This window comes from Notamacropus eugenii, chromosome 5, assembly GCF_028372415.1.
Source record: "Notamacropus eugenii isolate mMacEug1 chromosome 5, mMacEug1.pri_v2, whole genome shotgun sequence".
Lineage (NCBI taxonomy): Eukaryota > Metazoa > Chordata > Mammalia > Diprotodontia > Macropodidae > Notamacropus > Notamacropus eugenii.
Genome location: NC_092876.1, coordinates 445,345,560 through 445,417,648, shown reverse-complemented (window position 1 = coordinate 445,417,648; position 72,089 = coordinate 445,345,560). Strand labels below are relative to the sequence as shown.

General features: G+C 38.3%; 1 non-coding gene across 1 annotated transcript; it reads left to right on the top strand.

Moving 5' to 3' along the window:
• The first annotated feature begins 49,766 nt into the window (after nucleotides 1-49,766).
• LOC140509455 (U6 spliceosomal RNA) lies at nucleotides 49,767-49,873 on the top strand. The gene has a single exon (XR_011968768.1). It is a non-coding gene; the product is annotated as a U6 spliceosomal RNA (small nuclear RNA).
• The last annotated feature ends 22,216 nt before the right edge of the window (nucleotides 49,874-72,089 follow it).

Genomic DNA, 72,089 nt, shown 5'->3' with positions numbered 1-72,089 from the left:
AGGAAGTGCATAGGAGATATTGCGGAACTGCTTCAGGGAGACTGGAGAATTAGTGCTTGCATGGACATCCTGTATTGTCTTACCATGGATCTGGGAGCAACTTTTTTCCATTAATTGTATGTCTGGGGTAGTCTGTATATCTAAAACTATATGACTGAACACAATCTGACTTTTTCTCCTGGATTCCATCGAAGGGTGAAGGACTTCTTAATTCATCACAGGTGACACCATGTGGTAAGCAGTAGGACCTGAGGACCACCTCCCCTCCCCTTTAGACCACGTGGCCTCGAAGAAAGGGGATCTAGATTTTGGCCTATCTCACTTGGATTTCTTAGTTCAAGTACAGGGACAGGGAGTTTTCAATTCAAGAACTTAAACCATGGGGATCTTGGAGTCCAAGAATCCAGTCTGTATGTTTCAGTCACCCCAGATTTGAAAAGAAAGGTATAAGACAAAAGCCCAATGGGACTCTGGACTTGAGCTTCTTGGCACTATGCTATAGAGTAACTAAATTAAAATGTGAATCTAATACCCTTCTTCACTCCAGAAACTGAGTTGGTGGAGAGAAAATTATTCCCCTAAGGCATAGTGGGAACTGTTTATTTGGTTTTCCTGCCTGTACCTTTGAAGCACATATTCTTTCATAATAGATAATGTGATGTTAAGTAGTTGAATGGAATCCCTGGCCCTTCAAAGTAGGAAGTACAAATGGTGAGTTGTTTAAGATGATAGACAGCTTTAGGAACCTGGAAAACCCTGGTGAAGGTTGGAATAAAATTTAACAGACCTAGCTCTTAGAGAATAGGACAAAGACAGATTCAAGTTACTGATACTAATATATGTACATGTTGTCTCCCTAAATGGAATGTAGTCTCTGTAAGAGCAATAACCCTTTCATTTTTGTCTTTGTGTCCCTGGCACGTAGCACAGTGCCTGGCACATGTAGGTATATAATAAATGCTTGCTGAATTGAATTAAACCCTCTTTTTAAATTAAAGTCAGTATTTTGAAGACAAGTGGGAATAAGTAGATTATTTAAGAATATGTGACTATTCCCAAAGATATATTTCTGGTAGTTACTTAAGATATGTCAAGGATGGAAATATAAAGTCATTAGTAGAAGCCATCTGAAAAGCATTTTCTTCCACAAAAGAAATGCTTCCACAGGAGCATGATAAAATAATCCACAGGATTTGGACAATCATGTAAAAATATCTTTAAAAAAAAACAACTGCCCTTCCTCTTTGGATTTTATTTATGCAAATAAAAATAATTCAATAATTTCAAAGAAGCCTAGATACAAAAAATATGAACTTGATTGTCTATTTTGTACATAGATTCTTAATAAAAATAATTGATTGATAAATTGGGGAAACTTTAGCTCAATATTCAGTAAAATAACAGTAAAAGTTAATGTCTTTCCAATGAGGACAGTTCTGTCAAAATGCTAACAATGACTTAAGTTCTCTGTTCTGTTCATCATTCAATTTTTAGCTAAGTCTTTTGGAAAACAATAACCCAAATTTACATTTTAAGTGTTCAGAAAGTGAAAAACAAAGCACCATTTGTCAAATATTCACTTAACTATTTCATAAACAGTTATCTTAATTTTCTATGACTTCCATGTCATGTTTACTCATCTACTGAGCCAAGTTCTCTCTCTCTCTCTCTCTCTCTCTCTCTCTCTCTCTCTCTCTCTCTCTCTCTCTCTCTCTCTCTCTCTCTCTCTCTCTATCTCTCTCTCTCTCTTTCTCTCTTCCCACCCTCCCCCCGACCATGGGTGTCCTAGCACAACTATTGAAAGTGCTAGACTTTGATGCTTTTAAGTTGCCAGCATTCCCCAGTCATTGCCCTCTCACCCCCTATCCCTAAGGTAAATAGCTCCTGTCATCCAGCATGGTTTTTGGAGATGCCAAGGGAGGAGTTACAGGCTTATGTGTCAATGAAAGTGTAGCTGTCCCTTCTGAAACACCATCCTAACTGTGTGTGGGTAATGATCCAGTTACAGTATTATTGGAAATAGCTTCAATGCAGAGTTTTTGATAGTCATTTGGCAAAGACTGAACATTTCTACAAAGCTCAATCGGAAGAAAAGAAGTATTCCGTCGTCTCATGGTTCTGTGCATTCCTAGGTCATTTAACTTTGCTCCTGCTTTAAAGTTTGCCTGTTTTCATTCCATTCCTGTGGGCAGAACACCAAAATATATACATTCCTCATCTCAAATACATACTCACATACACAAGAATAACTTTTTTTGTCAACTAAGCAAGTTTTGTTGGTTTCTATGGGATAAAAGATTTATTGAACCAGAACAGTTTAGAGTTAAAGCTTGGCCTCGAACTAATTCCATTCCAAGAATGGTCTATATCACTTAGGAAGTTGAGACGACTGAAGAACTGTGAAACTATAGTTTTATCATGAGTCCCCTTTATCCCTTCTGGTCAACAACTGCTTGAGAAAGCAAGTTCTGTAATCATTTCTACATCTAATCTCTCTCAAGTAAAAATATTGAAAATGTAGTCCAACTGACATCTATTAAACCACCACTTTGTAGAAAATGCTTTTCTAGGTACTAGATAGGGAAACATAAAAGAGAAAGCCAGACCTTTTTGTTTGTTTGTAACAAATAAAACAACCATGGTAATTAGTGATATTTTGCAATTGTTTTATATCTTTTCAAAATAGGAAATGAAATAGAATAAGTTTAAGAGTTTGTATCTTCACAAACAGCAACAGAGACCCCCTTAATAATATTCACGTGAGAAAGGGGCAGAAATTCTGTTATTGCTTTGAGTTATTTCCTTCTTTGTTGTTGTCTCCATTGATTGATTTCATTGGTCAGTTGCCCAGTTCTCTATTTCACTACTTTTGTGCAGCAGAGCCAAGACAAAGGTTAATCAGTCTACTTGTTGATATGGTTTCATCACCAGACATCATTTATATCATCACGGTGGAGATAAGACAGGTCAAGGTTGCTGTCAACATGTCAACATCCTGCATCCTGTTCTTTCTTTCTCTCCATTGTTGTTTATCTGAGACACAATACATCTCCACCACCATCAGAAGGGATATGGACAGTGATTTGCAAGTACACATCCATGACTTGTCAGTTTTGGAAAGTCGGTAGAACGTGGAAGTGTCAAAAGAAGAAGTAGGTTGCAGTCATTTTTCTAGGGCTTCAGAAGGGTTTGAAAGGAAAAGGAACCTCTAAGACTCTTCTACATTCCATGATGACTTAAGTAAAAAGCAAAAATCCCTAGTATATCAACTAACCCTAGCATTCCCACTAGGTTTCATAGAGATTTTAGGCACCTCAAAGTCAGAGATTACGACATCTATATATTTTATGTCTTCTATGAGCCCTTGAAACAGTTCTCTGCACAGTGTATGTACTTAAAAAGCTGCAGAAGCATAGGAGTTTTGTGTTCATTTTTTCTCGTTGCTCTACAGTTTCTGAAGTCTCTATCTATCTTGCCTAACAATTATGTTTAAAAGCTATTATGTTTAAAAGCTAAACTATTATGTTTAAAAACTATATTAACTCCAATATTAGGCCAGAGAATTTCTCAGATATCAGAGTATTTTCAATGCATTAAATTACTTGAAAGTATCAAAAGGGACATGGAATCACTTTAGGAATGATTTAAAACCAAATTATTTACTTCAATTAAGAAGGTGATGTGAAAATCTAGCTCCCTTGCATACATTCCAGCAAAGATCTAAAAAAAGCAGTAGATTGAATTATGATCAAGAATAACAAAAAGAAATAGAAAAAACCCTCCATCTAACCCAGAGATGCACAACAAGATGCTCAGAAATCTATTATTGTTAAGAGTGGAGTCTCTCCAAGGGAGGCAGAAGCTAGTCCTGGGTACCAACATTCCATAACTCTGGAAATTTATGGAAATTTTGAGGGTAAGACATTGAAGGTAGCCAGCTTGAACACCAATATAAGTTCTATGAATTGGGCCTGCAGTGAAATATTGGCAGTGGTCTTTCAGAACAAAGAGGTGAGATGGACCCAACACCCACAGGTCATCAATGGCTCATGAAGACAGTGCCCAACTGTGCACTCTTCAGAGTACTGTGAAAAATAGAAGGATACAGATCCAGTTCAATGCCCATGGGATCTTATAAGAGAGGTGAGAGTAGTGTGATCTGTGTCCTTTGATTAGGACTTTCCCTCATTGGGTATTGTGAAGGAAGGAGGAGGCAGTTTTTGACCAAGTTTTACACAACATTGGACTTCCAGGAAATGAAGAAAGCATCAGAAATTGAGGCCTATGTCAGTTTCTAGCTAGTATCACCTCCCCAAATCTAAAATCTCAAAAGCAGTAGTAGCTAGACTAGAGGAGGAATAAGATTTTACAGGATCAAAAGTGATTAAGAGAGTGTAGCCTCACCCTGGCAAAAAGTCCCAATGTAGGAACTGAAGCTGATAATATGAGCAATAAGAAGATTACAGACACAATAAAGAAAGACTGTGGGTTAAGATAAGAACAAGAAGTAAACCCAGAAAAGGGACTAATTGCACAGAAATGCAACAAAGCTTCAGAGGGAAAAATGGTTTGACCAAAAACCTCTAGGGATGGCTGAGTGAAATGAAACGAGTTAAGAGATGAAAATAGAACTCCTGTGCCCCCCCCAAAAAAAAGGTGGAAAAAAAAGTTTAGCATAGAAGGAGGAAAACTTTACTAAAGTAATGAACTCCTTGAAAATTAGATACAACAAAAACCTCAGGAACAATAGAACACAGTCAAACATTGGGGAAAATATCAGAGAGTCTTTGGTATCTACTCTTTTAAAAAACAGTTCTGGGAAAAGGTCATGAAGAAATAATTTAAGACTTATTGACTTCTTGTAAAATTTCTATGACACATTTCAAGAAATTATAAAAGAAAATAACATAGCTCTATTAAAATCAGATGGAAAAGGTTAAAAAAAAAGAAGAAACTGCCAGTCACTACCTGAAAGAAAACCTAAATTGAAAATACCTAGGAGTGTCATAGTCAGAAATCCAAAGATTCTAAGTAAAAGTAAAAATGGTACAAATACTAATGAGTTCAAGTATCAAGGAATTACAATAAAGATCACACAAGACTATGTTGCAACTATACATCAAAGGAAAAAAATCTTTATATATGTTACTCTCAAAGCTTATAACCCAAAATAATTTATCATGTAAGACTAAGTATAACCCTAAATGGAAAAAAAAAAAAGTAAACTACCAGAGATGAATAGAAACTTTTCAATGCAAACACAGGAGTCAAAAGAAACCTAGATAAGTAAATACATATGATACATTGGAAGAAACTAAATCATAATGAAATGCTCAAATTCTAAGGGAAAAGGCAATAAGAATCCCTTTCAGAATTCCACTGCCTTTAAGGATCAGAGGGAGAGCTAAATCCAACATAAAGTCTGGGTTTAGTTTTGTTCTGTTTTGTTGGTTTAAAAAAAAAGTAAAGAAAAGGGAGAAGGAAAAGAATGCATTAGGGAAGAAATGAGAAAAGGGGGACCTTGTTTCTCATAATTGAAGTGGGTAAAAAGAATTTGCATACATTGGGGAAGAGAAGAAGGAAATAAGCATATTATAAATCTCCCTCTTATCTGAACCAGGGGATTAAACACACACACACACACATACACACACACACACACACACACACACACACACACACATACACACACACAAGAATTTGATGTACAAATATATTAAAATACATCAAATTCAACACGGAAGAGATGAAAGCTGAGGAGGGGTAGTCATGGTAAGAATAACGACAAGTCAAGCAATCTTCAACTTTGGATGCTGGAATATAAATAAAGGAGAGAAACAATGCAAAATAACCAGTGATCTAGATCTGGGCTAGGTAAAGAAAGGAGGGCAGCAAAGTGAGAGTAGAGCAATTCAATTATAGATTACTAGTGTGAGCAATTCTTTTCACTTTTAAGACCTCCATTATCTTTATGTAGAGTGGAGTGCTGTGGGGGGGGGAGAAAGAAAAATGTGTAAGGATAGTGTAGAGGAAAATGCACAATTAATAGTCATAATTGTTAATATAAAGGGAATGAACTCACCTATAAAACAAAAGAGACTAGCAGAATGGATTAGAAAACAAAACACAATATATTGCTAATAAGAAACATATGATTCCCAATTGATAAATGGTCAAAGGATATGAACAGGCAGTTTTCAGAAGAAGAAATTAAAGCTATCTATAGTCATATGAAAAAATGTTCCAAATCACTATTGATTAGAGAGGTGCATATCAAAACAACTCTGAAGTACCACATCATACCTATGAAATTGACTAATGTGACAAAACAGGAAAATGATACATGTTGGAAAAGATATGGGAAAGTTGGTACACTAATTCATTGTTGGTGGAGTTGTGATCTGACCCAACCATTCTGGAGAGCAATTTGGAACTATGACCAAAAGGCTATAAAAATGTGCATACCTTTTGACACAGCAATATTGCTTCCAGGGTTACATCCCAAAGAAATCATAGAAATGGGAAAAGGACCCACATGTACAAAAATATTTATAGCAGCCCTTTTTGTGGTGGCCAAAAACTGGAAATCAAGGGGATGCCCATCAATTGGGGAATGGCTGAATAAGTTGTGCTATGGTAATGTAATGCACTACTATTGTGCTATAAGAAATGATGAACAGGCAAACCAGAAAAACCTGGAAAGACTTATATGAGTTGATACTGAGTGAAATGAGCAGAACCAGAAGAACATTACACACGGTAAGAGCCACTATGTGTGAAGGATGTTGTAAGAACCTAAAACATTTCCAAAGGACTCAATGCAAAATGCCATCCACATCCAGAGAGAGAATTATAGAGTTAGAACACAGAATGAAGCAGGCTATTTTCCCTTTGTTTTGTTTTGTTTTGTTTTGGTTCTTCTCATGGTTTCTCCCATTCACTTTACTTCTTCTGTACAACATGACTAATGTATAAATGTGTTTAATAAGAATGTATGTGTAGAACTCATACAAGACTGCATACCATCTTGGGGAGGAAGGAAGAAGGGAGGGTGAGAAAATTTAAAACTTATGGAAGTGATTATTGAAAGCTTAAAACAAATCAATTAAAAGAAGAAAAAAAATGTGAAAAATAAAGATGTATGTAGAACTATAGAGAGATTAGGAAGAATTTGCTTTCCTTGGGTCAATATTAAAAGGCAGACATGATGCTCATGATCCCAGGTGAGGAAAGGATAAAAATAGATGTGATTAAAAGAGATGAACAAGAAAAACATATTATGCTTGAAGGCATCATAATAATGAAATAACAGGGGTAGGGATTGAACCTGTGATTTCAATGGCATAGGGAACTTCTAGGTGAGGAATCTACTTTTCTCAGTGCAGGTCAGCACCATCTTCACAACTTGTAACCTTAGAGAATTGCTTACAGAACCGAGAAGTTAAGTGACTTTCCCAGGGTTACACAACCACACAACCCAGGGTCAGAGGCAGGACTTGAACCAGTTCTTCCTGGATTTGCTCTCTAGCCATTATGCCTCCCATCTGTATTTACCATGTATGTGTGTGATGGCAAAGAATCTAAGTACTTAAGTAAAACATTGATCCAAAAAAAGGGGAAAAATTAAATGGAAAATAAATAAATTTTTAAAATAAATAAAACTATAATAGCTGAAGATATGAGTGTGCCTCTAGAAAAAATATTTTAAAGATGAAAATAAAGAAGTTTAGAATTTAAATAGAATCTTAGACAAAGTAAGTATTATAAATCTCTAATAATTACTGAAAGAAAATAGAAAAAATCATATTACATATAATTATGTATGTGTATACATTTCCCCACTCCTTTGGGCACTGATTTTGTGCTAGAGACTCAAAACCTCATAAACAAATGTAGAAAAGCAAAAATATCAAGCACATCCTTCCTTTACTGACCACAACGCAATAAAAAATAATGAATAAAGAGCATTTGAAGAAAGGATTCAAACTTAAAATGAGACTAAGTGATATAATTGAGTGAAGTGGATGGAATCAGTAAGACCTGAGTTAAAATCCAGCCACCGACACTTACTGACTAGCTGGGCAAGTCACTTAACCCTCTTTGCCTCAGTTTTCTCATCTGTAAAATGAGCTGGAAAAGAATACCACTCCAGTGTCTTTGCCAAGAAAACTCTAAATGAGGTCATAAAAAGTCACACAGGACTGAAATAACTAAACAATAAAACAATATAATTATATAGAACATGTGGGTTAAAGAGCAGATATAGAAAAAGAGAGAAACTTCTTAAAAGAATATGACAGTAATGGTTTTGAAATGTGATTAAAGTACTGCTTGGGGTTGCATGTATAGCTCCCAAAATTTTTTCTATAAAAGAAGGGAAAAAATTAATCAATGAACTAGGTATGAAAATATTTTTAAAATTATATATAGGCAGAACAGTTAGGTAACGCAGTGAAAATAGCACTGACACTGGGGTCAGGAGGACCTGTGTTCAAATCCAGCCTCAGAAACTTACAGGCTGTATGGCCAGGACCTGTGTTCAAATCCAGCCTCAGAAACTTAGAAGCTGTATGACCATAGGCAAGTCATGTGACCCTAATTGCCTCCAAAAAAATTGATATATAGGCAACAAATTAAAAAACACAAGGACAGAAATTCTGAAAATCAAAGAGATGAGCAAAGTAGAAAACAAAAGTATATTCAACTGATAAATAAAACCATAAACTTTTCTTTAAAAGACTAACAGTCAGCTAATTTTAAAAATCAGAAAATCAAATTTCTAAAATAAAACAGAAATCACAGCAAAGAGAAAATAAAAGAAACTGTTAAAAATGTGTTGCCTAATATTCCAACAAAATTCCACCAAAACCTATAAATTAAATCCATGAATAAATATACAAATATATACAATATCAAGATTAATAGAACAATAACCTCAACCCCTTCCTCTACAAAAAAGAAAAAATAAAAATCTCAGTAAAGCTTGGAACAAATAAATTCCCAAGTGAATTCTATCCAATGATAAACATCCAAGTTATTAATAAAAATAAACTATTGAACAGAATTAATTCCAGGACAGAAACCTCTAGGAGATATTTCCATCTAAGATTACAGAAATGGAAGGGACTTTATAGGTAACTATTTCAATACTTTTACTTTTAGAGAAAGAAACCAAGGTGCCAAAAGGTGAATTAACTTGCCCAAGGTCACAGAAGTTAGAAATAGCAGATGAAGGCCTTAGACCTTAGAACATTCTTTTGACTCCAAATCTAGCTTTATTTTCATTAAACCTCTAGTCCACCACTGCTCTATTGAACAACATAATTCCCATTGAGTTTTTTTCCTTTGTTCTTGTGCCACATACTAACATTTCAACATATGAGAACAGTTATACAGCCTCTAAATTTTATACATTTGACCTTCCTTTCCTTGCCCATCCCTAAACTTTCCATTTACCTGTAAAGGAAACTGGTGAAGAAAAATATACAGAAATCCTCCTAAACAAGTATCTTTACTGCTGAACAGAGGTGGAGAAAATTATGAAACCATATTCAGTCCACTACAAATTTATGTTACATAATCTCAACTGGGTCCTCATTGCAGCAAGACAATTCTTTAATACTTCCCTAGTAGATTCCCAGCTGCGCTCACAGCAATTTTTCCAGTTATTTTCATCCCTTCTCAGATCTCTCATGGCAGTCCTTCCCTACACTGTCTCATTGAGACACTTTCCTTATAACTTCACGGAAAAAGCTGAGATCATTTTCAAAATTCCTTCTTATCTCCTCTTTCTTAACTCATATCATTCAGATGTCATCCTTCACCTCTATTTCCTATGAAGAGATGGTCCTTTTTGTCTGCATTTAGACTTCATTTCATTCTATCCTACCTTCCTCAACAGATTGCCTTCTCTAACATCCCCATTCTCTCGTTAATCTTCAATCTTTACTTGTTTCCCTGTTGCCTAAACAAGTCCATGTCTCCACCATCTTTATAAAACCCTCCCTTCCATTCCCACTAGCTTTAGCCCTATAATGCTCCTGCCTTTCATGTATGAACCTCTTGAAAGCCTTCTACAATCAATGCATCCACTTCCTCTCCTTTCTCTCTTTTCAGTTCTCTAGAGTCAGACTTCTAACCTCATCATTCAACTGAAATGGCTTTCTCCAAACCTCCCAACAATATCTTATTGTCAAATCTACTGGGTTCTTTGCAGTCTTCATCCTCAACTACTTCTGTAGCATTTGATACTTCCAATAATCCTCTTGTTTTCTCTCCTCTCTAGGTTTTCATAATACTGCCCTCTCTCTTGATTCTCCTTCTATCTGTCTGACTGCTCCTTCTCATTCTCCTTTTCTGGGTCTTCATCTAGGTTACACTCACTAGCCACAGGTGTCTTACAAGTCTCTGTTCCAGGACCTCTGCTCTTCTCCCTCTGTACTATTTTGCTTGGTGAACTTATCAGCTCCCATAGATTCAATTATCCTCTCTCTGAAGATTATTTTCAATCCTACTTATCAGTCTTTATCTCTTTCCTGACATCCAGTCTAACAACTCCATCTACCTAATAGGCATCTTGAACTGGATGACCTGTAGAAATCTTAAAGTATTCATGACAAAACTAAATGCATTATCTTTCTATCCAAGCCTTCTCCTTTTCTAAACTTCCCTATTATTGTCTAGGGCAACACCATCCTCCCAATCATCTGAGCTCAAAGTCATTGTGTCTTCTTCAATTCCTTACTTCCAGTTACCCCATATATCCCATCTATTGCCCAACCCTACCAATTCTACCTTCCTAACATCTCTCATTTGAATCCCTTTTTCTCTTCTGACATAGTCATCACCTGCAGCAGACTTCTGTCACCTCATGCCTAAACAATAGCCTTTTGATTGTCTAATCCCTCCCGACTTCCTTCTATCCTCCACTCAGTTGCCAAAGTCATCTTCTAATGTTCATGTCTGACCACGCCACTCTCCCACTTAATAAACTCCGATGGTTCCCTATCACTTCTAGGACCAAATATAAAATCCTCTGTTTGACTGTTTACGTCTTTCACAATCTGGGACCTTCTGATTGTTTTAGTCTGTCAGTATTTTACTCCCTTTCATATACTGAACTATGACATGAACATGGTATTGAACTTCTTTCCATTCTTCATGCACAGCACTCCATCTTTCAACTTTGAGCATCTTTATTAGCAGTCCTCCATGACTGGAATGCTCTCTCTCCTCATCTGTCTCTTAGTTTGCCTGATTTCCTTCAAGTCTCAGCACAAACCCTACTTTCTGTAAGAAACCTTTCCTAGTACCTCCTCAATGATAATGTTTTTCCTCTGAGCTTGCCTCCAACTTACCCTGTTTTGTATAATTTATTTTCGTCTCCTCTATTAGAATGTAAACTGCATGAAGAAAAGCACTTTTTTAAGAAATTTTCTTTGTATCTCTAGTGCTAAACATCCAGTACCTCAAACATAGTGAGGAAATGTTTGTTCTTGTGACTTGACTCTTCACAGTGAAATAATGCCCTAGTTATATACCCTCTTTGAAATTTCCCTGTTGCTCCCACTCTCTCAAGCTCATAACCTGGTTGCCATCCTTGACTCCTAGCTCTCTCATCTTCCATGTTTAATTAGCTTCCAAGTTCTGTTTTTTCTACGTTTGCACATCATGGATCTGCCTTTTTCTCTCCTCTAATACTGCCACCATCTTGGTATAGGGCTACATCTTACAACTAGCCAGCTGGTTGGTTTCCCTAACTCAAGTTTCTACCTATTCCATTCTGCCCTTCACACTGATCTTCCTAAAGTGCAGGTCATGACCATGCCACCCCTTATTTAATAAAATCCATGATTCCCTATTACCTTCAGGATCAAATATAAAATCTTCTGTTTGGCTTTCATTGCCCTTCATTCCTTGACTCTTTCGCATTACTTTCAATTCTCATGCCATCTCCTCTCTATGTACTTTGTGATCTAGTGACACTTGCTTCCCTGCTTTTCCTTGAACAAGGCACTCCATCTCCCAATTCTGGGCATTTTCACTGGCTATGATTCATACATCAAACCTTCTTCTTCCTCCTCTCTACTTCCTGACTTCCTTGGTTTCCTTCAATTCTCAGCTCAAGTCTTACCTTCTTCAGGAAGTATTTCACAGTTTTCATTAGTCTTAGTGTCTTTCATCTGATATTATCTCCAATTAACCCTATATATAGCTTGTTCTTACATATTTGTTTATACATCATCTACTCATTAGATTGTGAGCTCCTAGAAGGTAAGGATTGGTTTTTGTCTTTCTTTGTTTCCCCAGTGCTTGGCACAGGGAGTGGCACAGCGTAAGGACTTAATAAATGCTTGTTAGCTGGTGAAATAAGATGAGCACATTTGGGGGTTCTGACATCAGTCATTTTGTATATCCTTAAGGAGTCAGTCAATAACTCAGGACAGAAACCTAATCTGTGAGCAGCTTAGATTCGATGACCACTAGGGTTGCCTCTAAATATAATTCTATCACCAGAATTATATAAATCTATGACTTGCTTCCTAAAACTCCACATAGTTATGGAGTGAAATTCCTATTTTCTATACAAGCACTGAGAAACTGATTCAATTATGAGCTCCTCAAGAGCAAGAAAGGTTTGATTTGGTTGGTTGGTTGGGTTGGGTTTTTTGCTTTTTCTCTGTATCCCCAGTTCTTAGCCCAGTGCCTGATATATAATAGACACTTAAACGCTTGCTAACTGACTGATTTAATTTATAACCAAAATAGCTGGATAGGTTGGTTGAGAGTAAGGGAACCTGAGTTCTAATTCCAACTCTACCACTTACTATCTGTGCAACCTTTGGCAAGTCATTTAATCAGTCTGAGTTTCCTTATCTGCAATTTAGGTGATGGTATTCACTGACCTCTTAAGTTCCTACCAGATCTAAAATGACAACTCCATGATCCCATTTGTGCTTCCCCAATCTTTCTTCTGTCAGTGACTTCAGTTGCCCAACTTTTTGGTGGAGACTAGAAGAAATAAGGAGGTAAGGTAAAAGAAAGCCAAACAAATGGGGAGAATAAAATAACAGAAGAAAAGGAAATAATGAGTGTTGGAAACTAGGAATAGAATGTCTCTGCCCACCTGTGCCACTCTGAAAAAGTCTCTTCTCTGCAATGCAGTCTTCTTTCTGTAAAGTAATGGGGTTGGACTCTTGAACTTTGAACTCTTAGTTTTCTTCCAGCTCCACAACTAGAGTCCCATGATCATTGTCTGAAGAGATCCCTCTGGCATGCTGTGCCCACTCCATCACAGGTGTTCAGACCAATAATCATTTCCTATAGGAAAAAAAAACACTGCAAAAGCAACATTGAATGCACATGCCATGTTTATTAAATATGGCATTGAAATTTCCTTCAAGGTTGTATAAGAAAATATTTTAAAAGTAGATTCACTACTCTCTTAGAACTGTAAAAGTCATTCTGAAATGAAAAGTTACCATTATCTAAGTGACATTAACTCCTAAATTATGTAACACCTTTCAGCTAAGGTCAAGTATATGTAGTTAAGCCTCAAAGAAGAAATTTCCATAAAGTTATGAGTAAGTTGAAATTGGCAATTTATAAAAGAAGCCTGTAGGAACTAAAATTATAGGCTTTTTGTGCTCCTGATGGAGAAGGAAGAATTTTTTTCTGTTCAAAAGAAATTGTGAGGCTTTTTGCTTTCAAAGGTGTTGCAGCTTTAGAAATGATACTAAATTCAAAAAAAATTTAAATACTTTCTTTTGTTATCAAATTCAGGCTTGACTTTGCCAATTTATTGAAATCCAGTGTCTTGCTGAATCTGAAGGTTATCATCTAAACTAGCTTAGAGTTTTGCCCTTGTAAATAGAATTGGAGGGCGAAATTGGTCACAGAAAAAAATAAATAAACCTCTGATTTTGAAAAAGCCACAGTAGCTTATAGTTAAGCTACTCAATGCACTTTTTAAAAGAAAAAGGTTACAAACCATAGACAATTTCAGATCAAAGAAGATTTTCAGGGGAAAATTATGAGGAACTTAAAAAAGGAGTATAAAATGTTAGGATGGCAGTTTCATATCAACATGCACTTGGTTGATTGAAACTTATTTCCTGATCCTTTGTCTTGCCCTCATCCCTCACCTCTTACTTCCATTTCCCAACATTCATTGCTCCTTCGTCTTCTTTCTTTTATGTTCTACTGACTCTTTTTTTTTCACCTTCTATTCTCCTTTCCAAGGTGACTGAAGTCACTGATACCAAGATGTTTGCTGAGAAATAATTAGGGTTATAGAGTCATAGACTTCATGCTGTAAGGGAACTAAGAGGCTATCTAGTCCAGCCCCCTTATTTTATAGATGAGGACAATGAGGCCCAGGGAAGTTAAATGACTTGTCAAAGGTCACATATTCCTAAGCAGCTGAGCCAGGATTTGAATCCAGCTTTTCTACCTTTAAATGCTAGCTTTACTATAGTATGCTTCTTTCATGATTCGGATTCTAAAAGAGGAATAATACTAAATTTCTGCTTTTTATTTTGTCTCCCCCAACCAATGGAGATCGTTGAAGAGACCAATTGCAAGCACAACAAACATTTATGTCATGTCTACTGCATTTTGAACTCTATGTTTGGTGCTGAAGGAAAGACAAAGATTTAACATGAGATAATGTCTGCGGTCATGGACTTTAAACATGCTTACAATGCTGTCTTTTCCCCCACAAATCACTGAGTATGTCCATATGACAAAATTAGTCACAGTGCAATCTGTCAGTCAATCAGCTAATCAATTACCAGACCTGTATGAACCAAGTGACTTCAGTGGGGAGAAAATGACTATAACATTTGATTTGGCACCCACATATATGTGATTTGGCACCCACATATAGGCACAGTCATTTTGTATTTGGCAAATGCTGATACAAAAAGATGAGTCATTTTGCCATTGTGGGGAGTTCCATGCAGCATTTCCTTGTACCCACACAGATCACAAATCATTTATGACTTAGTAAATTAAACCTAGTGAACTTCTTGAGACCTGTGTGACTTACCCTGAGTAATATACCCAGTAACTTCCAGAACTGCCTCCCTAATAAGTATTTGGCATAGTTTTAGAAATTATAACAGAATCCCAAAAAAGACAGCAACTGAATTTGGAGTTAGGAAACCTTGGCTTCAATACTGCCTCCCAAACGTCTTTGACCTTGGGCAAGACAGCAAACCTCTTCCAATTCCTCATGTATAAAATATGGGTTGGACTAAATGCTCTCTCTAAAGTATATGGTCATCTTCTTCCCTAATTCCAAGTCAAATGTGTATATGCCATGTTCTCCTATACTCATACTCAAATACACATGCACATTTTCTCAATTAATTTCTCTCCCTTTGTAGCAAAGATAAGAGTATAGTTACTTCTTTTCCTTTCCTAGAGGAAGGGTCTGGCAAAATTCTAGGGACCCTATAAGTATGCTTGATCAATGTTTCCCAGAATCACTGAATCTCAGAGCTGAAACAAATGATCACACAGATCTTGCTTAAACACTGATAGAGGAATAACATCCTACCTCCTGAAACAGTCCACCCATCCCACTTTTGGACAGCCTCCAAGTTCTGTGACTTTTTGACACTAAATCCATCACTATTTTGACTACCAAGTGGCCCCTGGCTCATCAATTTGATTTGATTATGTTTAGAACATATGAAGAACTTGTAGTAATTTTGAAAACTGATGACTTTTCCCAAAAATATTTCTAAGAATGTCCATTTCCCATTTCCCCTCTGTATATAATTATCAACTTTGAGTAGCCCTTGGGACTGAGTCAGCATCAAACCTGTAGTATGTCAAAGGACCAGCTGTTCAATGTTCCATTTTCCCTATCCTGTTATGAGTCTCATCTTGTTTTCTCTTGTGTTTTTTTAATCATTTTTACGCAGTTAATAGGGCCAATCAACAGAGAATAGCCCTTTATATTTGTTAGTGGTTGAAAAAAAAAACAAAAACCTGGAGTCCTAATTAGCATAAAGGGAATTGAAGACTTGTTCCTATGTGGAATACTTATTACCAAGGTTAAAGGAAAAATGCTTAACATTTAATTGGTTTATAGTCTTATGAAGTTTGTCTTCAAGGTTATAAAATCTTATTCATGAGCACAAAAATTAAATGTTAGCAGCTGTTTCATAGCTATGAGAGTTGAATTTCCTACCTTAATAAAAGTAGGTTCTTTGGCGTAATGGATGGAGTATTCAATTTGTAATCAGCCAGACCTGAGTGTTGCCTCAGACACATTATCTATGCGACCCTAAACAAATGTCTTAATCTCTCTGAACCTCAGTTTCTTCATCTGTAAAGTGAGGAAGTTGGACTGAATGGCCTCTCTGGTCTATTCAACTATCGAATCTTATAGTCCTAAGTCAAATGGTTAAATGTTTCATTCTTATAATATTTTGACTTTAAAAAGTTCTTTTGATTAATAGAATATGCATAACTCTCCTTGTTCTCAGCATAAATGTGTTAACTGGAAACTTGAAATGTTTTTGTTCTCTTAAGTCTCTCTCTATGCTTAGCCAAGTTGCCCTTCAGTCAGTTTGTTATGTAGTATGGGACACAAAAACTATGCCTGGCTCTGCCAGAAACTCATAATTTGCCTTTGAGGAAGATACTAAGATTCTTGATGTCTTGGTTAATCCATAGGCAAATTATGAAAATGAGTAAATAACTTTTGGTTAAAAATGTTTAATTGACTAAATCTTATATAATTAAACCTTGCTGTGGTCATTCAAAAGGAGGGAAAGCTTCCTGTCTCTGAAACATGTGATAAGTAATTCTTCATCCCTAGGTTTGCTTAGAGGGTCAAGAAAGGGTGGTACCTCTTTATCATTCCCCAAAAAAGTGTAACATTAAGCACTCAAACATACACAGGGCACAGGTTCTTAGATCTGAGTTCATAAAAGAAAAGCAGCTTTCAAGGGATTGACAATCACTTTAATCAAGCACATATATCATTCACCTAATTCAGGGGAATCAGCACCCTGAACTTCAAAGAAAATACAGAGAAATCAAAAGATCAACAGTCCTGGCTTCCTCTGCCTGAATTCAACAGACTGTCTAACCATAGTTACCAGAGAGGGAAGTACTGACATGTAGGTTTCAAAGCCAGGGGGCTCCTTAAAATAGTTTCCCAGAGTTCTCCTCTGGCACTCAAACCTTCTTACAAAAATTAAGCCCCAAAGTAAAACCTCACCCTCAGAATGGGTATAAATACACTTTTTAGAGTCAGAGGGTATAACCCTCTGACTCAGTGCCTCAAAAGAAAAAACAAAAGATACTTGGGACCCTCCTATAAAACAACTCCCCTAATCAAGCTTCCCACAATGGGCAGGCCCATCAGTGGTGGGAAAGATCTTTAATCATATCAGAGGCACTTTTAGTAAAACAAAAATAGCAAAAGATTCTAATTTGATTGCCATCATACTCTGCCCTTCCAGGATCCTTGGTCTTACAATCTAAATGTCCATGGATCCTGGAAAAACAGAGGCATTATGCTTCTTGATTATACTAAAAAAATAAATAAATAAATAAAAACAGCAAAAGATCCTACTTTGCTTGCTCTTACAACATGGCATTTATAAGTACACGGAAAATAAGGAGGGGTTGAACTGGGTCATGTAAGCTTGGGCCTTGAGCCTCAACTGCTTTCTCTATTTTGGTTTTTTTTTTTTCTCTTAAATATACATGATTGGAAGGTAATCTTGAAAAAAAATTGTAATCTTAGAAAATGTTTCATGAGTTTAAGAAATTAGAGTTCTTAGGTCCCTCAGTCAGAGTTCACTGGCAGAAGGAGGAGTTTCCTCATGAGATAGAATGGCCACCAGCAAGAAGAGCTCAACCCTCTGTCTACTTGGATGTTATCCATGGATATGGAGAGAATTGTTTGGACAGCGTCAAGCCAAGGTGAAGTGTGAAATGCTGTTTGAAAAGTCTCACAAATTACTTCATGATTTAATGTTTCAGTCTTGAGCTCCTGGAAAAGTATAATAATAGTTACATATTTCTGAAATGTCTTTAAGTTTTTCTGCCAGGATGCATATGAGAATCTTGTGTTCAGTTTTTCTTTTGTGTGTAGATGTAATACATAGCAGTACTATACCTGATGTATAATATAGAATGAGTATCCTCCTAAACCATCCTTTTGGGAAAGTCCCTAGACACAATCCCAAACCTAAACTTTAATTGATCACCAAACTCCCTCCCTGCCTCCCAGCTCTGGAGTGGAGGCCTAAAGAGCCAGAGACAATGAGACAAAAGAGTCTGACCCATCACTGGAGCCAGATTCAGTGAGGTTTGAACCTAGTCTACATATGCCTAAATCCAGAGGAAGAGGGTCCTTCTACTGGCAATGGACAGGAAAACATCCCAGTTCCTTAGACCAGTGGTGCTTTTTACTGTTACAACATGATAAGACATAAGAGGAATATTTCTTCTGGAAATACAAGACTTCTTCTATGGAAGATCAAGAAGTCACAAGATTATCTAGGAAATGTGAAGTTAGATGACAAAGGGCCAAAGAGTTAATAGCAAACAAAATAATATGTCTCAAAACTCAAAAAGGGAAAAGAGTAGAATCTTTAAGCAATAGGCCAGTAAATTTGACTTCAATTTTTAAGAAAATTCTGAAATTATTCATTAAAGAAATAGTGACTATATAGAAAAAGAAGTGATGATTACAAAGATCCAATATGGTTTAATAAAAAAAAATGTTGGCATGCCAAATTAATCATATTTATTTTCTTTTTAGGGCTGCTAAAATAGAAAATCAGAGGAATATCATAGATGTAATTTGCCTGGATTTTTAGCAGCACAATTTTTAAAGTATTTCATAGTATTTTTGTGGAAAACGTAGAAAGAAAGATATTGACTGGACAATAGCATCATTAGATTTGGAATTGGATGAATGACAGGATTCAAAAATGTCCATAATTATTCCATTTTGATTTGTCAGGTGACCTCCAATGAAGCATACTAAGGATCCATAGGCTTGTTTGTTTTTTTTAATTCCCTAAGGATAGAAACTTCATAATGCCCTTCTTTAGGTTCCTCTTTTATCTCTTTAAACCCTCTTGTCCTTTTATTTGACAGTAGCAAAAGGAGGAATAAAGAGATTAAATGATTTGCCCAAATTCACAAGGGATCTTTTCAAGGGACGAAGTTGAGATACAAATCTAGGTTCCCTGACTCCAAATTCAACAGTTTTTTCACTGTTCTAGGGAGAACTACACTAAAGTTTACTGTGCAAGAGATAAAAGGGGAGGTTGAAAGTATGAAAGAAAAATGTCATATACTTCAGAGTTTGGCCAAGACACTGCCCAAGAATCATAGAACATTAGATTTGGAAGCAACTTTTGATATAATTTAGTCAAGTTGACTGGACTATAGACCAGTCAAATCTGTGCTATAAAATAAAGCCCCTTATTTTATATAGAAGGAAACTGAGTCCTCAAGTCAAGAGGAGCCCAGAGCTAGGCTAACTGTCTAGAGTTCTTAAGGATTCAAAATTATCTGGACTTCTGTTTTAGATTCAAAACTAAAACTACTACAAAATCTTTGACCAGCCAACATTTTTTTTAAATTTCATAACATTTTCAGAGTATTGTTGAGTCAAAGGGTATTATACCTCAAAGTCCTCTGGTGACAGGCAAGTGAAGTATCAGGTGTGGATACACAGGGAGCTGTAGTCATGACCCTGCACACAGGCAGATCAGGCCATAAAGTCATTTCTCACTGGAAGCAGTGGGATTTGGCAGCCCCCTGGGTATCTGAGCAACCTTTTAAGGATCACATTGCTCACCTTCTGATGTGAGGAAGGGGGCTTGAAAAGGTACCCTAAACATTGCCTGCTTACCCAATCTTAGCCTGACTACCTCAGCAGGCAGGGAATCCCACTATGTTGTCGAAACACAAAAAAATGTACAGAAACATCTGCAAAGATGATTCCACTCACCATTGGCACATGGAACGTGTGCACCCTAATAGACAACACAAAATCCAGTAGACCTGAAAGAACTGCTCTTCTTTCAAGAGAACTCAACAGGTATCACATCCAAATAGCAGCCCTGCGTGAAACAAGGTTGGCAAATGGAGGCCAGCTTACTGAAGCTGGAGCTGGATACACCTTTTTCCAGAGTGGATGCAGTGAAGGGGAGCCCCATGAAGCTGGTGTGGGTTTTGTAATGAAAACTAATCTAATCAGTAAGCTGCCAAAAAAAGTGAATGACAGACTCATGACCACGTAACTGCAACTCGCGGTAAAACACCATGCCACCGTCATCAGTGCCTATGCTCCCACCATGACAAACCCTGATGAGGTCAAAGAAAAATTTTATGAAGACATAGAGACCCTTATCATCGATGTGCCAAAAGAAGACAAGCTTATAGTTCTGGGTGACTTTAATGCTAGAGTAGGCTCAGACTACCAGACTTGGCAGGGAGTCCTAGGGAGGAATGGAGTTGAAAACAGCAACAGCAATGTTCATTTTCGGCTGAAGACTTGTGCATCGCATGACCTTCTCATCACCAACACTGTCTTCTATTCACCTAAACGCAATAAAATACAAACATATATGATTCTTCTTCCCTACAAGCTAAAAGTAGTTGTTTTAAGTAGTTAGATGAGAGGGCATGGATACTGCTGAATCATGCTGCCTCCCCATTGCTTTTCCATCCATCTGCAGAGAATTGTCTTTGAGGTGGTAGAAGTGAGGACAGTGGTAAGAGAGAGAAGGTTTTCTCTTGGTAGGAAGGGAATTGGAGTGGCTGGAAAGGGACGGCTAAGACTACATTGTAAAGGTTGAGGCCAACTAAATGGGAGTATCAAAGTTTCTCTTAATCTGCAAACTTCCAAACAGTTATATACATTAAGCACAAAATAAAAATTTTGTACTTCATATTTTGCTCTTTATGCCTGAAATTGAAGCATTGTACCTCAAGGTAACAATTTTTTTTTTCCTTCCCAATAGATATATCAAATTCTAATCAAGAATTTGAATTGTTAAATTTTATTTTATACATCAGCCTCTCTTCAGTAGTTATATATCATAAACCTTTTTCTAATGAAGTCAAATTCTTATTAGATGAAGGAGAACTACTGTATATCAAGTATATGGAATAATTAGAATAATAATTCCTCATATCTATGTGATGTTTTAAATTTTTCAAATCACTTTCTCATTTACTATTTTTAATTAATTAATTTTTTTCTTTTCAACATTCACATCCATAAGATTTCTAAGCTTTCTCTCCTTCTTTCACCTCTCCCCTCCCCAAGACAGCATGCAATCTGATATAGGCTGTACATATTCATTCACATTAAACATATTTGCAACACATCATGTTGTAAAGAAGAATTAAAACCAATGAGAGAAACCACAAGAAAGAAACAGAGAGAGAGAAAGAAGAGGGAGAGAGAGAGGGAGAGAGAGAGAGAGAGAGAGAGAGACAGAGAGAGACAGAGAGAGACAGAGAGACAGAGAGAGACAGAGACAGAGAGAGAGAGAGAGAGAGAGAGAGAGAGAGAGAGAGAGAGAGAGAGAGAGAGAGAGAGAGAGAGAGAGAGAGAAGAGATTGAGAGAACAAATAGTACGTGTCGATCTGCACTCCATAGTTCTTTTTCTGGATGTATCACACTGATCATCGCATTTGACCCTCATGACAGCTCTGTGAGAAAAGTAAAGTGTTTTGATTTCTGTTTTATGAAGAAGAATTCTGTAAAACCAGAAAGTTAAGTGACCTTGTAAAAGGGCATGGTTGGCTACCTCAATAATACTGACAGGAGCTGACCTATTCAAAAGAGATTTTGATCCTGCAATCACACTTTCTCATTTAACAACTCAAATCAGTCAAGCAACAGCAAAAGTCCTTTACTTCACCATCTAAAAGCCAGAATAAATGGATATCTTCCTCCTGAGCACTCTAATGTTAAATCACTATTGTCCAACAAGTAGGTGATCTCAAGCCAAGTACAGGGTTGAACTTCATTTCATGGTTATGACGTCAGCTGAGCCAGATGAGTGAATTACAGTCTTATGTTCACCCCAGGGCTATCTATTATCCAATATGTCTTATTTAATTTCCAGTATCAGGCAGGCAAATTGACCATGTATACTTGCTTGTGTCAGTAGCTAATTTTAGATAGCTAATCTAATTGGAAATGTTATGCTCCTTTAGCTTGTCATGTAGAAATTCACATTTTCTGATTAATGCGATTCATTTATATTAGATTTGACTTGACAGAATGACAACATGTAATATAGAAGGCAAAGATGACAGGGTCCTCTGTCTCCTCCTCAGTCACACTCTTTATAAATGATCTATTCAAGGCTATAGCCTACAATGTCTTATCTATACTGTGATAAATTTTGAACTCCATCACAAAGTCTGATGTGATTTTCTTAGTGTATCCTCATAGGTGATGTTAGCCTTATCAGAAAGGTGACCATTTTGTCTACAGTACCTCATTAATATCACTCTTCTGTGACTACTACTGTATAAGCTACAGTAGTGCAAAGCACATTGACTTATTTTCTCAAAAAGCACTTCTCGGTAGAAAAGTTTTGAAATTATTTTCTTCATTTTTTTTTATGTTTATGAAGTTCCTATAAGCAGGAATTAAAATGAGTGAAAGAAACAATACAATGGGAATGTATTGATCACACTAATATTAGCTAGCTGTGTGACTTGGGTAAACCACTTAACCTTTTTATGGCTCACACTGTTGAAGGTTTTTATTTTTTTACCTGTAAAAATAGTTATGATAATGTCTACACTACCAACTCTATGGATTTTTGGGAGCAAAGAAAAAATGGTGGATGTAGGATGGGAGGAGATGAGTGGATATAGGCATGGGAAGGAGTGGGAGATCTACAGGTAAAATAGAAGGGGACTAACATCAGAAAAAAAGTCATACTTATCAAATTTATGATTTGTGATTCTGGAAGATAACAAATATATTTTTAACAACTAATCAACTAATTTTTGGTTTTCAACATTCCCTTCCATAAGATTTTGAGTTTTAAAATTTCTTCCCCTCCCTCTTCTCCCCTCTCCCCAAGTTGGCATGCATTGTGATATAGGCTCTACATATACATTCATATTAAATATATTTTCTCATTAGTCATGTTGCAAAGAAGAATTAGAACCAATGGAAGGAATCACAAGAAAAAAGAAACAAAATAAAACCAAAAACAAAAAAGAGAGAGAGTAAATAGTAAGTTCCATTTGCATTCAGACTCCATAGCTTTTTCTCTGGATGTGGATAGCATTTTCCATCAACAAGCACATTTAAATGATAAAAATGATGCCTTCTGCAGTTTACATCCTGTCCTCCATATTCACAATCATCCCAGTGTCATGAACCAGAGTCAAAGTGAGATGCAGTTCAGTTAATAGCTTCAAATAGTTTGAAAGGTTCGCATGAGTTTGAAACATGAGCTTTTTTCTGAGTCATTCCAAAGGTCAGAAAAAACATCTTTGGAATGGGGAAAGGAGAAGAGATAGCTGAAAATCTTTTGATTCAGAATGGGAATGGGTATCCACGACAATATAAATTCTACATATCAAAAATAAATAAATAAACACTCCATACCCTTCACAGGGACAGTGCTGTAAGCTAGACTTGACTCAGACCTCTCTGGTGATAACAGGTTCAGGACTGGAACAAAACGAGATACTTATAGCATCTGACAGTTAGTGGAAGGAGCTTTATTTAAGAATAGCCTTGAAAGGATATTCAGCAAGGACACAGAATTGGGTCAGTCAAGGGTAGCTTCCTTGCCTCTGAATTTGCTATGGTAGCTGGTCAGAAGCTTGTGTCAAGCCTTAGAGACTTCCTACACTTGTGTACTTGGGCAACAAGGAAGCTCCATCAACAGCATGGGTCTCATTCCTCCCAGAGTAATTAATTCTCAAGGATAATTAATCTTCAGGGAAAAACCATCATATTCCTCATGGGATAGATACTATTCTATCATATCCCAAACCTTGGTGGCAAGTTCTAAAGGTCTCCTAGAGCTGAAGTGTCCAACACATGGACCTGGGCCACATGCAGTCCACAACACTCTCAAGTATAGCCTGGACCACACAGAAATGTAACTGCCCATGTCCAATCCTCTGGTGTCTACACCACTGCATAATCTGTTTCTGGGGCCCATGAGGATGTCCACTATTCCAGGTCCATAGGCTGCCCCCTTTTTCACCTGAGTATTGCCCTCATCCTTTGCCCTGTGTCCCAGGTGCTACCATTACTACCTGGACTGACCCAAGCACTGCCTTTGCCCTCCTGTTCTGGGGCCCTAAGGTTCCTGTTACCTCAGTGTCCCAGGCTAAGTATAAATCATGCCCCCTGTGCCTCTGGCAAATGCTGTCTCAGTGCTAGGGTTGAATATTGCCATGGGTTCTGTGATGGCTCCATGAGACTGGGGCTTGGGTCTACTGCTGTCCCACCCCTTGCAAGGCCCAAACTTTTAAATACACAGGAAGAGCCTCTCAATATTGTTATTTGCTCACCTATGCTTAGAGAAAGTAAAGGAACAGAAAAGGAGTCCAGAGAGGCTTGGTCTAGAATAATACATGTGGTCTTCAAAGAAGTCTTTGCCCAGCTCTGCTTCACTTAAATCCAATTCACTTGCGGGTCCGAGGTCATTTGTCCTCTTTGAAACAAGAGAGTTCATAGTTCTAGAGTAAAATAAGGGATTTCTCTTTTTAAACTGCCTCCATTGTCCTCAATAAAGTAAATGGGAATACATTTGGCATAATTGTCCATATCTCCAAATCTGGAAAGGTCTATAGGATCATAGAGAGACTGAAGCCTTGTCTTTACAAGGGCTTCCCCCAATGCTTTTCCTTAAGATTCTTAATAGCCTCCTCAATGCCACATGAGATGTCCCAGCAGTTAATTCAGCACAGTTCTTAGATGGTTCCTTTACCAAATCTATGTGGGCCTGGATGCCACTGCTACCTCTAAATACAAAAGCTATGTAAATTCCATAAACAACAATTTTTAACATTTATCATCTTTAGGGACTGCAGAATGTATTCACCTCTCTCTCTAGCTGCTCGATGCTCACAGACAATCTGCCCTATTATCCTACCAGATCATGGGGCCCTTTTGCAGTATGACTCCAGATTTAGAAGCAACCTCAGAAGAACAACACTCCCTTGGGATTCCTGCTCCTTCAAAGTGAACTTCCCTCACTTCAACCAGATCATTCTGACCCAATCCCTCAGACTAAGGCCAAAGGTTATGGGCTAGACCTGACACAAGTGGATGTGATGATTCAGATTTGGGATCAGAATGAAATGAGACACTTGTGGGCCCTCTGACAAATAACAAAAGAATGTTTACTTATCCAATAGCATGGGAATATTCAGCAAGAATACAGTACTGACCCAGGGTTCAGCTTCCCTCCCTCTGCATTGGCTGTGATTCAGTGAAGTCTCCTATTCTGCCTTCAGTACTTAAAAACCAGGAAGCTATATCAGTGATATGAGCCTTACTCACTCAGCCCACTTAAATCTTGAGGGCTGTTTAATTACTTTTTAAGGCAAAACAAGGATGGTAAAGGTTTTATTTCTACCACAGGAAGGATGGGAATACTATGCACGGATATAAAGAGATAGGTAATAGCCATAGTCTTTAATGATAGGTTGCATGGTATTTTGGAAATGTAATTGGGTTTAGAATCCAAAGATGTGGGTGCAAATCCTGGATCTAATACTTACTACCTATGTGGCCCTGTGTAAATCACTTAACCTCTCTGGGCCACAGGATTGAGAGTAGGCTGTTGTTGTGTTTTTCCTCTTAAAATTGTAAAATAAAGATAATCAGACCTGTACAACCAGCTTAACAGCATTATTGCTAAGCAAGCACTTTGCAAACCTCAAAACAACATATAAATGTCAGTTATTTAAAGATTTGGCATGTGCAAATAGAAGCTAATCTGAGAAAATCTTGGTCACACAATGATGAAATGTTTCTTTCTTAAGGGACAGTTTCCTAAGACCAATTCCATAACAACAAAAAGAAATGGAAAGACTAAAGCAATAACCTAAATCAAGTGGGCCAAAAATCCATTTTCACCACAGTTATCTCAGTTTTCCATTTTGTTTTACTTTTGAATAACTGACTTTGCAGAGCTTAATGGAGTCCCAAAGCAACTCACTAAAGGGTATTCTAGGAAATTTACTTGCCTTGGGGTTAGTATTTGAAAATTCTAATGTGTTTTATTTCTTAACATTATTGTTTCTTTATAATTACATATTCCCAAAATTGTACATGACTACTGGCTTTTCTTAATTGCATATAAATAATAAGGAATTTACTATTGGGCTACTGGCAGGTTAATTGAGAGAATTCTGCTGGTTGCTTATTGATACAGGAAATAGGAAAGTACTCACTGTCAAGGATTACCATCATGAATGGTCAGCAGTGAGGTGGCACAGCAAAAAGGGGTGGAAATGGGCAAGCTGGTTGCATAGGGGTGGGTGTGGGACAGAGGGATTTTACCTTCTAACCTGCAGCTTGTATTTGAGTCTAGTATCCTACCTGCCTGAGGGTCCATAACCAGGTGCAGCTAGAGAAGACCTGCAGTGGGAAGAGGCCAATAGGGGATGTGTTAAAGGGGACTGGTGTCACTGGAATGGAGACAAACTCAGAGCTGACTGGGGAAGGGAAATGAAGGATGAAGGGGAGGGAAGTCAAACCATACTACCCAGGATCATTCCACCTTCCTCCAGAGTTGGGGAGCCTCCACTTTGGAGACCATGGTGAAAGGGTTTGATGGCAGCACAAAAGCAGCTCTAATGAAATCACAAATCATTTGAAATATTGATGTAAGATGCATCTTGAAGCTTGACTGAAAATTCAAGAAAAGATAATAAAACTTTAGATGGGCAGGACCAGTGAGAACATACAACCTGCTCCATTCCTTCTAGATAGTACAATCTTAGTCTACTCCCAAAAGATAAGAATAAGGGCCAGCTAGATGGTGCAGTGGAAAAAGTACTGGCTCTAGAGTCAGGAGGACCTGAGTTCAAATGCAAGCTCAGATACTTACTAGCTGTGTGACCCTGGGCAAGTCACTTAACTTCAATTGCACAAAAAACAAAAGATTAAGCATGGGATTTTTTCAAAGTTCCCACAAGAAAGGATATCTAAAATGCACTGTGTAATCCTTATGAGAGTCCTCATTTCTATAGAATAAAAGTTCTTTGAGAACACAGACTTTCATATTTGTCTGTTTCCTGGACCTAACTCTCTGGAACAGAACTGGTGCTTAATAACTAACTACTCATTGAACAGCTAATTAATTAAAGGAAAACAAGTATCTCCCCTTGCCACCATGCTCTAGACAAGAAGGACTATTAATCATTCCTAGAACACATCCTGCGTTTTTCTACGCTCTTTCTTGCTGGTTCAGGCTCTCTATTACAGTTAGTAGGATATGTGTGCTCTCTGTTCATTAAGAACTACAAATAAAAACAAAAAACCTGAAAAGTACTGCACCCTGACATGGTCAATTAGTGTCTGAAGTCATCTTAAAGCTTTACTATTTACCTTTGTTGAGGTATAATGAAAGCAAATAGTATGTGGGGCCCAAACCAGCAAACCATCCATCATGGGGAGGATTTTAAATCACAGTAGAGAATACTATAATTGGTCTTCCGATCTGAGGAGAGATAACAGGTATTTCCCTTCTTTCAAACAACTCTTGGCCCTAGGACTTGTGGTAAGCAAAGAGGGATTAACTTGCTTGAGACTTGGTCATGGATCCACACATCCTCTACCACAACTGTATTAGAAAAGACCAGAGCCAGTGAAATAGAGTCCTACAAATGGCCTTTGATTGAACTATATACAGCTTGGGACGATGCATCCTGCTCTTTCAAAAAAAAAAAATTTCAAGCTACTTGAACTTTTTGCCCAGGAATCACTTTTTAAACTGAGTTTACCTAACATATAAGGCAAAAATTTGTCAGTTTATTTATTGATGTGACACAATTCCCTTTGGTCCTGAGCTAGTCTTGGGGACAGGGGGAATGGAAAGTGAGAATATCTGTTTTAGGTTTTGATTTAATACAAGCTTACTGAAGTTCTTGTTTTTTAATATGGAATTCAATTGTGTAATTCCTATGAAAATCTTCACTGTTGATCTCACAGCTAAATGTTGATTCTTTTTTATTAATATTTTTTGAATTGTGTAAATATTAAAAATATGACTGGAAAGTCTCTCAAACTAGTCATGTTTCAATGACACTCATAACTAAGCCCTTTGGGATAAATATTTATCTGTGAACTACTCTAATAATTTCTCAAAAGACATTGAAAGTGTTAATTATTTTATTTTCAGCTGAAGTTATTCAATTCATTTCAAAGGACATTAAATGCCTAATATATAAAGTCACAATGCTAAAAACTGAGGATATAAAGACCAAAAAAGAAAAAAGAAAAAACCCCAAATAATTGCTTCTTCTCTTGATGAACTTACAAACTATAAGGAGAAAAACATCATGTACACAGATATGTACATACAAAATATATACACAGTACATATAGAGAGGAGAAGAACACTAGTGACCGATAAGATCAGGGCAGGCTTATCAAATTTGGCCTAAGGAGGGAATAACAAGCTACTCAGTTGGGTATCTTACCCTACATGAAATTGGGGGGAAGTGGATAAGGGTGGAGGATGATAAAAAGGAGAACAGATTGAGGGAAGGGGTAGTTGGAAGCAAATACTTTTAAAAAGGGACAGGGACAAAGGAGAAAATAGAATAAATAGGGGGCAAGATAGGATGGAGGAAGATACAGTCTTTCACAAGGTGACTATTAGGGAAGTGTTTTGCATAACTACACATGTATAACCTATACTGAATAGCTTGCCTTCTCAGTGAGGGTGGGTGGGGAGGGAGGAGGGGAGAGAATTCGAAACTCAAAGTTTTAAAAATAAATGTTAAAAATTGTTTTTACATGCAACTGGGAAATAAGATGTACAGGCAATGGGGTACAGAAATCTATCTTGCCCTACAAGAAAGTGAGAGGGAGGGGGATAGGAGAAGGGGAGTGACAGAAGGGAGGGCAGACTAGGGGAAGGGGTAATCAGAATGCAAGTCACCCAAGAAAATTTGGAATTTCAAAATCTTGTGGCAATGAATATTGCCTACAAAAAGACATTTTTTTTTAAAAAAGATCAGGACAGGCTTCTGAATATATAGGCTTGTATAGACATAGTCTTATTTAGGATGCAGTCACTGAGGTCTCTAGAAGGGAGTTAGGAATTCTAAGAGGTAGATGCAAAGAGAGAAAGCATGCCAGGCAGGGCATAGCTCATATTCCTACAATACTTAAAAAGCACTTTCTAAAGCAGTAACAATAATGATGTAAGACAGTTCCCAGAGACTGATGAATGATTAGCGCAGAGCCTTGATAGCCAAGGCAAGGCAGAGGTCCATTAACTTTAGATGGTCAATAATTTCCCTAGGTAATGCCCTCTTCTGAAATTTTTATTGCTAATATAACCCATGTTTTAATGTTGATAAAATTAAATATCTTAAGTTGTTCCTATTTCATAATATACTTGTCCTTGCTTTTTTACTATCTTTTATTTCATGCCTATGTTGATATACTTTTCCTATACCCTTTTTTCAAACTTGGATTTTATTTGCTGTTGTAAAACAGACACAGATTAGATGGTAATATTTATTTTGAAGTCATATGCACAATTTCTTTAACTAGAAGAATTAAATACAGCACCATATATTGCAACGAAAATCATCACTAGTGACGTCGCTTCATAAAGATGTATTTTTGGGGACACATTAATGATGTGCAGTCACAATTCAAAAAATTACCTCTAAAAGTGTGCATTATGTAAATGTTCTCCCTGCAGAATAGGCAAATCCACTTTGTTTTTACTGATTTTTCTCACTAAATCAAACATTTTTTTTGTACAGATTAAATATATTGGTTTGATATGGATATTATCTTTTCTTTGATATTCTGGCAGATAAAGGCCACTGACACTATCCCTGGACTTTTATATTAGACTCAATTAATTATGGGTATCATGCTGTTTTCAACCCACCAGAAAACCATTGGCTAATAGGTGATACAATGACTGGAACACTGGGTATAGAGTTAAGACCTGAGTTTAAATTTTGTCTCAGGCACTTGCGAGCTGTGTGACCCTAGACAAATCATGGACCCCAGTCTTTTCATTGGCAAAATGAGAAGGTTGAACATGGTGGAAAAGAGATGAAAGAGAAAAGTTTGGAATTTCTATAGATTGGGAGGAAGGCAAGAATAATAATTTCTGTTTTAGCCATGTCAAGTTTGAGTTGTCTCAAGGACGTCCATTTTAAAATGTCTAATAAACAATCAGTGATGCAGGACTGAGGCTCAAGTGAAAGATTAGGGCTTGATACATAAATCTGTGAATCATCTACCTAGAGATGATTTAACTCTAATTCTGTGATCTTATAAATTATTACCCAATTTTATGGATCTTGATGTCAAGATGTTTCAGACCACAAAAGTTGGATAGATATCATGTTTTTTTTTTCTCTTCCATTTTAGTAACAGATGCTGCTTTTTCATTGGAGACCTTCAGCAAAATCATAGCCTCTCTGAACCTCAGTTTCTTGATCTGTAAAATAGTGATAATGTATGTACAGATGCAAATATATCCATAAAAATGTACAGAAAAAAACGCTTTGTAACTACAAAGTGTAACATGAATATAAACTCTATTATAGTCAAGAGCAGTATCATAAGTATAGTAAAGTGAAAATTAAAAGTTCATTGTTATTTAAATTAACAGTAGTCCATACAACCAAGATGCCTAGTATTTCAAGGAAAGTAAATAAAAATAAAATTTTCACACATTCAATTTCATAGATCTATGTTATTTCCCATAGATTATATCATTTTCTAATGCATGTGGGTATATTTGACTGCAAATTTTAAACTTCAATAGACATTTGTTAAATGCTACAGTTACAGATATATATCTATATCTATCTTTATATATTTATATGTATATGTGTATATATACACACATAAACTTACAGCTATAATCTTATGTGGTTAGGTTATAGTGGGGAACTAAGGTAATGGTTAGATTAATCAATCAACAAATGTTTACAGTCTGTTTTGTGCCAAACACAGTGCTAGACATTTTGTATACATATACAAAGATGAAATAATCCCTAGTCTCAAGGAATATAGATTATAATGGAGAAGACAATAAGTACATTTTACATATATATATAAATATATATTTTACATATATATGTATGGTAATATAAGTATATACAAATAAAGAGAATAAATACTGTTATTAAATTTGAAGTAGTTTAGGAAGGCCTTAGCAGTTGGTGAGCAGTGGAATTCAAGAATGACTTTAGGTACAAAGTAGTGCTTGATCTGAATCCTGAAGGGAGAGAGGTATTCTAATGGAGGTTGAGGTGAGAAAAGAAAGCATTGCAGACACCAGAGGTAGGAAGAACACAGTACAGGGACAGAAGATAGAAGGTTTATAAGAGCAACAGAAAAGTCCACTTGTGTTGGATTGCAGAGTGTAAGAGAGTGCTGCCAAATGGTGCTGGAAATAATTTGTGGGAGTTAGGTTGGGAACGACTTTAAAAGCTAAGTAGAGGATTTGATCCTTAAAGGCATTAGAGAGTCAATGGACTTTATTAAGAAGGGGAGAAATATAGTCAGATCTGCTCCTCAGGAAAATGGCTTTGGCAACAGTATATGGAGAATGGACTGGAGTAGGGAAGAACGAAGACCAACTAAAAGCCTGTGGTGATAATGAGAAAAGGGATTAGGGCCTGAACTAAGGTGGTGGCTATGTAAACAGAAAGAAAGGGTAAGATGTGGGAAATTTTATGGAAATAGAAAATAAAGATTTTACAATTGAATGGGCATGTGCCATGAGGGAACGTGAGGAAGGCATCAAGGATAATGCCAAAGTTATGAAGCTAGAGCCTGGAAGAGTGGCGGTAACTTTGGTGGAAAGAGAGAAGTTTGGAATATGTGTAGATTGGGAGGGATGCAAGAATAAAAATTTCTGTTTTAGACATGTTAAGTTGGAAGTGTCTCAAGGATGTCCATTTAAAAATGTCTAATAAGCAATCAGTGATGCAGGACTGACACACAAGTGAAAGATCGAGGCTTGACACATAAATCTGTGAATCATCTATGTAGAGATGATAATTAAACCCATGGGAGATGATAAGGTCATTTAGCAAGAGAATATAATACAGCACAAAAAGAAAAGGACCCAAGTAAAAGCATTAAGGAATGCCCACATTTAGGGGACATGATATAGATGATAATTCAACAAAGGAGACTGAGAAGGAAAAGTTAACCAAGTAGAGAACATAAGAAATGAGTGTCATGAAAGCCAGAGGGGACAGAGGGTTTAGGAGGAGAAGGTGGTCTGTAGTGTCAAATGCAGCAGATAAATCTAGAAGAATAAGTATGGGGGGGAAATATTGGATTTGTCAATTAAGCAACTATTGGTAAAATTGTAAAGAGCATTTTCAATTCTATGATGAAGTTGGAAGTCAAAACACAGAAGGCTGAGGAGTGAAAGAGGAGGAAGACAATTCCATGAGAGTAATGTCTAGGAATTTTGGATAGCAAAGGGCAAAGAGATATAGGATGCTGGCTTGAGAGAATGATATGATCTAGTTGAGGTTTTTAAGGGATATTAATTACTTGAGCATATTTTAAGGCAATAGAGAAGGAACTACTATAAAGGGAGAGGTTTAATATTCTGAGGGGATGGGGTGATGAGCGTGGCTGCAACCAGATGGAGATGATACAAGGTATGGCATTAAGCACACTTGAAGAAGTGTTTGACTAGCGAGAAGGACAACCTCAGTATCAGATACTAGTGGGAAAAGGAGAGACTGAGGGGGGGGGATGTCAGGGGGTTTTGAGATAAAAATACAAGAAGAGCCTCAGTTCTCATTCTCTCTCTCTCTCTCTCTCTCTCTCTCTTTCTCTCTCTCTCTCTCTCTCTCTCTCTCTCTCTCTCTCTCTCTCTCTCTCTCTCTCTCTCTCTCTCTTCAAAGTTCCTTCTTAAAAGTTATTTTCATTCCAAACTTAACCTGTCCCAAATATAGTGACCATTTCTATACATTTAGTAGAACTGGAAAATACATGAAACTGCTGTGTTTCCACCTTTTTTTAAAATAAATATGACCTTGGGTGGAGGTATGAAGAGAGAGAGAGAGAGAGAGAGAGAGAGAGAGAGAGAGAGAGAGAGAGAGAGAGAGAGAGAGAGAGAGAGAGAGAGTAGAAAGATGTATGGGTGACTTCAAAAGAGAAGACTTGGAATTTATTCTGTGGAGAGTCAAAAAGGGAACCAGTTAGGGAGGAATGAAAGGATGTCCTTACTGCAGTGAAGACTTTATCCCAGTTGGTAGCTGATAACATGAATTTGTAATGACATAGTTCATAGTTTGTAATGGCATAGTTCATTCATACTGAAGGATGTTTTCTAACCACCAGGAAATATGTGAATAGTACTTAATTTCTATCACAAAAACCTACCCAAGTGGAATTGGCCAATGCCTGTCAATCTGTTTTAATTATAAATCAGTCAGGCAACAAACATAACACCCTAGACCAAGGGTGGGAAACCTGTGGCCTTGAGGCCACATGTGGCCCTCTAGGTCCTCAAGTGTGGCCTTTTGACTGTATCCAAACTTCATAGAACAAATTTCCTTCATAAAAGGATTTGTTCTGTAAAATTTGGACTCAAAGGCCACACCCAAGGACCTGGAAGGTCACATGTGGCCTCAAGGCTGCAGGCTGCCCATTCCTGCTCTAGACGTAAGAAAAACTAGTTCAACATGTTGAATCCTTTATTTCTATTGAAAAATTATTGGGAATATTAATGGTCATGTGATGAAGTCATACTCTTGAAATTAGTCCTTATAACTGTTTAAATTTAGAGTGAGAAAATTTTGCTGAAGAAATCAATCAACAAACAGCTATTAAGAGTGTGCCATGTGTCTGGCACTGTGCTGGGCACTAGAAATACAAAGGCAAAATGCAACAAGGAACCTACATCCTAGCAAGGGAAACAACATGTCTGTGTAAAATCACAAAATGAAGTTTTGTTTGTATTACTATGAAGTGGTATCGAGGGAGCGCTTACAAATGGATGGAGTGGGAAATGCTTCTCCTAAGAAATGGCCAGCCCAGAGTTTTGAAAGAAGTTAAAGTTTCTAAGGGGGAAGATAAGACAAGAATACACTTTCTAAGCATGGAGGGTGGGATGTGGAGAGACAATAGCTGTGCAAGGGCAAAGGGGGAGAAGTGTCATGTTCATTTAACATCAAGTGGACCATTTGACTGGAATGAAAAATGTACAAAAGAGGAAAGTATATAACATACCTGGAAATGTAGGCAGGAGCCAGATTGTAGAAGGCTTTAAATGCCAAACAGAGAAGTTTGATTTTTTTTTTCTAGAAGCAATAGGAAACCACTAGAAATATGTGAGGAAGAGAATGGCGTGGTCAGGATTATACTTTAAAATGAATGAAAAAATTCCAAGAGACAGAGTTTCTGAGTAACCAATAGTCAATTTACTAATTACACTAGCCAAAAATCAGTGTATTGATGGTCAGTGAAAGATGCCCCATAGAGAGATTGAAAGCTTTAAACAATCCTTGAAAGGGAATTCCCTTGACAACTGAAAATCAATCCTGATTGGTGGACATTTAATGAAGAGGTGGGCTAAAAGTCATCAGCTACTCCTGCTGAGAACATGGTTTAATCATGAGACCCAGTCACCTTCAGCAAGCTGGACAGGGGAGTCTATCTTCATTCAAACTATTCTGGTTGGTTTTCTCCTTCATGAACTGGCTTATCCTAAACTCTAATGGAGGGGTACAAGGATAGGGGTTCCTTTCCCCAGAGTAAGAACTCTCCCAGACTGAAGTCTGTTTATATGCCAAAGAGAAGTTAAGTGAAGAGTTTGTTCCTTGAGAGCTAGATGTAATCTTCTCAACCAGTCATGTCCTTCAGAGACTGACTTTAACAAGAGCTCGGATTTAATGAAAAATAATTGAAGAGAAAGGCCTGGATCTTAGTTTAATAATTGGTCATTAATATAGTAGTAAAATAATTTCTCTCAGTTTTAAGAAGCTGCAAAAAAAAAGATGAATTAGAAAGGTAAAAGACTTGAAGTCATTAAAAAATCACTAAAAAGAAGCCTGTGAAGAAAATGAAAGAAATTATTAGTCAAGCAACACAGACACTAGAGGCTGATTAATACCACAGGAAGAAATAGCTAACTTAATTAAGATTAAGGGTGTATGATTAGTTTCAAGGAAAGTCTGTGTTATAGATCAGAAGACATAGAGGTAACACTTTTTCAGAGTCCTGTCAGTGAAAAAGGAGGAGAGAGTATATACAGTTCTAAAAAGTTATTCTTCTAAAGCATAATTTTGAGGGAAACTTCCTATTATTATCTCTTCATTCATTATCTGAGGAAAGTATGTCCCTTCTCCTCATGAATATCGAACCCTCTACAGACACCCTCTCTTCTCCCATCTTGTCCAGCAAATTGTCCCCAAGATCTCTCTCTTTCTTATCTTTAATCTTTCCTCCATCTACTGGTTTGTTTCTTGCTTCCTACAAACACACTCAAGTGTCTACACCATCCATTAAAAAAAACTATAAATGCTACCATCTTTTCAAGATATTTTCCAGTATCTCTTTTCTCTTTCTCAGCCAAACTCTTTGATAAAGCTATGTATGCCTATTTCCTCCCCTTTCACTCTCTTCCAAACTCCTTTGCAGTCTCTTTTAAACACATCATTCAATGGAAACTACTCCCACCAAAGTTATCAGTAATCTCTTAATTGCCAAGCCTGATACCTCTCAGTTTTCATTCCTCTTGACTTGTTGAGTTCTTGAAAAATTCTGTTTTGGATATGATGAGTTGAAGGTACCTACTGGACAGCCAGTTTGAGATGTCTGAAAGGCAGTTGGAGATGTGATATTGGAGGCCTGCAGAAAGGTTAAGGCAGGATACATACATGTGAGAATCATCACCACAAATATGGCAACTGAATCTCATAGGAGCTGATGAGATCACCAAGTGAAGTAGTAGAGCGAGCAAAAAAGAGGACTCTGAACAGAACCCTGTGGGATGCCTATAGGTAGAGGGCATAATCTAGATGAAAATTCAGGAAAGAAGACTGAGAAGAATAAGTCTGATGTGTGGAAGATCCAGGAGACAGTGATGTCCCAAAAATCTATACAGAAGACAGTATCAAGGAAAAGACGGTGATCAACAGTGTCGAAGCCCAAAGAGAGATTGAGAAGGATAAGAAGACTGAGAAATCTGTACTCAGATCCTGACTTAGACAGTCAAGAACTGAGCGCCAAAGTCCTGAGAACAGCAGCATACAAACACATATTCTAATTCCAGACCAATGTATGACAATTATAAAATCTTAAATTTTCTGAGCCTCAATTTTTTTATCTGTAAAGTGGTGATAATAATAACTGCAGTACCCACCTGAAAGGCTTGTCGTGAGGCTTTACTAAGGTAATACACAAAAAGCAAACTTTAAAGCACTTTAAGTGTCAGTTATCATGTGCTGGAAATCAGGATACATGTAAGGGATTAGCGAAAAATAAGATGAGATGGGTATAGTGGTGCTGGATTATGAAGGTTCTTAAAGCTAAATGGAGGAATTTATACTTGACAACATATTGTCAGATGGTCTGGTCAATCCAACAAGGCAAATCATGAAATACACCTCCATGAAATAAAAAGGAGCATAATGAGCCGAACCAAAAGAATACTTCTACAGTATTAGCAATATCATTTGAAGAATAACTTTGAGCAACCAAGTAAGTTTGACTATTATAAATGTCCAAATTAACTATAAAGGACATATGAAGAAAGTTGCCATCTGCATACAAAAAAAAAGAATTGATAAATAGACATTTGTGTGGAATAATTTTACATATAAATATATATGTATACCTATATACCTAATGGTAACCATCTCTAATGGTAACCAATGGTAACCATGGAATAATTTTATATATATATATATATATATATGTATATACCTATTTATGTCTAATGGTAACCATCTTCCTTCCCCCACTGACCAAAGGAAGACGTTTTGAAATTTAAAAGGTCAAAAGATTTGAACTTCATCCTCAGAGCAACAGAGTGGCTACTGAGATGGAAAGAAGGAGGTCACAAGCAATTGTTCAGCACTATGTTCTAGGCACTGTGCTGAAATATCATCTCATTTGGCAGCCCTGAGACCTGAGAAATACACCAAGATGTACTGAGGAAAGATAGGTTCAGGAGTCTCTACCCCCTCAGAGCCCAGCTGAGAATTACAACAAAGGGCAACTTCATGAGAACACCAAAAAGAGAAAAAAGGACTTTCCTAAACCAAGAGCTATGGCACCCTTTATTACATCTTCTTGAGTCCACTTTCCCTTAGACTCAATATGCATTTATGTATGTCCTCCACTGTATCAAGTTGTTGTTGTTATAGTAAGAATGGTTGATATAGCCAGATCCTCTTCAGGTACTCAACCTGCTTCTGTTAGTGAATCTGTTAGTTGGGTAAGTAACCCAAAGGTAAGTAATACAGATTGAAGTATGGAAGTAGTTGGATCTCTCAGAGAAGTAGAACATTTTTGAAACAAATTGTTTTCATGAAAGCAACTAACTATATGTGTGCATGTGTATATGTTTATGTATATGTGTGTATGCATGTATATACATGCATACACACATATATTCACACATCTATATATTTGTGTGTGTGTATCTTTTTTATTATAGACATAGTTTGACTTTGGGAAGAATTCCTGGAAATGGATTGTGCTCATGATGAACCTCTATCACTGAGATTCAATCTTTTTGTGTGTCTGTCATGATAATTATGAGAGTTAAAGATCTTCCCCAGCCATTAATGGACTTGCCCATAAAGGGAAATTTGATTAGGAGAGATTTGTTTTGTTGGAAGGCCCACTGTTTTATTAATTTCTTATGAGACACTTATTCTAAAGGGTTGTGATACCCTCTGGCTCTGAAAAGTGTATAAATACTCTGAGGTGAGTTTTATGCTGATAGTAACAATCCAAAGCATTTTTATGATTCCCTGAAAGCTATTTATGGACCAAAAACCTATGGTGCATCACAAATACTCAGTGCTGGTGGAGCCTTATTGATTAGTGATAAGGACATGATCCTAGAAAGATGGGCTGAACACTTCCATGGTGTTCTCAACACACCATCATCAATCAATGCTGAGGCCACTGACCATTTACCTCAGGTTGAAGTCAATCCCTCCTTAGCTGAATTTCCAACTGAAGAAGAAGATTTGAGGGCCATTAGGTTCCTTTCAGGTGGCAAAGCACCTGGTGCTGATTCTATTCCAGCTGAGATTTACAAGGTAGGGGGACCATTGCTCACACAAAAGCTGACTGAAATTTTGGGAAGAGGAGGTTATCTCCCAGGAGTTCAAGGATGCCTCCATTGTCCGTCTCTATAAGGGTAAAGGGAATAGATTGTCCTGCGACAATCACAGGGGGATCTCTCTCTTAGTCATTGCTGGTAAAATTCTTGCTAAAGTCCTCATTAATAGGCTAATCCTTCACCTGAAAGATGGACATATACCTGAGAGCCAGTGTAGCTTCAAAAAGGACTGAGGAACAGTCGATATGGTGTTTGCTGCCCAACAACTCCAGGAGAAATGCGAGGAGCAGAACAGAGGTCTGTATACAACATTTGTAGATCTGACCAAAGTCTTTGACACTGTTAGTCATGAGGGCTCATGGAAAATTATGTCAAAATTTGGTCGCCTGGAGAAATTCATTAATATTGTTCATCAGCTTCATGATGGCATATTTGTCCAGGTTCTAGATAATGGACAATGCTCTCGTGCCTTCCCAGTCACCAACGGCTGTGTGCTTACTCCCGTGGTTTTTAGCATGACGTTTTCAGCCGTGTTATCAAATGCTTTCAGTGAGGATGAGCACAGCATCAAGGTCAACTACCATACTGATGGTAAGTTCTTCAATTTGAAAAGGCTACAAGCCAAGATCAAAGTGGAGGGAGGGTTGGTGCATGATTTTCTGTTTGCAGATGATTGTGCACTCAATGCAGCCTCTGAAGCTGAGATGCAACAAAGTATGGATCAATTCTCTGCTGCCTGTGCTAATTCGGGCCTAATAATTAACACCAAGAAAAACACAGGCACCACCACACCATCTATATGTGGAATCATCGGTTACAACAAATGGAGAAGTTCTGAATGCTATGGGTAAGTTGACTTACTTTGGTAGTGCACTTTCCAGAGATGTACACATTGACAATGAGTTTGATGCACGCATTGGCAGAGCTAGCTCAGTGTTTGGGAGGCTCCAAAACAAAGTTTGGTAGAGAAGAGGTATTAGACTGACTGACAAACTGAAGGTCTACAGAATCATTGTGCTGACCTCACTTTTATATGCTTGTGAGACATGGACAGTCTACCAGTGCCATGCCAGGAAATTGGATCGTTTCCATTTGAATTGTCTTAGGAAGATTCTGAGGATCACCTGGCAGGATAAGGTACCAGACTGAAGTCCTTGCTCAAGCTGAACTGACAAGTATTCAAACTATGCTTCAGAGAGCACAACTCTGATAGGCTGGCCAGGCTGTTCAAATGCAAAATGTACACTTGCCAAAAAGACTATTTAATGGAGAACTCGCATGGGACAGGCAATTACATGGTGGCCAGAAGAAGTGATACAAAGACATTCTCAAGGTCTCTCTCAAGAATTTTGGATTTGACTGTGCAACATGGGAGACATTGGCACAGTACTGCTTACGTGGCGTGCCCACATAAGAAGAGGTGTTGTGCTCTTAGAGCAAAGCAGAATTGAAACAGCGCAAAGTAAACGTAGGATGTGCACATTTGGAGTATCCACCCCAAATATTCACTTGGACTATCTGTGCCCAACCTGTGGGAGAGCCTTCCAAGCTCATATTGGTCTGATCAGCCACAGTCAGACACACTGAAACTTCACTTTATCATGGTGATGTCATTCTTTAAAAATGAAGAACAACAACCAACAAACCAGCCATGAAGACTTTTGTCGGCAAGGTGATATCTCTGCTTTTTAGTACACTGTCCAGACTTGCCATAACTTTCCTTCCAAGTAGCTTCCTTCCAGGTGTCTTTTAACTTCATGGTGACAGTAGCCATCTGCAGTGATCTTTGTGTCCAAGATTCTGTCACTGCTTCCACTTCTTCTCCCTCCCTCTATTTGTCAGGAAATGATGGGACCAGTTGCCAAGATTTTATTTTTTTGTTTTTTATATTAAGCTTCAATCTAGCTTTTGCACTCTCCTCTTTAACCCTCATCAAGAGATTTCTTAATTTTTCTTCCCTTTCTGCCCTCAGAGTAGTATTGTCTGCGTATCTGAGACTGTTGATATTTCTCCCAATAACCTTAATTCTGGGTTTTGATTCATCCAGTCTGGCATTTCGTATGATGTCATCTACATAGAAGTTAAATAAATAAGGGAAAAATATACAGACTTGTCCTTTCCAACTATGTCCTCCTTCCAACATACTCCTTTTCCAACCTTAAACCAATCAGTTGTTCCATGTTCGGTTCTAGTTGCTGCTTCTTGGCCAACATAGATTCCTCAGGAGACAAGTAACATGATCTGGTCCTCCCATCTCTGTGAGGGTTTGTCATATATTGTTGTGACCCATACAATCAAAGGTTTTAGTGTAGTCAGTGAAGCAGAAATAGATTTTTTTTTCCTGGAACTCCCTTGCTTTCTCCCAAAATCAGCAAATGTTAGCAATTTGATCTCTAGTTTCTCTGTCAGTCTCTATCTCAAGTTCAGTCATTTCAGTCATGTCTGACTTTTTGTGACCTCCTTTCTGGTTTTCTTGGCAGAAAGTGGTTTGCTATTTCCTTCTCCAGATCATTTTACAGATGAGGAAGCTAAAGCAAACAGAGTTAAGTGACTTACCCAGGGTCACGTAACTATTAAGTGTCTGAGGCCAGATTTGAACTCAGGTCTTTCTGACTCCAGGTCCACCCCTCTACCCATTGTACCACCTAGCTGCTCACAATTGTATATTAAGCAGATTTTAAATCAAATAGGATATCAAAATCCAGTGCCTCAATTTTGGCTACACTAGGCTGTCAATCCTTAGGACTTATAAATTAATCATGATCCAGGCTCCAAAATTCCATTCCCCCCAACCCAGCATTCTCACTGCCTGTACCCACTCCACCCTGTCCCTCCAAAATTACCTTGTGGATGTGGTAGGCACTTAGTTTTTGCAGTTGGGGCAGCAAACAGTGAGTAAAAGTCACCCTCCTGCAATTTTTATGGGACAGAGTAATTGACAGAAAATAAGTAGGTACGAATAAGCTTCCATCTGAATTGCAGATCTTATCACATTCTCTTTCTCCAAAATCTTTTCCCAAAAATCTACCCCTCTTCCGTATTTTCTTATTTCTGTCAAGGATACTACCATCTTTCCACTCACTCAGTTTTGCAATCTTAATACTCTCCTCAACTGCTGGCTCTTCCTCATTCCACATATCAAATCACTTGCCAGATCTTGTCTTTGTATATAACCACAATATCTCTCATACCTGTCCTCTTCTCTCTCTCCTCAAATAGCTACCATCCTAGTTCGGGATCTGATCATCTCTTATTATTCAATATCCTCCTAAAGGGTCTTTGCCTCAGGCCTCTCCCCATTCCAATCCATCCTCCATATAACGGCCAAAGCGATTTTCTGACCGTGTTACTCCCCTAATCAAAAACTCCAGTGGCTCCTGGCTGACTCCAGGTTCAAAAGTTACTTCACCTTAATCTAGTCCTTTTAAACAATTTATTTGTGCTTTACAATATGCTTGTTAGTAATGCATATATTATATAAACAAATATTTGTATATTGGAAGTGAATTTCCAAAATAATTTTAATTATAAGGGAAAGTGGTTAAAAAGCATTTGGAGACCACTATCCCAGGCATATGTCTTGACTTGGGGTGTAAGTAACAGATGATTTGCTGATCTGCATTGGTGGAGGAAGTTCTCATACTGGAATTCTCTCTCTACTATGACATCCCTGGTCTATAACTGATGATGATGATGATGATGATGATGATGATGATGATGATGATGATGATGATGATGATGATGGTGATGATGACGACAATGAAAAAGCAGTATTTGGGGCATCTCCTGTAATCCATATAGGTAGGATATGGCATGTTAACACTCCATCCAACAAACACTTATAATTACATACTACAAACAATGTGTATATTCATAGATTTAGAATTGGAATGAGTCTTAGAGATAAAACAGCCCAACCTTCCAATTTTCAGATAAAGGACCTGAGGTCCAGAAGGGTTTACCCAAAGTCCACAAAAAAAAAGTAGCAGAGCTAGAATTCAAGACCCATGTCTCTTTCCTAAGTCCTTCCACGGCACTCTGCTTCCTACTGATGAAACGTGTGTGTTCATCCTTCATTGCCGAAGAAGACCATGCCATCAGAGAAATGATGACATGACTTGCACTTGGCTTTGTTTTGAGTGAGGGAGGGCTGTGCACGTCACCAGCCTCACTTCTCCTGTGCACATTCAGAGAGACAGAGAGGATGTACTCCTAAGCCTCTGAAATTAGAATATAGTCTGCTCTTTTCTATTTCCTTTTTCTTTTCCCTCTACCATCTCAATCTCCTTCTATTAATGGATATTTTGACCAAATCCAGGGCTGGGAAATGGAATGTGGGAGGAAGGAAGGGAAATTTAATGAACTTAAAAGCATTCTTTTGTATTGTTTTTCTAAATGTTTAACCTCTAAAGAAAGTCTTTGGTTTGTGATATTATTTAAAGGGAAATTTCAAGCACAGGCATTTTTGAGGCTGAGTGAGGAAATTGCCAGGGAGGAAGAAGCCCAGGGAAGGATGTCAGAATGGGCCTGAGCTTTTGATGTGAAGGCCTTGCTTCCTAATTGTTATTATGTTTACAAGGACACTCTGGAAAAAGAAAAATGAATGCCTTGTTCAACACCTGCTGTAAAAAGGTTCTGGAACTCTAGGGCTTGTTTAAATCATGTTCCCCCCTGAAACAAACTGCCGAACCAGCCTTAGGCCATTTAATTTCCAAATACCAGTAATTAAAATGACTAACATCATCAGGGTTTGGCAGGGTCACAGCTTTCTTTCCCTTTTTCATTTTCACATAAATTTCAGCGAAGGTCAGATTTGTTGGGAAGAAGGTGGGGGGAACCTGCCTGCTTTGTGCTCATAGGAGGTTAAAATATGACTTGCTCACAGTGTCCCTCATAGTTCAGGACTTAATGGTCCTTGACGGGGATAACCTAGAAGTTAATTTTACTCTGTGTCCCAAAAGCAGCCATTGTCAGTGTAATCTTTCTTGAAGTCTGAAGGGTACCTTCACCACATGATCTGACTTTCAATAACCATTGACAGCTAATATCACTGATGACAGTCATGGTACTGGCTCCCTATTGATCTGCCGACCATTGATAGCCAGCTGGTAAACAGGAGAATAGTTTTTCTTTCTCAACGTCACAGAACACTTTAATAAAATTTTCCTCCCCAGATGCTGGTTCATCTTTAATAATGTTCTTTATGCTTTTTTGTCTCAATATTTTATTTACTCCATTGAGGATAACGTATATTCAATTCATAAACTTTCAAAGGCACTTGGAATATGGAACTATTTTCAAGCATGCTAAGTGGAAATGAGACTTCACCTTTTGTTTTTGATCTGAAGAAGTTAGATTCCTTGCCTGAAATCTGGTAGGGCAAACATAGAGAAAGATAAGGCAAACAATAAGTATTTACTGAGTGTCTACCGAGTGCCTTACATGGCCCTAAAAAAAGCCTAGCTTCATAGATTTGGAGCTGAAAAGGACCCCGGGGATCACTGAGTAGAATCCCCTTTTTTTATATGCCCAGGGAGGCTATGCAATCTGCTTAAGGTTTCACAGGGAATAAATGAATTCCAGATGTGGAGCTTGAACTCAGGTTCTCTGACTCTAAATATAGCACTCCAAAAAATAATGTAATTTAATGATTCAATAACCACTAATGATAAACTACTCTTGTACCATTTTTAAGGGAAAAAATAATCCCTATCAACAAAAAGATTACAGTCTAGCTGGACTAATCCATTTGAAATAAATGAAACTGTTCACATACTAAACTGCATGAAATTGAACATGAGAAGGAACAGGGGTTCAGAGAAAAGAGGGGATGAGTGTATATTAGAATAATTAGAGAAGGCTTCATCCAGAGACATTATGACACACTAGAAAGAGACCTCACAAGTCAGAAGAATCTGGTTTATATTCCATATTTAATATTTATGACCAGTGTGACCTTGAGCAGTATTAATTTTAATTTTCCTAGGCCTCAGTTTCTTCTACTTTAAATTGAGGGGATTAGACTAGCTGACCTCAGAGGGCCTTCCCACTTCTCAGTCTATGATGGATCATGGGCAGGATTTTAATAGACAGAATGTAGGAATGAATATCTTCCAAGCCTCTATGTGGGTAGACATATGGTATGTTTATACATATCATTTCTACATATATATATATGCATATACATATACACACACACATAGAAGTATGATCAAGAGACAGTGAGGATGGTATCTGAGGCCTGCTTGAAGAGTTTATATTTTATCCTAAAAGTAAATAGGGAGCAACTGAAGGCTTTTCAGCAAAGGAATAACCTAGTTAGACCTCTTTCCTAGGACACCTATTTTGGTATCTGTAGAGTAGTCGGTCCACATGGAGACTACTATAAGTATAGCCCAATCAGAAAAGATGACGGTCTGAATGAGCAGTTGGAACAAACTCCAGTTACTCTTAAGAAATAAGATTCTATCATGAGATTTTGAAATTAAAAGGGCACTAGAATATAATCTACTGTAACCATTTCATCTTAAAGATGAAAAAACTGATCAAAGAATCAAAGGGGTTACATGATTTCCTCAAGGTCACATAGATAACAGGAAAGAGTCAGATTTGGAATGTATGTCTTCTGACTAAAAATAGTACTTTCCTCCACAACACCACATTGTCTTTTATTGAGAGACTAAATTTAAAGTTTTTGTTTGCTTACTTGGAAGGGGTATTCACTCAACATGAATTTTAAGATAGCATTTTGAGTTACCAGTTGTCCAAATACAAGGTCTTTAGAAATTTGTTCCTGCTAAGTTTATCTTAAGAGCCTGAAGAGAAATAGTTTGACATAATGTATAGAGGGCCAGCTTTGTCTTCCTATTGGCCTCCTCTAGGGCCAAGGAAAACATGCATCACCTTCTAGCACTTTCCTAACACTTCTGCTTATTGGCCTCTGGTGAAGAAGAGTATCCAGGATAGGCTACAACCAAATCTGGCAGCTCTGGGGTAGGGGAAGCCTTGGATTCTGACCCATAGGGCCAGAGGAATTCTGAAGAGGAAACCAGCTCCCTGAGACCATTGGTCAAGATCACAGTATTTCTGTGGAAAGTTATTATTATTTCAGTCCTTCATCTCCTCTTACTGGACTGTACATATTAGTACATCTACTTTTCCAGCCTCTCCTCTCTCTAATTCATCATCTATACAAATACCAAAATGGTTTTCCTAGGGAAGAAGTCCTACTAGGTTATTCCTCTGCTCAAAAGCCTTCAGTTGCTCTCTGTTACTTCTAGAATAAAATATAAATACTTTGTCCTGGCTATCAAAGACCTTCAGTCTAGCTCCAATCTGTTATTTCAACTTTGATGCATATTGCAACCCTTAACGTACTCTACATCCTAACCAAACAGATGTGCTAGCTGTTCCCTGAACTCCTTCCTTCTAGCTGTCACCCAGATAGTCCCTCACACCCAAAATGCTCTCCTTCCTAATCTCTCCTTCTCCGAATCCTTGACTTCCTTCAAATCTCAAGTCAAGTTCTACTTCATACACAGTGATTTCTCCCTCCTCAAATTTTTGCTGCTTTTTAAATGTAACTTGCTTTATATATGTCAGTGTCTCCAGGAAAAGGTAAGCTTTGAGGCTACAGCCTGTTTTATTTTCCAGTACCTCACACAATGTCAGGAATAGAGCCGGTGCTTGATAAATGCTTGATGGTTTAGATTAGATTCAAATCCTCTCTTTGATTTGTACTATCATGGCATCCTTGGCCAAATCATGTAACTTCTCAGTTACATAACTTTCTAAGACTTACAGATGAGGTGATTGACAATTTGCATTCTTGAAAAGAAGGCCTACCCTGCAAGTTCCCTACATCTTCCAGGGGAAGAGAAGAGACACCCGGCCCCCTGAGACAATTGGTCAAGATCCTCTCAAGGTTTTCCTCCTCATCTCAAACTTATCCCTAGTAGAATTACATCTCAAGTTGTCAGCATACTTGTATACTTTTAGTAATAAGTAAAGTATACCCTAAGTTATTAACATATACTTCATTGTAATTTAGATTCTGATAAAGGATAAAAAAAGTCCATAAATGGCAATTGAATTCAAATAAATCCTTAAATGGATTACAGTAAATTATACATAAAGGCACCCTTATTTCAGTTACTGTGGGGAAAAAAAGAGAAACATGAAGAAAAAGAAAAAATGCATATTGTGTCTGGAACAAAATGCACCTAGGATGTTGGGAGATTCAATTTGCCTTTTATTATCATTTCCTAATTGTTTCTAAAATGTTTTTAACCTAAATTATGAACAAGTTAAAAGTTGAAGACTACAAAACAGCTGTGCGAAGAAACATAAAGGACAGAGCCAGACCCTGCAGAGCCTTGAAACCCCATAGAAGAGCTTAGTGGATGTGACAGGAATCATGGAGCCCTTGTAGGGTCCTGAGAGAGGAAGTGACCCTTAGAAGCTCTGTTTGAGGAAAATCAGCCTGGCAAGAGCAAGTAAGGGTGAAAGCAACTGAGACGCTGTTGGAGTGAGTTAGTCATAGATTGGAGCTCCAATGATCTCTGTGGGAATGGAGGGGAAAGGGCAAACTCAAAGAACATTTCCAAAGAAGAAACAGAAAGACTTGGAGATAACACACAAGTGGCTCACAGAGAGCGCTCAGCCTTGTGTTCTCACCACAACTCAATAAGCAGGATCATTCCAAGAAGTCAGGACAGGGTGACAGCCAATCTGGATGCTTCTCTGAGAGGAGAAGTCACAGGAGACAAGCCAGGCTTCAGAATAAAATTTTTAAAAGTTATCGATGTTGAATCTCTATATCCTTGAAGGCTCTAAATAAGTACTAAATGAGTCAGTAAATTGAAGTAGTGATATGATGACAAAGCTCTTAATTTTTTTTGTTTTTTTCTCCACAAATTGCTTGATTTGGCTTCTGCCAAACAGGTCAAGTACTGTGTAGTCTAGTACCTGGCATATCTCATATGCGACACAGTTGTTTAAAATTACAGAACAAGCAAAACTGTGAGGACTGAAAGGAATTGGATGTGAGTGTTTGCGGGTAATGGAACAGCTAGTAAAAATGGAGCAGTTCTAACAGCCAGATAATTTATAAGAAGTGGTATGACAGTAAATAAGAGGGCAAGGCTTTGGATTCAAGTCCTTCCTCTAGCATATACTAGCTGTGTGACTATGGGCCAGTGACTTAACCTGCCATTGCCCAGGTGATAAATTACAGGGCTTCATTGGTGGAAGGAATTTCCATGCCAGGAACTCCTCGCACTGAAAACATTTTATATACATATAGTGTGTACTTATATATATAATGTATATACATATACATATATACATTATACGTAATGTATATACATATACGTATATACATTATACACATATATGTAAATGTGTGTATATAGTTCCTTAACACTAAGATAGATAGATAGATAGATAGATAGATAGATAGATAGATAGATAGATAGATAGATAGATAGATAGACAGATAGATAGATAAAGGAATTTTCCTACACCTCTTTTACAAAGTATGAGCCTCTCTCTGATTAACTTAGAAGGAAAGAGTACTAGTTCAACAACAAAACAGCCAGACCTTTGGGGCATTAAATAGCCGAATTCTGGAAAGTAGGGAGCAGTTAAGGCTTCTAATTTTTGTGGAGTTAAGACTCCTGAAGAGATGGGGAAAAGGGATTTCTCTCTCTCTCTCTCTCTCTCTCTCTCTCTCTCTCTCTCTCTCTCTCTCTCTCTGTCTTTCGCTTTCTCTCTCTGTCTCTCAGTCTCTGCTTCTCTCTGTCTCCGTCTCTCTCTGTCTCTGTCTCTCTCTGTCTCTCTCTCTGTCTTTCTCTTTTTCTCTCTGTCTCTCAGTCTCTCTGCTTCTCTCTTTGTCTCTCTCTGTCTCTGTCTCTCTCTCTTTTTCACTTTCTCTCTGTCTCTCTCTCTGCTTCTCTCTCTGTCTCTGTCTGTCTCTCTGTCTCTGTCTCTCTCTCTCTTTCACTTTCTCTCTGTCTCTCTCTCTGCTTCTCTCTCTGTCTCTGTCTCTGTCTCTCTCTCTCTGTCTTTCACATTCTCTCTCTGTCTCTCAGTCTCTCTGCTTCTCTTCTCTGTCTCTGTCTGTGTGTCTGTCTATGTGTCTGTCTCTCTCTCTCTTTCTCTCTTTCTTTCTCTCTCTCTGTCTCTCTCTCTGTCTCTCTCTCTCTCTTTCTCTCTCTCTCTCTCTTTCTCTCCCTCTTCTGTTGCCCATCAGCCATGGTGCTGAATTTTAAATTTATTTGTACAGATGGCGATATGCCCTTCATGCAACAGGGATTCATTCTGAGAAAGTTCAAGGCCTAAATGAAGGAAAAGAGACACATTCCCAGCAGACCCCAAAACAGCTAGCCACACTGGATAAACTACATCCACAGGGTTACTTTTTTCTACTAATTTAGTAATCCTGTCAAAAGAGAAAATTAGTTAACTCTGTTATAACCTGTTCTTGAAACCGTGCTGTCTCCTTGTAATCACAGTTTCCCTTTCTGGATCATTCTCTAACAATATGTTTAATGCAATTTTTCCAGGAATTGAAGCCAAGCTCAGTGACCCATAGTCTCCAGATTCAGTTCTCTTCCGTTTTCATGAAAATTGAGACTTTGCTTTTCTCTGATCTGATGTTTTCTGTCCTGTTTTCCATGATATTTCAAACATCCCCTACTCTCCACTACTGGTTTACTTTTTGGCCTACCCTGACTCCACCTAGTCAGTGTGGCCTACTTATGATGCTGAAAACCCCCAAACTCATTCCCCAATGATTAGCATACTTTTGCCCCATCATACCCTCTCAATCCCAGTGATTCTGAACCCCTTATCTGTCATTGTACAAACCCTACTCCCTGTCCCTCCACTGCTTGCTCCCTGGTTTCCATCCTCCTCAACCTAACTCATCTCTATCAATGCCCTTTTCAAGATCTGTCCTTCCCTTCCACTGTGCACCATGGAATGCCCACTCTATAAGTAACAAACTTGTTTTTATCTTATGCTTCTACTTTCTCACTTCTTCCATCTTGTTGTACTCCCTGAGACTTGGGTTCCTCCTGGAGACATGACATCCCTAGCCACTCCTTCCAGTACTGATTGCATTTTCACTCATTAAAACCGTGGCAGGATTTAAATATTCTTTACTTTCTCTTGCCATTTCCACGCTTTCCCTCTACCTCCATTCTCTCCTTCTTTTAAAATTTATCCACTTCAGTGCTTGCTTCAGCAGCACATATACTAAAACTGGAACGATACAGAGAAGATTAGCATGGCCCCTGCGCATGGATGACATGCAAATTCGTGAAGTGTTGCATATTTTTTTTATTAGTAATTAAAATGTCATGATATTACCATGAAAATCAGACCTCCTAGAAGGGTCTCAAGGATGTCCATGGTCTCCAGATCATTTTGAGGACCACTGCTCTAATGAATAGAGGAAGCACCAGGGAAAGGAAGATAATAGTATCTCTTGAAGATAGTATGAAAGGCCCTTCTCTGGGTTGAGTCTGTTCAAAGGAATCATGGACAAAAAGGTTTAAGATCATGGATATGGGTAACATTGTAGAGAGAGGTGAAAGGAAATTGTTGGTAGGTTTGGTTTTGCTGATCAGATTAAGATTCTCTTGCAAATATCTCTAGTTCCCAGGAAAAGCTTGGTGTTAAATTTCTGAAAATATAACCAGAACCCTTTATGCTTCAGGAAAACCTTCTATATCAGACATTTAGTGACATGACCAGCTATCTAATAATGAAAAGAATTAGGACCACAAAAGTAGAAAGTGGAAAATTGAAACCATTATACAGCTAATTTAGGTTGTTTATATAACCTAAAATAACTAAGGTTATATAGATTAGGTTATCTGAGGTTAGAATATTGATAATAATCTAAAAATAAAGAAAGAGAAAGTTTTGGGACATGAATGGCCCTGGGTAACTCTAACAAAATTGATTCAGTTTCATGGATTCTGTCATTTTTACTCATTTGAACTACAATAAAAATGTAAATTTAGAGATTAATTTTTATTTTAGTCAAAGATTTGTTCATTACCTCAAAGAATATTCTACTTTAACCTTACCTCATGACTTTCCCTAATGTTATAATTCTATAAAGTAACCAGTAATTCATTCTGGGCCATTGTTTGTTTGTTGTGGTGAAGTTTGTTTTCTGAGAATTTATTAGTGATATGGTGTGATGTCCAAAAATAAAAGTCATACAACTGTTAAAAAAAAATTTATCCAGTTCCTCTTTATTACCCAATCAAAATACCTACCAACCTCCAAGAGACTCTCCTTTTTGAATGATTTCAATGTCTGACTTAGAGACTTTCCTTACTCCCTAATTCCTGAATTCGTACTAGGGAACTTTAATATAAATCAGTCAATAAAAAAAATTTTAAGCACCAATCATGTGCCAGACACTGTGTTAAGTGCTTGGGATACAAAAAAAAAAAAGGCAAAAGACAGTCTCTGTCCTGAAGGATATTAGAGTCTAATGCAGGAGATAACATGCAAATAAATATATACAAAACTATATATAGGCTCAGTTTCACTATTGCTGTTCAGTTATTTTAGCCGTGTCTGACTTTTCATTACCCTATTTGGGATTTACTTAGAAAAGATGGTGGAATGGTTTGACATTTCCTTCTCCAGCTCATTTTACAGTTGAAGTAAGAGAGGCAAACAGAGTTAAGCAACTTGCCTAGGGTCACACACCTAGCAAGTGTATGATTTGAGGGCAGAATTTGAACTCAGATGAGTCTTTGTGACTCCAGGCACAGTGCTCTATCCATATCACCACCTAGCTGTCCATATACTGGCTAAGTAGGAAATAATTAAAAGAGTGAAGGCACTGTAGTTAAGAGGGGTTTAGGAAAGGCTTTCAGTAGTAGGTGGAATTTTAGTTGGGATTTAAAGGTAGCCAGGGAAGTCAGTAGTCAAATCAAAAGAAGGAAAGCACTCCAGCAATAGGGAACAGCCAGAGAGAATGCCTAGGTTAACATGACCAGACCTGTGATTTTTGGAAAATCACTTTAGTGGCTGAATGGAAAATGGATTGGAGTGGGGAGAGACTTGAGACAGGCAGACCCACCAGCAGGCTATTGTAGGAATTGAGGCATGAGGAAATGAGGGCTTGCAGTAGAATGGTACAGGTATCCAAGGAGAAAAATGGGTACATTGGAGAGAGGTTGCCAAGGTGAAATCAGCAGGCCTTGGCATAGGCCTTGGATATAGGAGATGAGAGATAGTGAAGAAGCCAAGATGACTCCTCGGTTGTAAGTCTGAGGAACTGGGAAGATAGTACTGCTCTCTGTCATGATAGAGAAAGTAGGAGAGGGAAGGACTTAGGGGAAAAGATCATCAGTTCTGTTTTAGACATGTTGAGTTTAAGAGGAGGTCATGGTGGCTAAACTTGTCACACATAGTTCTTATACATGTTCCTCAGCTATGATGGTCTACGTCTGTTCCTTCCATGAATGCTGCATGTTTTTGTGGGAAGGAGTGAGCCAGGGTCTTAGGAGAAGGCTTTGTATTAACCGTCTACCATGTAACCTTTAGCAGCTGCTCCCTGGGGATCCAAGCTGCCAATTCAAACAGAATTGGAGAAATGCTTCTATTATTTCTCTTCCTCCTCCTCCTCCTCCTCCTCCTCCTCCTCCTCCTCCTCCTCCTCCTCCTCCTCCTCCTCCTTCTTCTCCTTCTTCTAGTATTCATTTTTTTCAAAAATTGGGAGCAATTTTTTTTTGTCCTGAGAAGTTTTTATTTTTTAGTTTTTTGAAATATGACTCTGAAAAACAGGCTTTTAAAAAGTCCATTATGGAGGGAGGAGCCAAGGTGGTGGAGTAGAAAGATACACATATGCTAGCTCCAAACCCACAACCCATAAAATACTTGTGAAGAACTCCCAATAAATTCTGGAGCAGCAGAAGCCACAGAACAATGGAGCAGAGGAGATTTCTGTTCCAGAGAGACCTGAAAAACCAAAGCAAAAGGTCTGTCAAGCCGCGGACCCAGAGCAGAGCCCAGCCCTGCCTTGGCCTTGAGGCACCGAGAGGAGCAGATATGAGCAGGCTTCAGGGACAGAATCTCCAGAAGCCACGCAGGTCCCCCCACCCACAGGTGCCAAAGGTCAGTGAGAGAGTCTTGCTGGCTGGCCAAGAGGGGAGCGGGGTATCTCCATAACTCAGGCCCCCTCAGAAGGCAGCAGCAGAGGCAGGAGCAGACAAGGGCTCCCAAAGCAGGCAGGAGCTTGGATCCATTATTGAAGGTCTCCCCATAAACCCCTGAGGGAACTGAGCCTGATGTGGGAGCCCTGCCCCCACCCAAGCACCTGAACTTAATCTCACACTGAATAGCAGCCCCGCCCTCGCGCAAAGCCCTGAGGCTGGGAAGCAGCATTTGAATCTCAGACCCCAAGCACTAGCTGGGTGAATGTGGAGATGAGGTGGGTGTGGAGAGGACTCTCAGAAGTCAAGTAACTGGCTGGGAAATGCCCAGAAAAGGGGGAAAAAAAATAAGACCATAGAAGATTACTTTCTTGGTGAACAGATATCTCCTCCCTTCCTTTCAGATGAGGAAGAACAATGCTTACCATCAGGGAAACACAGAGAAGTCAAGGCTTCTGTATCCCAAACATCCAAAATAAATATTCAATGGGCTCAGGCCATGGAAGAGCTCAAAAAGGATTTTGAAAATCAAATTAGAGAGGTGGAGGAAAAACTGGGAAGAGAAATGAGAGAGATGCAAGAAAAGCATGAAAAGCTGGTGAACACCTTGCTAAAGGAGACCCAAAAAAATGCTGAAGAAAATAACACCTTGAAAAATAGGCTAACTCAATTGGCAAAAGAGGTTCAAAAAGCCAATGAGGGGAAGAATGCTTTCAAAAGCAGAATTAGCCAAATGGAAAAGGTGGTTCAAAAGTTCACTGAAGAAAATAGTTCTTTCAAAATTAGAATGGAACAGATGGAAACTAATGACTTTATGAGAAACCAAGAAATCACAAAACAAAACCAAAAGAATGAAAAAATGGAAGATAATGTGAAATATCTCATTGGAAAAACAACTGACCTGGAAAATAGATTCAGGAGAGACAATTTAAAAATTATGGGATTACCTGAAAGCCATGATCAAAAAAAAGAGCCTAGACATCATCTTTCATGAAATTATCAAGGAAAACTGCCCTGATATTCTAAAACCAGAGGGCAAAATTAGTATTCAAGGAATCCACCAATCACCACCTGAAAGTGATCCAAAAAGAGAAACTCCTAGGAACATTGTGGCCAGATTCCAGAGTTCCCTGGTCAAGTAGAAAATATTGCAAGCAGCTGGAAAAAAACAATTCAGGTATTGTGGAAATACAATCAGGATAACACAAGATCTAGCAGCTTCTACATTAAGGGATCCAAGGGTGTGGAATATATTCCAGAAGTCAAAGGAACTAGGACTAAAACCAAGAATCACCTACCCAGCAAAGCTGAGTATAATACTTCAGGGGAAAAAATGGTCATTCAATGAAATCAAGGATTTTCAAGCATTCTTGATGAAAAGACCAGAGCTGAAAAGAAAATTTGACTTTCAAACACAAGAATGAAGAGAAGCATGAAAAGGTAAAGAGCAAAGAGAAGTCATAAGGGACTTACTAAAGTTGAACTGTTTACATTCCTACATGGAAAGACAATATTTGTAACTCCTGAAACTTTTCAGTATCTGGGTAGTTGGTGGGATTACACACATGCACATACACACACACACAGACACACACACGCACAGAGACAGAGAGCACAGAGTGAATTGAATAGGATGGGATCATATCTTTAAAAAATGAAATTAAGCAATGAGAGAAATATATTGGGAGGAGAAAGGGAGAAATGGGGCAAATTATCTCTCATAAAAGAGGAAAGCAAAAGATTTTTAGTGGAGGGAAAAAGAGGGGAGGTGAGAGAAAAACATGAAGTTTACTCTCATCACATTCCACTAAAGGAAAGAACAAAATGCACACTCATTTTGGTATGAAAACCTATCTTACAATACAAGAAAGTGGGGGAGAGGGGGAAAAGCAGGGTGGGGGGGATGATGGAAGGGAGGGCCATGGGAGGAGGGAGCAATTTGAAGTCAACACTCTTGGGGAGGGACAGGATCAAAGGAGAGAATAGAAGCAAAGGGGGGCAGGATAGGATGGAGGGAAATATAGTTAGTCTTACACAACACGACTATTATGGAAGTCATTTGCAAAACTACACAGATATGGCCTATATTGAATTGCTTGCCTTCCCAAAGGGAATGGGTGGGGAGGGAGGGATGAAGAGAAGTTGGAACTCCAAGTTTTAGGAACAACTGTCAAGTTCTGTTCTTTCTACTAGGAAATAAGAAATACAGGTAAAGGGTTATAGAAAGTTATCTGGCCCTACAGGACAAAAGAGAAGATGGGGGCAAGGGAAGGGAGGGATGATAGAAGAGAGAGCAGATTGGTGATAGGGGCAATTAGAATGCTTGGTGTTTTGGGGTGGGGGGAGGGGACAAATGGAGAGAAAATTTGGAACCCAAAATTTTATGGAAATGAATGCTAAAAGTTAAGTAAATAAATTTTAAAAAATTAAAAAAAATAAAGAAATAAAAAAAATTAAAAGTCCATTGTGTTTTAAATAGAGCTACTTAACTAGCCTTTAAACCCAAATCACTCTGGCTTTCACTGAATGGTCAATAACAGGCCCAGACCAAGCCTCTATGCATTATTGTTAAGGTTTTGGTGGCTCATAATGAGTATAAATATCAATTCTTTTTTGTTTTAACCAGAAATTCTGAAGGTCTTCCCCTCCCAGATTGATATCTTTCAGATAGTACGACCTCTGGTCTCAGTTCTTACCTAGTCCTTAGTAATTCAATGGGCATGACCTCAGATGAACTGAGATCTGGGAAAGAACTTAATTTAGAAAGGCCAAGGTCACCCACTTCATCTTGAGCATTGCCAGTTGTTTTGACCTTTGTCTTGCTACTAGACTTTGATGAGTCTGGAGGAGAGAGTGAGGCTGATGATTTTGCGCAGCTCTGCCTCACTGCTCAAATTCAATTAACACACAAATCAAGACATCACCCTCATGGTGTCATTGGTCCTCTTCTAGAACAGTTGTGAACGGAAGGATATCTATAAGATAGTTGTATAAAATGCAAGGTTATTTTTTTAAAGGTGAAGGGAGATTTAGACACATTAGAATCTGGAAAAATCCATTGAGAAAGGAGAAATTGAAAATTAGAGAAAAGAGAACAAAGGGCAAGCTGAAACAGGAGAGGGGACAGTGTGATAAGGGCTAATTTTTCCTGAGATCCAGTGGATAGACTAGCTTTTTTCATAAAGGCCTATTCAATACAAGTTAAGCTGGTACCTTTCTGTAAGAGGCATTGAAATTCTCCTTGAGACTCAGTTGACTAAGGGGGCCAAGTGAAGTTATTGACATTAATTCCTAGTTACCTATATATAGAAGGAAATGAAAATTAGCAGCTCTCTCTCTCTCTCTCTATCTATCTATCTATCTATCTATCTATCTATCTATCTATCTATCTCTCTCAGGCTTCTGATTGTGGACTAATAGCTTGGACAATGCCTAAACTATGTGTTCAGCTGAATCAATATGTTGTCCACATTGGATAACATTGGTGAATATCTTTTCCCTTCCCATAGCCAAATAAACCTTTTGTTGACAATTGAATGGCATACAAGTTCTCATTTTGTTCCAGTATCAAAATTATTAGGAAACCAGCCTGAATCAGGTCCAGCCCACAACAGAGGGGATGTGATCAAGAACCCAAATAAAAGAGTTGGCATTTTCTCCCTAACTCTTCTATGCTTACTCATTGGGATAGCTCCCAGGAAATCCAGAGTCTGTGCTCCCTCCCTCCCATTCTGATCTCCTTGGTTCTAAGACAGATCGAAAGGCTTCTTCCAATGCCAAAGGATAGTCAGAGTGGCAATACAAATCAGAGTGTTTTGTTATTCCTCTTACTCAAGGAGCTACAGTGGCAAGCAGGAAAGATTGGGCAGGGTTGGTATAGGATATAGCTCCATATAAGTGTCTTTTGTTGGACCCTGATATGATGGGAGTTCCTTGAGTGATAGAGAGAAAACCAGATCCCTCCCCCACCCCAAAAAAAAGAGTTGGCATTTGTAAGAAGAGTTAAGGCTAGGTTAAAATTAAGGGATCATGGTTGTGGTTAATTTAAAGATTAAGATAGGTGGATAAGAGTTCCCTCCAGAGGCCTCAGCAAAGAAGGAGAAAGGAGGATAGTGTTGAGATGATTTAGAATGTAGAGCTGGGAAAACAATCCTGACTAGTGGCCTCAGTTTTCTCATTGAAGTGTTTGGCAAAGAACTTCCTCTGCTCAAGGGAAGAGAGTAGAGGGTTTTGTCAATGGTTTGAGGGGAAAAGATAAAGTTTATTTGACTAATTAATTTAATAAAAAAAAGCTCAGGCTAATAAATTGTGCTTGATTCAATGACATTAACTTTTGAAATTTTATCAAACAAAAAAAATCTGAAGGAAAATTAATTGTTTACATATATGTATAAATATGTACATATGACAATATAATACTTATAAAATTATTTCAACAAGCATTTAGCTTTTCATGTCTTGTGTATGAGGGACTGCGCTAAGTGCTAGGGATATAAATACAATAATAAAATATTTCCTACCCTTTCGGAGTTTATAGTCTATGGGACAGATATAACATATACAATAATAATTATGGTACAAGAAAATTTAAAGAGTGAGATAGAAGTAAGAACCAAAGTATTCATGGAGCAGGTAATACAAGTTTAGTACTAAAAGAAAGACAGATTTCTGAAATTCAGGGGTGATAATGAAATTTATTCTAGGAATAGAGATGAGTTCATGTGAAGGTATTAGCAATGGAACACAAGATATTGAATTCAAATAACTGATAGTAGTGCACTTTCGCTGAATCATAGTAGTCAAAAAGGGCAGTAGTTCTCAGTAAGGCTGGAAAGGTAACTGGGAATCAGAATGGGGAGTGCTCAAAACATCAGCCTAAGACGTTTGTATTTTATCATCTTCCAAACAAAGGTCAACTAACTAAGATTTTGGAAGAGAGTGACACCATCAGACCTGTGCCTTAGGAAGATTATTTTGGTAGTTTTAATGAGGACAGAGCAGAGGAGGAAGAGATTGAAAACAATAAAGTAAATTAGGAGGTTATTATAATAATTTCTTGGGCAGGAGGTAATAAGGGTCTGTACTTAGGTGATGGTTATAGGCATGGAGAAAATGGAATGGATTCAAGAAATAGATGAGGGAGAAAATAAACCATATTTGGTAATTGCTTCGAAATGGGAAGGTGAAATACACTTAGGAGAAAAGATAATGCATTCAGTTTTGGGAATGATAAGTTTAAGATGCTACTCATTCCGAGATGGAGATATCTAGCAAACAGTTGACAATGTTTAATGGAAGTGCATGGGAGAGAATAGGGCTAGTAATAGAAACATGAGAGTCATCTGTATACTTGAGTCCATGGGAGCTCGACCAATCTCCACATGAGTAAATGAGGAGAAAAAAGAAAGATCACAGGCCAAAGTGCTGGGAATACTCACTCTCAAAGTGTCTTCTAAGGAGATATATCCAGCAAAAGAGTTTGAGAAGGAGAGGTCAGACAGGTGAGACAAAAATCAGAAGACATACCATTATTATATAAGCTATGAAGTAAAAATCAAGGGGAAGATAAAAGAGGAAGACAATAGTATAAAAGGCTATCGGCTATAGAGAGGTCAAGGATAAAGGCTGAGAAAAGGCTATAGGATTAAAGAGTTAAAAGATGACTGGTAATTTTGAACAGAGAAAATTCAATTGAGTTGTTGGGCCAAAAGTCAGGCTACAAAGGACTGAGAAAAACCAGAGATGGAATATGAAGGGGAATAATATCTTTATTGGGTGATCTCCTAGAAGGGACAGGAGGACAGAAATAGACATAGATAAAGAAGCATGGTTTTGTTTTAAACAGATAAAAAGAAAAATGTAATGCAATTTGCCTTAAGAATGGATTTTCTAATATACATGTGCATATTCTGTGTATATGTGTATGTATGCATATATGTGTATTTGTGTGTGTATATATTTCTAATATGCATAGCCTATATACATAGGCTACTATACTAAGATTTTGGAGTCTGGTAGCATCCATGTCTAAACTCAGTCCATTCTAAAAACACTTTACTTCCCTGTCCTCTGTGCAGTTTTTCTTATGAATAAGAGATCAAAGCACTAATAAAGCAATAATCCAAGGGGTATGTAATCTCATTGATGCTGATACCCCTTTCAACTATGCAGATTACAACTCATCTATGCCAGGTCTTACTGTGCAATTTTTTTTCATGTTCTTTTTTAAAAATTTTATTTATTTATTTTAAATTTTCAACATTCATTTCCACAAAATTTTGAGTTCCAAATTTTCTCCCCATCTCTCCCCTCCCCCCACCCCAAAATGCCCAGCATTCTAATTGCCCCTAGCACCAATCTGCTCTCCCTTCTAACGTCTCTCCCTTCCCTTATTCCCATCTTCTCTTGTGTCCTGTAGGGCAAGGTAAATTTCTATACCACATTACCTGTAGTTCTTATTTCCCAGTTGTATGCAAGAAAAATTCTCAATATTTATTCCTAAAACTTTGAGTTCCAATTTCTCTTGCTTTCTCTCTCCCACCCATCCCCACTGAGAAGGCAGGCAATTCAATATAGGCTGTATATGTGTAGTTTTGCAAATGACTTCCATAACAGTCATGTTGTGTAAGACTAAACTACATTTCCCTTCATCCTGTCCTTCCCCCCATTTCTTCTATTCTCTCTTTTGACCTTGTCCCTCCCCAAGACTGCTGACTTCTAAGTACTCCCTCCTCCCATTTCCCTCCCTTCCATCATCTCCCCCACCCTGATTATCCCCTTCTCCCCCACTTCCTGTATTGTAAGATAGGTTTTCATACCAAAATGAGTGTATATTTTATTCCTTCCTTGAGTTAAATGTGATGACAGTAAGCTTCACTTTTCCCCTCTCACCTTCCTGCTTCCCTCCATTGAAAAGTCTTTTTCAAAAGTCTCTTTTATGAGAGAAAATTTGCCCCATTCCATTTTTCCCTTTCTCCTCCTAATATATTCCTCTCTCACCCCTTAATTTTATTTTTTTAGATATGATCCCTTCCTATTCAACTCACCCTGTGCTCTTTGTCTCCCTCTCTATACATGTATGTGTGTATTTGTGTGAGTGTGTATAATCCCACCAAGCATCCAGATACTGAAAAAAGTTTCAAGAGTTACAAATATTGTCTTTCCATGTAGGAATGTAAACAGTTCAACTTTAGTAAGTCTCTTATGATTTTTATTTCCTGTTTACCTTTTCATGCTTCTCTTGATTCTTGTGTTTGAAAGTCAAATTTTCTTTTCAGCTCTGGGCTCTTCATCAAGAATGCTTGAAAGTCCTCTATTTCATTGAAACACCATTTTTTCCCTGAAGTATTATACTCAGTTTTGCTGGGTAGGTGATTCTTGGTTTTAGTCCTAGTTTCTTTGGCTTCTGGAATGTCATATTCCAAGCCTTTCGATCCCTTAATGTATAAGCTGCCAGATCTTGTGTTATCCTGATTGTATTTCCACAATACTCAAATTGTTTCTTTCTAGCTGCTTGCAATATTTTCTCCTTGATCTGGGAACTCTGGAATTTGCCTACAATGTTCCTTGGAGTTTCTCTTTTTTGATCTCTGACAGGAAGTGATCAGTGAATTCTTTCAGTATTTATTTTGCCCTCTGGTTCTGGAATGTCAGGGCAATTTTCCTTGAAAATTTCATGAAAGATGGTGTCTAGGCTCTTTTTTTGCTCATGGCTTTCATGTAGTCCCATAATTTTTAAATTGTCTCTCCTGGATCTGCTTTCCAGGTCTGTTGTTTCACCAATGATATATTTCACATTCTATTCCATTTTTTCATCCTTTTGGTTTTGTTTTGTGATTTCTTGGTTTCTCATCAAGTCATTAGCCTCTATGTGTTCCATTCTGATTTTTAAAGAACTGTTTTCTTCAGTGAGCTTTTGAATCTCCTTTTCCATTTGACTAATTCTGCTTTTTAAAGTATTCTTCTCCTCATTGACTTTTTGAACCTCCTTTGACAATTGAGTGAGCCTATTTTTCAAGGTGTTATTTTCTTCAGCATTTTTTTGGGTCTCCTTTAGCAAGTTGTTGACTTGCTTTTCATGATTTTTTTGCATTTCTCTACTTTCTCTTCCCAATTTTTCCTCTACCTCTCTTACTTGATTCTAAAAATCCTTTTTGAGCTCTTCCATGGCCTGAGACCACTAAATATTTATTTTGGATGTTTAGGATACAGAAGTCTTGATTTTTATGTCTTTCCCTGATGGTAAGCATTATTCTTCCTCATCTGAAAGGATGAAAGAAGATATCTGTTCACCAACAAAGTAATCTGCTATAGTCTTATTTTTCCCCCCTTTTTGGGCATTTTCCCAACTAGTTACTTGACTTTTGGGTCCTTTGGAAAGAGTCAGGTATACTCTGGGGATCTGTAAGATCTCAGTTCCTCCAACATGGCACAATCAAGTGTGTACACTGGCCTCCAGTTCCACCAAGCCAGCACTGGAGATAGGGTGGGGCCGCCACTCAGTGTGAGATAAAGGTCAGCTGCTCAGTTCCCCCAGGGGCTTTACAATCCAACAATGGATGTGGGTTGCTGTGGGAGCTGCTGCTGCCAGATGCAGCCTCTGCCACTGCTGTCTGAGACAGGAGCTATGGGAAGATCCTGCTCCCTTCTTAGCCAGCTGAAAAAACCCTCTCACTGACTTTTGGTGCCTGTGGGTTGAGGGATCCGCAAACCACTGATACTGCTGCTGAAGATGACACCCCCAAGGCCTGCTCTGGTCCTGCTCTTCCTGGTGCTGTGAGATGTGGCCAAGGCTGGGCTGGGCTCTGCTCCATGTCCAGTGCAACAGACCTTTCCTGTAGGCCTTTCAGGTCACCTTGGTCTAAAAATCTCCTCCGCTCCATTGTTCTGTGGCTTCTGCTGCTCTAGAATTTGTTGAGAGTCTTTCTTTACAGGTATTTTATTGGCTGTGGGGAAGAGCTAGTGTATGTGTGTCTTTCTACTCTGCCATCTTGGCTCCGCCCCCCCCTTCCACATTCTTTTTTAAATTTTCCATAGAGAATGTAAAACTAAATCAATATGATATAATTTTGTATTTCACTAAACAATTGATATTCAATCTTAAAGTGAAATGAAAAGTGCATGGCATTTCCTCTATAATTAATTGGGCATAAGGGGCAGCTTTCTCAAAATGCTGGACCCAGATTTTCATGATTGTTAGACACTCTCTCAGTTTATGAAGAGTTGAATGAAGTTCATTCTCTCCTTTGTTTAACTGTACTCATGCTCTTAAAAAAAATGGCAATGAGATCAACGAGTGCTGTAAACACAGGGGGCTTTTTCTCCTTTCCTTCAGAAAGAAAGAGAGAAGAGAGAGAAATCCATCCTATGCAATCAAAGATATGAAAATTCTTGCTCATTCTCATCACCTTAGCAGCTCAATTCAGATGGAAGTACCTTCTCTTTGTAGTTTACAAGGCAAGTGTACCAAGGAGGTAATGCAAAGATTTGGAAAGCTGAGGAAGGTACACACAACTTAAAGGGTTTCTTATGATGGCTTATGGATGCTTCATGCATCATTCCTACAAAAGTTCAGTTTTTTCACTGAGTGGGTCTGCATTTGTGAGAGAGTAGATTACAGGTTTAAAGGGGAAATATCCTATTGTCATTTTGTTTACATTTCTACTTAATTAGATGCCTTTTTAATGAACTGCATGTCCTATGAGTAATTGGTAAAACTAAAAATACATTTATAGGGGTGCACAAGTTATAATTTGAAAAGAATTTATATCCGATGGGCGGAGCCAAGATGGCGTAGTAGAAAGACGCACATACACATAGCTCCGAACCCACAACCCATAGAACAACTACAAAGAAGTAACTCACGGCGAATTCTGCACCCAGAGGCCACAGAACATTGGAGCGAGGGAGATTTCTGTTCCGGAGAGACCTGCAAACCTCTCGTAAAAGGTCCTTCGTGCTGCAGACTGGGCGCCGGGACTGGGAGCTGAGTACAGCCCTGCCGTGGCCGAGGCACCGAGAGGAACAGATCCGAGCGGGCTTCAGGGACGGGATCTCCAGCGGCCGCACAAGTACCTCCACCCACAGGTGACGGGGGTCTGTGAGAGAGTCCCTTTGGCGGGTCGAGGGGGGAGTGGGGTGCCCCCATGGCTCGGGCCCCCTCGGGAGACAGAAGCTGAGGGGCAGCGGCAGACCAGGGCTCTCCAAGCAGGCAGGAGCCTGGATCCATTGTTGAAGGTCTGTGCATAAACTCCCTGAGGGAACTGAGCCTGAGAGGCAGCCCTGCCCTCACCTGAGCATCTGAATTTAATCTCACACTGAATAGCAGCCCTGCCCCCGCCCAAAGCCCTGAGGCTGGAAGCAGCATTTGAATCTCAGACCCCAAACACTGGCTGGGAGGATCAGGAGGTGAGGTGGGTGTGAGGAAAATATTCAGAGGTCAAGTCACTGGCTGGGAAAATGCCCAGAAAAGGGAAAAGAAATAAGACTATAGAAGGTTACTTTCTTGGTGAACAGGCATTTCCTCCCTTCCTTTCTGATGAGGAAGAGCAATGCTTACCATCAGGCAAAGACACAGAAATCAAGGCTTCTGTGTCCCAGCCCACTCAATGGGCACAGGCCATGGAAGAGCTCAAAAAGAATTTTGAAAATCAAGTTAGAGAGGTGGAGGAAAAGCTGGGAAGAGAAATGAGAGACATGAAGTCAAAGCATGAACAGCAAATCAGCTCCCTGCTAAAGGAGACCCAAAAAAATGTTGAAGAAAATAACACCTTGAAAACTAGCCTAACTCAATTGGCAAAAGAGGTTCAAAAAGCCAATGAGGAGAAGAATGCTTTCAAAAGCAGAATTAGCCAAATGGAAAAGGAGATTCAAAAGCTCACTGAAGAAAATAGTTCTTTCAAAATTAGAATGGAACAGATGGAGGCTAATGACTTTATGAGAAACCAAGAAATCACAAAACAAAACCAAAAGAATGAAAAAATGGAAGATAATGTGAAATATCTCATTGGAAAAACAACTGACCTGGAAAATAGAGCCAGGAGAGACAATTTAAAAATTGTGGGCCTACCTGAAAGCCATGATCAGAAAAAGAGCCTAGACATCATCTTTCATGAAATTATCAGTGAAAACTGCCCTGAGATTCTAGAACCAGAGGGCAAAATAAATATTCAAGGAATCCACAGAACACCGCCTGAAAGAGATCCAAAAAGAGAAACTCCTAGGAACATTGTGGCCAAATTCCAGAACTCCCAGGTGAAAGAGAAAATATTGCAAGCAGCTAGAAAGAAACAATTCAAGTATTGTGGAAATACAATCAGGATAACACAAGATCTAGCAGCTTCTACATTAAGGGATCGAAGGGCATGGAATAGGATATTCCAGAAGTCAAAGGAACTAGGACTAAAACCAAGAATCACCTACCCAGCAAAACTGAGTATAATACTTCAGGGGAAAAATTGGTCTTTCAATGAAATAGAGGATTTTCAAGCATTCTTGATGAAAAGACCAGAGCTGAAAAGAAAATTTGACTTCCAAACACAAGAATGAAGAGAAACATGAAAAGGTGAACAGCAAAGAGAAGTCATAAGGGACTTACTAAAGTTGAACTGTTTACATTCCTACATGGAAAGACAATATTTGTAACTCTTGAAACATTTCAGTATCTGGGTACTGGGTGGGATTACACACACACACATGCACACAAGCACACACACATAGAGACAGAGTGCACAGAGTGAATTGAAGAGGATGGGATCATATCTTTAAAAAAAATGAAATCAAGCAGTGAGAGAGAAAGATATTGGGAGGAGAAAGGGAGAATTGAATGGGGCAAATTATCTCTCATAAAAGAGGCAAGCAAAAGACTCATTAGTGGAGGGATAAAGAGGGGAGGTGAGAGAAAAACATGAAGTCTACTCTCATCACATTCCACTAAAGGAAAGAATAAAATGCCTACTCATTTTGGTATGAAAACCTATCTTACAATACAGGAAAGTGGAGGATAAGGGGATAAGCAGAGTGGGGGGGGATGATAGAAGGGAGGGCATGGGGAGGAGAGTGCAATTTGAGGTCAACACTCATGGGGAGGGATAGGATCAAAAGAGAATAGAAGTAATGGGGGACAGGATAGGATGGAGGGAAATATAGTTAGTCCTATACAACACAACTATTATGGAAGTCATTTGCAAAACTACACAGATTTGGCCTATATTGAATTGCTTGCCTTCCAAAGGGAAGGGGTGGAGAGGGAGGGAGCTAAAGAAGTTGGAACTCAAAGTGTTAGGATCAACTGTAATGTTCTTACCACTAGGAAATAAGAAATACAGGTAAAGGGGTATAGAAAGCTATCTGGCCCTACAGGACAAAAGAGAAGACAGAGACAAGGGCAGAGAGGGATGATAGAAGAGAGAGCAGATTGGTCATAGGGGCAATTAGAATACTTGGCGTTTGGGGGGGGGAGGGGAGAAAAGGGGAAAAATTTGTAACCCAAAATTTTGTGAAAATGAATGTTAAAAGCTAAATAAAAAAAATAAAAAAAATTAAAAAAAAAAAAAAAGAATTTATATCCACAAAGTAACTAAAATTTTGGATAGCTAACTGAGGATCCAAAGTAAGGGAAACCCTCAGTGCTACATTATGATGACTATGTGGAAGAGTCAAATTGTGTCAGAAAGTCAATAAGTATTTATTAAGCACCTACTATTTGGCAGGCACTGTGCTAACCACTAGGGATACGAAAAAGGTTCAAAGCAGTCCCTGCCCTCAAGGAGCTCGTCATCCAATGGAGGGGATAACAAGCAAACAAATATGTACAAACAGGGAACATATAGGATATATGAGAAATAATTAACAAAGAGAAGGTGCTGTAATTACGAAGGATTGAGAACGGTTTCCAGTAGAAGATGAAAGTGTAGTTGAGATTTGATGGAAGTCAGAGAAGCAAGGACATAGAGATGAAAAAGGAGGGCATTCTAGGCATAGTGGGGGTGGAGGGACAGCCAGAATGTCTTATTCTTAGAACAGCAAGAAGATCAGCATCATTGGACCAAAGACTATGTGTTAGGAAGTGAGGCATGCAAAAAAATGGTGTAATGGAAGGGGTCCCAGAATTTGCAAGTAGAATTTGTATTCCATTAATAACTATGCTATTTACCACTGCTGCTGACTTGGGCAGGCCCTTTGACCTCTCTGAAACCCAATTTCCTCAATTAAAAAAGAAAAATGGCGGATTTTCTTTTTTAGGATTGGGATTTTCTCAAGTCTATGATCCTACTACCAATTAACTATGAATTATAATCATTTTTTACTTAAAATCTTGCTCTCTTAGTCATGAAACCTAAAACAGAATGGATTATGTAAAATGAATTAATATGTAATACTGTTTAGGTTGATATTATAGTAAAATGATTCAAGATATTGATGATGTGGGACGGTATGATGGCAGGCTACCCTAATGAATATATGGAAGTGAAGAAGTCAATCAGGGTCAATCTAAACGACAGAAAACAATAGATCAACAAATGTTCGTTGAATGATTGGTCTGTCTTAATAAACAAATTTGATAAACTACCCATCTTGTTCAAACAGATGCACAGAAGTTGTGGGAGACACAAAAACCAAGTATTAGATTCACTCTTTCTATGTTACATACATAAAGTTGAAGGCTTTAAACAAATTTTAGAATCAGAGTTCAAAGGGATCTTAATTCAACCTTATACTTTACAGGTAAAAGATTAAGTAATACATGTGATTCATAAGTTCACAACACCTACTCTGTATTCTCTACTTTAAAGTTAACTGTAGTCAAGATTTTTTGCATGAGTTTTGTAAATACTTGAACTCTAATTGCTGTAAATTTCTATGACAATTTATACTTTGAAGCATCATTCACTTTTACTTTTTTTTCATCAACTTTATCATTCATTTTTTTTTAGTCTAGGTGTTCTCTAAATCCTGAAAAGTGTTAAGGAAAGATAGTCTATCTACTGATCTATCAATCAGTCTTCTCCACATATAAATGAATTTAATGGAACAGGAAAATTACTTGGGCTTTCCACTTTCCTGGTCACTAAATACTCACAAGGCCTTGTTCCATTAGTTACTAAGGTAACCCAAAGCAGGCAACATGTTTACATCCTTTCAAGGCCAAGAGGTTTTACAGCATTTAGTGGGTAATGTCACATTAACCTCAAATTTGTCCTCTCCACAAAGGAACAATAGCCCCTTGAATGCAATTGTTAGGATTTTTTTCTTCGTGAAAAAAAAATTTGCTTTTTTGCCGCTTTTGCTTTGGTTCAGTAACTATTGAAGCCAATTTTAAATGAATGTAATGATGGATACAGTCCAGAGAGCTTTCTGGATCCCCGTATCCTAATACACTTAGTAATTTTGCTATTTTTGGTGAGTGTCACTAACAGAAGTGATCATTTACTAGACTTGCAAAACCAAAAACAATACTTTATTCTACCTGCTTTAGTACCCAGCAGGGTCTAAGGGACAGAGACAGCTGTAGAGAAGATGCACAAGTGCATATGCAAAGTGTGGATAGTTTCATTTTTCTTTTGCAAGATCAATACAGAAAGCAAATTAATTAACACAAGAATTGCAAGTTAGCAGTTTTCATGTTAGGGAATGAGATTCATAACTAACCATCAAAGAGAAAAGATATTATTACTAAAAGTTAGCTATACTGTATATTTTTCTTAAGCATTTGACATGTTTTTCTGAGCTGAAATAAAAGACAAATAGAAATTCAAGAGGAGGAGATCAAAGTCCTAAAAGTTTTGAGGACAAGCACGTACCAGAAGAAAAACAAAAGGCTGTGATCTGAAACAAGAGACAGCTGGGCGTCACAGTGGACAAAGGACCAGGCCAAGAGTCAGAAAGACTGAGGTTTCTTCCTGAGTTCAAATGTGACCTCACTTAACTAGGTATGTGACCCTGGACAAATCCCTTAATCCTGTTTGCCTTAGTTTCCTCATCTGTAAAATGAACAGGAGAAGGAAATTGCAAACCATTCCAATATCTTTGCCAATAAAGCCCCAAATGGAGTCACAAAGAGTTGGACATGGCTGAAAACAACTGAACAAAATTTGAAAGGAAAGGACGATCTGACAATGTGACTCCACCAAAGACAACAATTTCCAAACCTGATGTAGCTAAGTCCTTCCCGCCTTTATAATAACAATGAAAATACCACACTTTCACCCAACTTTTCATAATGCAATCTCTGTAAACATTCTTCTTCATTAATATCTTATTCAAATAAAATTATGAATTTATTCTATTTTATAGAAAGAGGAACTTGACTCCAAATTTCATTGACATGTAGCACTCAGGTAAAGAAACATCCAACAAAGCAGATAGGTACCTTCTTTGCAATTTATAATCTTAGCTTATTAGTGCATTAATAGGTTGAGCAATTTGCTCAAGGCCACACTGCCAGCATATGTGAGGCAGCATTCGAACCCAGTTCTTCCTGTTTCCCAAGGTCAGGTCTCTATCCATTGTACCATACAAATGTTAAATGATGCAAATAATCACTGCTACTAGCTTCATTATCATAGGATCACAGAGTTAGAGACAGAAGGGACTTTGGAAGTAACTCAGTAAATACCATCCTTTTACAGGCCCAATGTGGATAAATAATGGATACACAATCATACAGATACTAAGTGCCAGATCCAGAATTAGAACCAATGTCCACTGACTCTAAATCCAGTACTCTTTCTTTTGAATCCTGCTGTCTCTCAAATGTCAAGGGGAAAGAAAAGACAACAGGTTCTAATCTTTGAACTTCCACCTGGGGACATGATAAGTATGTACCTAAAACCAGAAATACATATTGGTTCAGGGCTGATACCCCACCCCTAAGTAGAACTTTTCAAGGAGGCCTCATCATCCCTGAACAACCCAATCCCTAGCCAGGTCCTAGGAACTTCTTTTGCCAGAAATAATGGGAAGCTTGAGACTAGAACACTCTAGCAGAGACTAGGCAGCACCTAATGTCTGAGTACCAGAGAGTTTCTACACTGGCCCTATTGCAAGGCATGATGGGAGGTGGCAGATTGCCATCTGAGTTCACTATACATGCTAGAGGCATGAACACTTTCTTCTTCCAGAGGGTTCCAGACCTTTCCCCCTCTAGCAAAGGTTTCCCTTAAGAGCAGAAGGTAGGGCTAGACATCTAAAATCAGATTATCCATAGAACCAAGATGTCCATTAGAAGCAATAAAGACCAAACCAGAGATTGCAGCTTCAGAATGGAGTTGAACTGAGGGAGATTAAAAGCCCCAGAAACAATAATGTGTCCAGGAGTGTACCTTGAAGACACCACGAATAAGGAAATGACATTTGGTCCCTGCAGGGCCAGGGGTGAGAGATGCCTTGGTGTAACGTTAATGTAGGGTGAATGGTGGGTGAGGGGAAGAGGTAAAGATCTTCCCCTCCCATTAATAGGCCTCAATATCTTTTGTTAATTTCTACTGAGGCACTGGGTCAGAGGGTCCTGCCATCCAGTTCTGAAAAGGGTATAAATACTCTGAGGTGGGAGTTTACTTTGGGGCTTACTCATTGGAAATATTTTTTTGGCCAGACAGGACTCTGAGTAGCCTACTACTCAGGAGCCCCCACCTTCGAAAACCCAGGTGTTGGTGCTTTTCTCCCTGGTAACTATGTATGTATGTGATGGTCAGACAGCTGTATCTGTCTGTTGATCTGTGATGTATGTATTGCTTACGGTCAGACACTTGGGAGTCCTGTCTGTTGATCGTTATTTCTCTGCTTGTAATCTCTCTGTTCATATATATGTTTGATTAAAGTGATTGTTGAGCCCTCAAAAGTTGCCTTCCTTTTAGAAAAGCAGATCTAAGAACCTGTACCTTAGCCCTCCTGTGTATGCCAGGGTCCTTGCTATTACACTTGGCCAAGTGTGTTCCCTGCCTATGTGCTTCTCTACTATTATACTCTATGGGCATTCACTTTTCCTACTGAAAACATTCACATTTGTGGGCATATGAGGAAAATATTTTGTAACTACTATTCTTATTATGCAATTGTCATAAATGTCTTTGAGCTAATTGTGTCAATTAGCTGACTATTAAAAACAAATGGATATGGACTTGTAAGCTTTAGTTTAAGTAGTGATATAGATCCACTGAGTACCTTAAACCTATAGTAGTCATTCCCCAGGGGACCCAATCTGTGAGTGTAAGTTGTGGGTATGGTAGCCTAGAGGAAACAGGAAGTATAGGAAGTAGCCTCTGGGAGTTACTTTAAAATAGCCAATAATTTTGGTCATGTGTTTATCCTCCCAATCCTGGAGAGTCTCTTGTACAACCACTGCCTCCTGGAAGGGCAAGCTATCCTTCAGTCTTGAAAGTTCTAATCCAATGGGTTTTATTCTTTGCCTTTTCCTCCTCAAATTAATTTGCATGAGAGACCAAAAAAGAATCCTAAGATTGACAAGAACTGGGAGGCCCTAGGACTATGCTGAATAAGTGCAGTTCAATAAGTATATATTAAGGGAGTTAAAAGGAATTGCTTAACCTAAGTTAGAAAGAGAGGTTAGACAGTTTCTGCTCTTGGTGATCAGGAAGTAGAAGTTAAAAATAGACAAAACCGGTGGCTATTTTTTTAATGTGATCTCTGCTGGTTGGACAAGAATCTCCTTTTAGAGATGAAATAACTATTACAGCCTTTCTTGATGAGGGACAAAAAAGTCAAGTCATTTAGGATTTTTTCTAGTCTAATGACTAGGAATCTAAGAACCTGTCTTTCTAAAAAAAAAAATCTACTGTTTAAGTCCGTGAGATTTAAACTAAAAGAAGAGGATCTAACCCACTCTTCCTCTTATGGAGAAGAAGTCATACCCCCGCTATGGATTATTTTGTCTTTCCTTATCAAAGAGGACCAATGACAGACATCAAAGGGTGATGTCTTGACTCGTGTGAATTGGATTTAAGTGAGGTAAAGTGGCACAAAGTCATCTGCTTCACTCTATTCCAGAGTTATAGAAGTCTAGTAGCAAGACCAAAGTCAGGATGAATTGTGATGGCCGGGATGCAGTGGATGACCTTGGCATCTTAGATGTCTGACCAAGCTCTAAGTGCTCCACAGTACCTGCTTCAGCCACCTTTCATGGCTGTTGGAACAAATCGTTGTCATCCACTTATTTCCCCAGGAAAAATCTTCACATAATTGGAGTAGACATCCCCCTGACTCATTCAAGGGTTTGAGGCCTGTCAGTTACCCTCATCTGGCTTAGCCCATCTGCTGTGATGGTTTTAAAAACATGAGGCCACTATGCATGTGACAGCTTCTTGGAGCCACAGGTGAGAATCAGGTGACCTGTTGGACACCAAAGGTAACTGAGCAGCCCTGGAAAGAGCTTGGCAAGCCCTCATACAAAATATGCTAGTCCTCCCTTAATACCTCATACACCCCAGGTAGCCAGATGGCACAGTATATAAGGTGCCAGGCCTGGAGTCAGGAAGAAAATCTATGCATTCAAATCTAATCTCAGACACTTACTAGTTGCATGACCCTGGTCAAGACACTTAACCCTGTTTGCCTCGATTTTCTCCTCTGGAGGAGGAAATGGCAAACCATCTGGTATATTTGCCAAGAAAATCCCAAATGGGGTCCCAAAGCTGATGGCTACAGCTGAAACTAGAACTTAGAAACAAAGAGAAGCTGAACATCCTCATACATGATAGGGTCAGGCCTGGAAGAGGTGAGTGGCAACCTTGAGATTAGCAGTATGCTTTCATACAGTAGCCACACAAGATCCACAGAGAAAAACACTCAAGAGAGGCACACCCAACAAAAAGAGATGACACATTTGGTAGAGACCAAACACATGATAGTGTTTGCAAGGCAAGATAACCAGGAAGGAGTAGATACCTGGTGGGTAGTCCGAGTGTATCATCAAAAGCTACAAGGTATCCTCCTGACTCAGAGGATGGTCATGAGATGACCCTCCACTGGAGTACCTTTGGTCTACATATGTTCATTACATGTGGGCCCCTTCATGACTATCCTCTAGGCATACATATTCCTATAAGTGTACTATGACCACAGTTGTTCCTTACACATGAGCCCATCTTCTTAGGTAGTCCACTTTTCCCACTGATGGCAGATGTGTTTATGACACAACAAGCCTAAACTTTAGGGGAAACTATTTTATGGCTACTTTTATCATTACTATTTCACTGAATGCTTTGCTTTCAACTAATGTATCCTCTTACTAGAAAAAGGAAGGACACCTGTTTGCGCTGGTGAACTGTGGTTTTGCACTGTTATAGACTCAGCAGTTTCTACACACATTTTGCATCTTGGGGATTGAGGAAGGCGAAGTGGGGAAGATTTGAAA